Genomic DNA, 57,255 nt, shown 5'->3' on the forward strand with positions numbered 1-57,255 from the left:
TTCTGAAAGAAATAAAACATTTTATTTAGTTTATTTATATATCTGTATTCTGCTATAGTCCTCTACTGGAGGACTCAAAGCGGCTTACAAATAAGCCCAATACTGTTTAGACGAACAAGCAACAACAAATACTCAGCAGCATCCCAGGAGCCTATTTTTTTGTTTCTTACTTATCTAGGTTAGTTATTTGCTGGCTTGTCATACCAGATGTCCCATGCCCAAATTGGCTTGCAGCAATAGCAAATACATTTATTTATTTATTTATTTAAAACATTTATATGCTGCTTTTCCATCCAAATAGGGCCTTCCAAGCTAAACCAATAAAATGATAACATTGTCTCCTATCAAAGGCACATAAGGCAGCCTGTGTGCTGCTTCCTCCATTTTATGATTAGAAAAACCCTGTAAGAGTCCAGTAGCACGTATAAGACTAACAAAATTTGTTTTAGGATATGAGCTTTCTTGTGCCCCAGCTCACTTCTTCAGATACGCTGTAAGATAGGCTAGGGCTGAGAGAGACCAGTTGGCATAAGTTCATCCAGTGAGCCTCCTGACTAATTTAAGCCAGGGCTCTCCAGCCCTACTAAACCACCACACTGGCTGTTGTCATGCTTAGGGCCTAGGGTTGCCAGCTCCAAGTTGGGAAATTTTGGAGATCTGGGGGGTGAAACCTGGAGAAAGTGGGGTTTGGGGAGGGAAAGGATCTTGGCATGGCATAATTCCATAGAGCCCCCCCCCACCCCCAAAGTAGCCAGGTGAAATGATCTCTGTGGCCTGGAGACCAGTTGTAATTCCGGGAGATCTCCAGCCACTACCTGGAGGCTGGCAACCCTATTAGGGCCTCAGAGCATACACAGAACAGTTACTTATGTCACCTCTGAATATTGTATCCAGCTCCTCACCTCAACATGTCTGGGATGAGAGAATCTCCAAGACTGGCTGTGTCTTAAGTTTTCCAAGCAGGCTCGAAATGGCACCCCTGTCCTGGAAATTCTCCTCTGGTTCTCATCTCTCTCTCTTCTCTCCATTGGCAAACTCATGGTACCTGTGTTCAGGAACCTGTCATCAAGAACTAGTTAGTGACTGAGCACTTTCATAAACCAGAACTTCAGAAATGCAAAATCATGGTTAATTATAACAACGGTTAATCTGTGGAACTAGGATTCACCTCACAGACAAGCATTCAGATCTGGCTTGATGACACCCACTCAGTTCCAGAGCTATGGACCATCTTTCCAAACTTACATAAATATTACACTGAATATGAAAGAGGACAGATCAGAGGGATACCCCACATATCAGCTCCTCATAGGGAGCAGATTCCATGGCTCCCTTCACCGTTGTCTCCATGCTATCACACAGAAGAGACTGAAAGCAACACAATCCCTTCCCTTGTATTTCAGTCTGTTGTTCATGATAGTGAAGAAAGCTGGCATGATCTATAAAATATTTCAAAACTTAAACGTATTACCCATCATAGAAATCGAGTGGACATCGTAACAGGGCATGTTGGGATATAAACTACTGGACTACTGGAATATTTTTATTGTTATTTAAAGAAAGAACAAAACGTTTAACTTGATTTTTATGTGACAAAAAAAGAGGCCACAGTTATTCTGTAACCAGGTTGCTGAGGTGAAAGACCCTGAGGAGAGAAGATAAGAACTGAAAGGACAGATAAGTCAGACTAAATGTGCCAAGTCCAGATATACACATTTACAGAGGTCATTTCATAGAAAAAGAGCTGGAGGAACTCATTAGCATAACTCATTAGCATAACTCATTAACATATGCCACACCCCTTGCCATCGCTGGAAGTGTCAGTAGCATACCTGATTTGCATATACCACACCCCCTGACATCACCTATCCTGGCTGTTTCGGACCCAATCCTGACCATTCAGGGCCAAATTTGGGCTCAAAATGGCCAGGATCAGGCCTCTGCTGAGCGGGAGAGTGATCCACTACTCATCAGAGGTCCGATCCTGGCTATTTTGAGATCAATCCTGGCTGTTTTGAGCCCAATCCTGGCTGAAAGGGGTACAAAATGGCCAGGATCAGGTCCGACATAGCCAGGATTCAGCTGCTGCCAGACAGGGGAGTGTTCCCCCACCTGGCAGTGGCCCAATCAGGGCCATTTTGGCCCCAATTCAGGACAAAGCCACTGGGCCATTTGGGCCCAGATTAGGGCCGTAATGGCCAGGACCAGGTTGGTGCTGGGCGGGGGAGGCTTCCCCTGCCCAGCACCGATCCCAATCCTGACTGAAACGGGCCCAAAATGGCCAAAAGTCGGGTGGGTGGGGCCACTTGACATGACCTCTTTGGAGAACTGCCAGAACTGCATTCTTGCACGTTCCCCCTCAAAATGAGCCCTGCCCTTTTCTCCCTAGGAATATCAAGAACAGCACTAGGAACCTTACTAGCTGCAGTCCCACTTCTTAATCCTTCAAGTAGGAACATCAAAGAATATTCATTCCACGCATGAACATGCAAAACTGCCTTTCTCTGAGTTCAGACCCTTGCAGTGAAATCCTGAGCAGAGTTATTCCAGACTAAGCCCATTGATTTTAATGGGCTTAGACTGTAGTAAGTCTGTTTAGGATTTCACTGTTGGTGTATCAAGGTCACGGCTGTCTGTTCTGACTGGTAGCTGCTCAGACGGAGGTCTTTCACATCACCTAATACTACATCTTTTTAACTGGAGATTCCACAGATTGAACCTGACCCTTGACAGGTAAAGGAAGTGTTCTACCACTGAGCTCGGGCCCTACCAAAAAGGCACATGGGCCCAGCTAGCTGAATTCAGCAAAAGACTTCTGAAGGACAATGGCAGAGCCTTATGTTGGTTTTCAGATATGCAAACTGTTTAAAGAGGAAGGCTAAAATTATTTGGTTCATTAGCAGGGAAAGGGTGCCAGAAATGGAAAACAAAAGCAGCCACTGGATAAAGGTGTGCCAACAATGCCATTACAAAGCTCATGACATATAGTCAGAAATAAAGAGCTGCCTCCGTATCTGGGCAGTGAGTCAAGGCCAAGATATTTTGGTGCTTGAGTAGGGTTACCAGCCTCCAGGTAGTGGCTGGAGATCTCCCAGAATTACAACTGGTCTCCAGGCCACAGAGATCAGTTCACCTGGAGAAAATGGCTACTTTTGGGGTGGACTCTATGGAATTATGCCATGCCAAGGTCCTTTCCCTCCCCAAACCCCACTTTCTGCAGGTTTCTCCAGGTTTCACCGCCCAGATCTCCAGGAATTTCCCAGCTTGAAGCTGGCAACCCTATGCTTGAGGCAGAAAATTCACATGACACCTTCCCATTAATTGGCATGGAATGGGGCATCCATTGGGAGAGTTCTCCTCTGCAAGCTCTTGGGCAGCTCTCCAGTTTTTTTTAATGGGGAAACCTCTTGGGAGTCACTTGTCTTCCTCTTCGCCACCTTCAATGGCATCTAAAGTTGGCCCCATCCTCTTGCCTTGTGATAGGATCATGGGGCAGAGCTTTCTATGCTGATGTGAAAACCATTTCATGGGACTGAAAAACACTTTTTATCATCCAGTTCTTTAAAAAGAGAAACCTGAGCTGTCCAAAACATCAATATTAATTACTTATAACTGATTTAAGATTACACAGACTGAGACAATATATCTGGAAGGGATAGGGTTGCCAGCTCCAAGTTGGGAAATTCCTGAAGACCTGGAGGGTGAAACCTGGAGAAACCTGAAGATAGTGGGGTTTGTGGAGGGAAAAGACCTTGGCATGGCATAATTCCATAGAGTCCACCCCCCAAAGTAGCCATTTTCTCCAGGTGAACTGATCTCTGTGGCTTGGAGACCAGTTGTAATTCCGAGAGATCTCCAGCCACTACCTGGAGGCTGGCAACCCTAGGAAGGGATGTATGTTAGAACTATTTCCTGGTGCCTCAGTTTCCAAGACTCAGTGGGACTGGGGCAAGATCTCCATGACAGCTTCAGGGGATGGACTCTTATTGTATACCATAAAGTTTCAGTGAAATGGAAGTGCTAGAGTGACAACACATTTCTGTTGAGCCCCTCCTCAAACTCTGCCCTCCCAGGCACTGCCTCCAAATCCTCTGGAATTTCTCAAGCCAGAGTTGGTAACCACACCATTCTGCCCTCTGTTTAAAGAACTCCAGGGGGTTCCTCCTCCAGGTTGGGAAATTCCTGGTGATTTGGGGGTAGAGCTAAGGGAGGGAGCTCAGCAGGGATCTGATGCCATAGAGGCCACCCTCCAAAGCTGCCATTTTTTTTGCCAGAGGAGCTGATCTCTGTATTTTGGAGGTCAATTGCAATTCCAGGAAAACTCCAGGCCCTACCTGGAGGTTGGCAACCCCACTACAACCCATGCCAAATGGTCGTCTTACAGTGCATAAGTTGTTTAGCTTGATTTATCTTACATTTATCTCCATTGTTAAGCTCATCTTTTGATGGTTCCTTGTTTCCACTGAGAAGTTTATCTTTTGAAAGTCCCTTGTTTTACGTCACTTTGGCCACGAGTTTATAAGCAACAAATTGTTCATTCATGGAGGATGAAGTTGTACAGAAAATTATCAGCAGAAGTGAAAAGATAGTGCAGCCGTCTACCTCGTTCCAAGTTCACGGCATGGTTTCATTTCACGATAGCATGAAAGTCCTTTTTGATTTCTCAAAGAAGGGAGTTGCATGTCACTTTGGACACTCCAGTCAATAAATGACAAGGCCTGAGAATTCTGCTTTAAGAAGAGTTCACTCACCTTTGTCTGAGTGTGTGAGATTTGAATAGCTGTAGGTGTGGAGGTTCAGGGACTTTGTGAACGCGTTTATGCTACACACTAACAGGGGAATGAATGCCAGGGCATCTGAGCAGCCGCAAATATTACAACTCGGGGAATGAACTCTCAGGACTGACCAGCAAATCAACCAGATGCACCAAATAGCTCCGAGTGAGACTTTCTTTGGACAGCTGTGTTAATATAAAACGATCTTCCCTTCCTCTGAACACAAACTGCAGATTTTCTCGTAAGTTTGCTTTTAAACATTTGGAGGGGGGAGGCAGGTAATATATTAAGTCAAAAAGATGTTTTAGGGCAGCGGGCTGGTTTCTAAGAGAAAGGGTGCCTGGATCTGGACCTCTGGTTTTCAATACCAGATTGTGGGAGTTAACTGTGGTACTTCAGAGGGGGACTGTAATGCATTCTGCCCATGTTCAGAGGCATTTTGGCCTCTTATTCCTTGGCAGCTTTCAAGGTACTGAAAAATGGTTCTAGGGATGAGACCTGGGAATCCCTGGCTCAGTCATGGCCCAAGGAGAGCCCTTGAAAAAAGAGCCAGTATTGCGTGTAGTAAATAGTGTTGGACTGAGGAGTCCTGGATTCAAGTCCAAAAAGCAAGTGACCTTGGTTCAATTGCTTTGCCTCTTGCAGCCTAAGCTACTTTGCATGGTGTGAGTGAGGATAAAACGGAGAGCATGCTGGTGGGACTTTTTAAAAGGAACCCGCAAGTAACCCAACCTCTTTAGCCCAGTGATAGGAGATATAAACCCGTTTCAGATGTTACATCCACAGATCTCAAGGATCGTCCCAACCATGCTTAGATCCTACTGATGCACTGGGTTACCATGTTGGCTGAACTGGGAAAACATGAATATTTTGCATGCATGTACAGCTTCAGTATGCCCAAAATGAGCACTTGCGTTTTCAAGGTTCTGGATCATACATACTGAAGCTGTACGCACATGATAAATATGTCCATTGCCCCTGTTCAGACAACATGGTGACCATGCAGATAAGAAAGATCATTTACAGTGAAATTTTAAGCAGAGTTACTCCTTTGAAATCAATGGGCTTAGACTGGGGTAACTCTTCTTAGGATTTCACTGTTCGTTATTTATACTCTGCTTTTCTTCTCAACGGGGACTCTAAAGCAGGTTACATAGTTCTCTCCTCCAATTTTACCCTTACAACAATCCTGTGAGGCGGGTTAGGCTGTGAGTGTCTGATTAGCTCAAGGTCACCCACCGAGCTTCCATGAGCTGGCAAAGTATGGATTCAAACCTGGGTCTCCTAGTCTGACACTTTAACTACTATACCCAGGGCTTTTTTCCAGCTGAAACATGGTGGAACGGAGTTCCAGAACCACTTGAAAATGGTCACATGGCTGGTGGCTCCATCCCCTGATCTCCAGACAGAGGGGAGTTTAGATTGCCCTCCGCACCACAGCACGGAGGGCAATCTAAACTCCCCTCTGTCTGGAGATCAGGGGACGGGGCCACCAGCCATGTGACCATTTTTGCTGAGGGCAATTTAAACTTTTAAAAACTCCCCCCTTGTTCCAGCTGACCCAAAGTGACATCATTGGTCCTAGGAGCATGTGTGCACTTCACGCGCGTACATGTGGTACCAGGGGCACCACCTCGCACCAAGAGTTGCCCCCTGTGCTGGCAACCCACTGAGTTCCACCACCTCTTTTCCCAGAAAAAAAGCCCTGACTGTACCACATTTCCTCTTTGAGGGCCAGCACACTTCTGATGTCACTGGGATCTCAGTACACTGTATGTAACATCTGGAAATGGTTATACTCAGGTATATTAATCATGGACTGTCAGCACAACAGAATAGGAAAGGAGGGACCATCGGAGGGCCCATTCATATGACCAGAACCAACATCATTATTGTGGCTGGCAGAGTTCCAGAAATGCTTTCTGACATAGCAACTCGTGTAGACTGGCAAGCAGCCTGTGTTCAGATCCCTGATATTGCCTGGGCGGATGGCCATGAAATGTGAACTTTGAATTATTAAGAGACCGAAAGCAGAGGGAAAGTGATTAAGAAGGTCGGTGACCGAGAGGCTGCATGCCTTACGTCACAGATGGCAAGAACACAAGTCGGTGCTTTCATCATAAAAGGCAGATTCCTTATTTGTTTTAATGTCAGATGAGCAGGTACACTGCGTTACCCAAATAGGAGGTCTCCTTAATTAGCTGGGAGAATTAACATTAAGGAGGCAAGCGAGAGGGAGTAATTAGGAATATCCACCAATATTTATGGGGATTATTGCCGTAGAGAACTCTCAGATAAATCAGGCAGATCTTCAACATGAAAGTTTTTTTTTATTAAAAGAGAAATAAAAAGGGTAATAACATGAATACAACAGCACATATACAAGGCTAACTAAGAAAATCAGGGAGGAAAATGAGAGAAAGCAATTTCTCAAAGAGCAGAGGTCCGTGGAAGCAGCAAAACGACCAGTGTTTCATGGACAGAAGAAGAGGGAAGGCCCAAACGAATTTGGGGGTGCATGGATGGGTCTCAGAACACACACACAGAGTACATAGCTGGGGAGCCTAATTTTATTTATTTATTTATTTATTTATTTATTTTTTCAATTTATATACCGCCCATCCCCAGGGGCTTTAGAGCAAAACATTCCCTGGGGCAAGATGGACATCTTTGCCCCAAACAATGGCTTAATGGCTGTCTCCTGAGGTAGAACAATAACTTGGGAGAAGCTTGAAGCGACCCTCTGGGATAGACTATAGGGGGAAATATTGCTTGATGACCTGGTACATACCGGATGGGAAAAGCTCTCAGGTTTTCTGAACAGCTTTGACTAGGGTAAATGGGGGAGGGGAGGTATAGGAAGGCTCGATGAGCTTAGATAGGGGTTTTCTCAGGAATCCTCATTATCTCTGTGTCTCTCTGAGGCGACAGTCAGTCAGTCAACCACCTCTGACTCATACTCTGATAATTTTCCAAGCTACTGCCCAGTTGGCATTCATTCTGCCTTGGGCAGAGTGCCTGGGATTTATGGCATATGAGGAACGGATTTATGATATTTCATATAGAAACTGCCCTCTCAGCGTGAGTAAGGGTCTGACTGCTAACAACCGCTGCCTGGGTTGAACCACTGCAGAGTCTGGAAGGGGGCTCATAGGATGGAATATTCTTTCATACTCCCCCCCCGTCCCAGAATAAATTCCCTGAACATAGAAAACAGGAGTGTCAGGGAAAAGGCTAGACTTGAATTCTACTACCTAACATGGAGTTTTCTATGAGCTGAGAATTTTTTTTACCACAACATCTGAATCCCCTCTCTGAAGTGGTACTGTTAAGAATCAGGTCTCCTTTCCTATTTGTGAGAACTCTCTACACGAGACATCTTACATGGGGACGCTCAAGTGTAGGGAGATGCAATGTTTATTTTATTTTATTTATATCATATTTGTATTCCGCCCTTCCTGCAAGCGGGCTCAGGGTGGAGAACAACCTTAAAATAATATTAAAACGTTCCATATTATAACATTAAAACATCATATAAAAAACAGCAGCACTCTTTGCCTGGATGTTAGCTGGGAAGCATAGTTTTAAAAGACAGCACTGGCAGAGATCACTCCTCAGATGGTTATCTTATCTTCACCTTCCAGAAAGGGAGGTGAAATGGACAGAGCCTTCAGGGAGGCAAAGATGAAATTAACAAACCCTCTGAGGAGCTATGTGAAACTGACAGAGCCTTTTGGTCAGTCTTTTAAACTATATTTTCCAGCTGACATTGTGTCTCCTTACGCTTGAGCGTCCCTGTGTAAGATGTCTAATGTAGAGAGACTCTAAGAATGAAGCTAAAACTTAGGAATTTTCAGTTCAATGGGTCTTACTACCCAAGATTGCAGCCGTACAGCCTGATGGTATAAATATTAACTAAGCAATAAAACTCACAGAGTTCAGCAAGACACGCTCCCAATTAACAGTGCCATTCTTTGGAGTGTTACAACATTGTAGGGTTGCTAACCTCCAGATGTTGTATGGAAATCTCCTGGAATTACTACTGATTTCCAGACTACATAAATCAGTTTCCCTGGAGGAAACGGTTGCTTTGAAGGATGGACTCATAGTAGACTCGCTAGCCTCCAGGTGGGAGGCTAGCATTGCCGTAGCAAAGAAATCAGTTCCCTTGAGAAAAATGGCTGCTTTGGAGGTGGACTTAATGGAAGAATACCCGACTGAGCTTCGTCCCCTTCCCAAACCTCACTCTCCCCAGTCTCCACCCCCCAAATATCCAGAAGTTTCCCAGCCTAGAGTCAAGTAGCACCTAACTCCTCTGAATCCAGCCTAGAGTCAGCAGCCCTGTATCAAAACCCACTGAATTCAATGGACTTAGGAGGGCATAACTCCGCTTAGCATTGCACAGTAAATATCCCTAAGAACACAGCCTTTAAGCAAAATAAACGGGCCTCCATTTAGTAGTAATAGTGTGGGGAGCACATTTTGGATGGAGGATAGGGTTGCCAACTATGGGTTGGGGAATTCCTGGAGATTTGGGGGCGGGGGACCTGGAGAGGGCAGAGGGACCTCAGTGGGATATAATGGCATAGAGCCCACTTTCCAAAGTGGCCATTTTCTCCAGGGGAACTGATCTCTGTTGCCTGGAGATCAGGTGTAATTCCTGGAGATTTCTTACTTTTCTGCAAACCTCGGGCACTTTTCAGGTGTATAGGAAGATCTGCCTTGTCCGTTCATGGCTCCAATCTTTGGATTTAAATAGCCGCAGATCAGGGACACTTGGCAATATTATAGTAGTAGCAGTAGTAGAGTTTATTGTCTATGGCCAAAGGCCATTACAATTAAAACACATAAAAGAGTCTGACGTAAATAAGTGAATCAAATGTACAAGTATCAACGATTAATCACATATACAAATATCAACAATTAAAAGGATCTAATCAGGAAATGCTGATCAGATAAAAGTGTTACTTCCTCTGGATACTTGGCAATTATTATATAAAATTATTTATCATCTTCCTTTCTAGCTGAAACTCAAGACAGACACTGTCTTTGCGGTCCCTGCCAGGCCAGCCATGGATGCAGACCGACACAGGCTTTCTTCTGTAGCCCTCAGTTCACAGCCTCAGGATATCTCAGAGGGAAGCATCAACACCGAAATGGATTTGATGAGTCCAGAGAAGCTTCAGGAGTTGATCTGGTTTTTCCGTACAGAAGATCGTAAGTTCTCAAGCAACCTCTGCTTGTTAAGATTCAGTGGTAGAGCTGGAAACAACCATCCACTTGGGGATGCCTTTCTCCCTAGTCTGAGGGAAATTAAACCACAGCTGGCAACCTTTTAGGAATGGTGGGCTGGCTTGTTAAAGGGCCACTCAGGCATGGACCATCCATCCCACATGATTTCTGGACCATGAGATATGATGCATTGATTCTAGCTAATATCGCTTCTGGGTCGTACCTGGGCCAATCTCCTTGTGGCTGCCAGCTTGTATCAAGTAACAAACCAGAAAGGCAATTCCCGGCACAATTGCTCAACCAGAAAGTGGAAAACCACCCGGGAACAGTAAATAATTAGGAAACTTCCGTTATCTATTCAAAGCGAAAATGCTCAGTCAGTGCTCACAGTTATTACACTCATTACACCCATAAATACATATCAATAGCCGGCCTCAGCTTGGGCATTCATCTCTGTGGATCCCTAGTTCTGGAAATAAGCTGAAGACATCTGCAAAAAGTAAAAAGACAGAAAATTAGAACATCTAAAAAGGACATAAAAATACTGACACCTTGCATTTTGAACTCGGAGTTGTTATTCTGCTTCCTTTGAAAACACGGGACTATTCTTTTGTATTTGTATTTGAATTGTATGTTCATTGATATGTATTTATGGGTGTAATGAGTGTAATAACTGTGAGCACTGATTGAGCATTTTCGCTTTGATTAGATAAAGGAAGTTTCCTAATTACTTACTGTTCCCGGCCTTCAATCCCCTCCCAACCGCATGTTCTCCCTCCCATAGACTGCCGCTCTATAAACTTCAATTAAATGGAGAGCCAAGCTGCAAGACCAAGATGCCTACATTTCCCATCAAAACTTGAGGGAAGCTGACAAGTGTCCAACCTGTGTCAGGTGTCACTTGTAGCTTGGCTCACAGTGGAGGGTGGGGGGGAGACAGGCACAGTATATGGGCACCTCCTCCCCCTCTCAGCACCACTAAGGTTCTGCACTTTCACCTGTCATTTAACAGGCACAATCCCGAGAAACAACCTTGAGGGGCGGGTGGGGGAAGGAATGCTGTTAAGAGGGGGAGCAGAGGGGTGAACAAGCCTAGCCTGAGGTGTTGACTCATCTTGCCCTTCAACCTGTGCTCTCTCCTAGCTTCTGCATGGAATTACTGCATTCTAGCCCTTTCGGCGGCGGTTCTGTTTTTAGGCATTATACTGTTGATGATCAATGTCACAGCAAACAGGTAAGAGGGAAGGTAGGACTTAATTGCTGCAAGAGAGAGGTTGGCCATTTCCACACACATTGAAGAATGCACTTTCAATGCACTTTAGCAATCCTTTGGAAGTGGATTTTTTGTTCCACACCTGGAAAAAGCACTTCCAAATGTTCACTAAAGAGTATTGAAAGTGGATTATCCAACGTGTGTGGAAGCAGCCGTTGTCTGGCCTCAAAATACAGACAACTTTTTTTAAAAAAAGGAACTTAAAGCACAAACTTCCCCTGTAGGCACACTCTTGGTGGTATCTACAGCACATCCATTTTATGTAACTATTTATTAGATTTCTATATAGATCTAGTCTTTTGTAGACTTTGCCTTGGGGGTGGGGTGGGAACACATGCTACCCATGATCCTTCCACATCTGCATAGCTGCTTTAAAATATGGTTCTTCTTGAAAATACACATTGTGCCCATTTCAGACAAAATCACAACTGTGCGTATTGGAAATCATGGATAGCACTCAGTCTTGGCACACACAGTTCAATACCCCCAAAGTAATATCAGAAAAGACTTTTGTCCAGTCACTTACAGCCCTCACCCCAAATGTGAATACTTCTGTATCCTGGGTTATTAGTCTAAGAAATGGGGATCAACAGACCGGGGATCGACAGACCAATGGCCAATAGAAAGATCTGTTTGTCTGTGGGTTTTTCTTCATCCCGTTTTTGCTGCAGCTCAGCTATTAACTGCATTGTTTCCTGCTTTTACCTACGGTATTGTTTAACAATATGGTTGCCAACCTCCAGATAGGACCTGGAGTTCTCCCAGGATTACAACTAATCTCCAGAGTACAAAGACCGATTCCTCTCGAGGAAATGGCAACTTTGCAGGGCAGCATGACATCCTTTCCTCAAACTCCACCGTCCCCAGGTTTTACCTCCAAATTTCCAGGAATTTCCCATGCCAGCGTTGGTAACCCTATTTGCCAGTGGTCTGAAAAACCGCGGGAAAAACTTGGGTGGGGGGATGCTATGCAGTTAAGAAGCTGAGCTGGAGGGGGGGAAAGTGTAGAAAAGATTATCCTGGGGACTGATGGCTGGGGTAGGGTGTAGGTATCGTCCCCACTCTCACCAAATGACAGTTCAGTGTTCTTTGAGGGGGGGGGGGGAGATGGGGAACATTTCCAGTGCGCCACATTGTCCTGGAAGGTGACTGGCGACCAGGAACACACTAGGCCAAGGGACCTCTTGCCTTGGACCTGCCCCTTGGCAAAGACGATGCCTTCTTCCACACTGCTGCCAAGCCAAGCAGCCAAGATGCTTGGCTTGGATCCAGCCGGCACTGGTGTTGGAAGAGGCAAAGGGTGAATATATATCAGTTGCCAGCTGACCAGATCTGATTGGTCAGTGGCCCTCTGGCACAGCTGATTGGTCAGTGGCACCCTGACATGGGTGGTTCCATGACCCTGCTGACATATATGGTCTAACAGTTCCTCTGCTCTACCTTGGATCCTCAGGTGTTCCTTGTCCTTGTACCCAAAATAGCTTTTGTCTTGAGCCAGTCTTTGCCCACGTGACTTTCACTGTATGGATGCTCTTTTCGAAGAGTCAGCATGATTCAGCATAACTCATGAAGCCTAAAAAAACTGTCTTGCTCTGATTGGCTAAAGAGGTCAGAGGGGAACTTTAACCCTTATATCATGGCTTGGGCCTCTTTCTGATAGTCTTATATGTCAAAGCTGAATACCTTTCCCCAATTTAATGTCCTTTTATGGCCCATGCCTGGTTTGTGTGTGTGTGTGGGGTGGGGGGGTGCTGCAGACTTCTGCCAGCTCTCACATAGACCAGCTTGCTTCTGGACTGGATCAGAACTGTGCTGTGCAGGGATAAGGGGCTTAACCTTAACATTGTGCTCTTTTCTAAACCTTAATTTGCCCCATATACAGTTGCTAACCTCCAGGTGGTGGTTGGAGATTTCCTGGAATTACAACTGATCTCCAGGCCATGGGGAACATTTCCCCTGGAGAAAATGACTCCTTTGCAGGGTGGACTCTATGACATTATCCCCCGCTGAGGTTCCTCCCCTCCCCAAACCCTGCCCTCTCCAGGGTCCTCCGCAAAATCTCCAGGAATTTCCAAATCTGAGGCTGGCAACCCCATGCCCCCGTAAGCCACTATTTGCCACATTGCAAAAATGTGTGTGTAGCCTATTAGTACATCTGTAGTCCCCTGTAGGGCTAATAGGGGCTCTCTGGGGATATTCTGTTCAGGTAAAGGGCATGGAAGGAAGTCTTAAGCCCTCTCACCTCAAATGCCATGGTCTTCTTCAAATGAAGCTGCATACCTGGGGATTTGGTTTGAGCAAAGAACTCCGAAGGCTCTGTCAATTTCACCTCCCTTTGGGGGAAGCAAAGATGAAATTAACAAACCCTCTGAGGAACGATCTCTGCTGGCTCTGTCTTTTTAAACTACACTTCCCGGCTAACATTGCATCTCCCTACACTTGAGCATCCTCATGTGAGATATCTTGTGTAGAGAGATTCTAAGGGTACCTCTGGTCAGCAGGACCTTGGCGGGGGCATGTGGAAAAACCAAGGACATCGTGTGAGTTGACCCAAATGTAACAGGTCGTCTAGTATTGCCCATGTATTTTCAAGCTTATTTCTCCAGCCTCATAAATTAGCTTGAGGTTAATAACATTTATTCCATTCCTTTATTCTGTCCCCTTAGGAATCGGAAGGCCACTGTCTTGTACAGCGAAGGATACGAAGCTGCCCAACCTGACGAGACAGAAATGAAGCAAGCGTTTGTGTCTCTGAAGGAAGACGGCCACTCAGAAACTGCTGCAGACGATTTGCTTCCCAAAGTCCAAAACGTGGGAGAGGTGATGATCCAATGGAAGGATGGGAACGTTACACCTCTATATCCAGGCCTGACTGAAGAGGATATAAAACCACAAATGTGATTTGCTCTCAAACAGTGACGCCCACTCAGGCACCCAGAAAGCTGCCTACGTTTTTGACAAGGTCACCAAGCAAAAGTCATATCCAGGAACTAAAGCGGGAAAGGGAAAGGTTGGGATTTTGGTTCTGAGTTGCATGGGGGGGGGGGGGGAGAGGCTTGGCAAATGGGTCATCCTCATGTTACATGTGCTACCGGGCACTGAATTCATTCTTCACGTTCAAACATTGTGTACATTGATCATTTCAAGAGTGCTTCGGTGTGCTATGTTCGCCTCCTTTGAGAAAGTTAGAGCAGCTGAGCCAGTTTTTTTCTGCCTTACCGGCTTATATCAGCTTCCACGTCCGTTTCTGTTTCGGGGGAGCCCTTGGGCCAAATACTCCCATGCTCCTCCCGGAAGGAGGCTCTCTCCTTGATATAGGCCCAGAGCTGGTTCAAGCAGGAGCAGTCTTAGCTGAGGGGCGTCCGGGGCAGCTTGCACAGTGAGAGGCTGCCCGCTGGCTGGTTGGCTCGGATCCTCCTGCCTTTTCCTCACTCTGCCCCCCATCGATGGCAGCTGCATGCAGGCGGCTACTTACTTGACTGCCCCCTGCCTGCACAGCCAGCCCTCCCTCCCTGCTTACTGAGAGCCAAGCTACAAGTGACGCCCGACAGAAGTTGGACACTTGTCAGCTTCCCTCAAGTTTTGATGGGACATGTAGGCGTCCTGGTCTTACAGCTTGGCTCTCCATTTAACTGAAGTTTACAGACCCCCCCCCCCCCCACACACACACAGCAGAGGGGAAGGGGGGAGCCCGGTGAGAGCCCGGCACCCGCACTCCCCTCCCGACCGCATGTTCTCCCTCCCATAGACTGCCGCTCTTTAAATTTCAATTAAACGGAGAGCCAAGCTGTAAGACCAGGATGACTACATTTCCCATCAAAACTTGAGGGAAGCTGACAAGTGTCCAACCTGTGTCAGGCGTCACTTGTAGCTTGGCTCTCAGCCAACCTTGGTCTGGGCTGCCTCTCTCCTTCTCCCTGCTCAGGAGGTAGCTATACGGATAGCCAGGCCACCAGCTTCTCCACACTGTCAGTTCCTTGACCAAGGAGAACGTGGACTCTCTTTTGCTTCCTTGTCTCCTGCCCTGGCCAGCACAGCAGCTCTGCTGAACTCAGGCTGGGTGCTGCTGGCATTGCCCGTGCTGCCCATCCCTTTGACAACACGTCCATCACCCGGAAAAGAGGTGGAGAAGTGCCCGCTCCTGGTTCACACTGGCCAAGGATTTCTTGCAGAACTCCGGCAACTGGCAGGTGGTTTGGAGGAGGTGGGGGAGAGATATAAATTGCCTTCACTCTGACAGCGCATTGCTTCATCGCGAACCTGGATGAACCTGAACATCATGACGTCACCCAAGTCTTCCAGCCTACATCCTACTCCTACACTGCAATCCTAAGAAGGGTTACTCCAGTCTAGGCCCATTGAAATAAATGGGTCTAGACTGGCATAACTTTGTTTAGGATTGCACTGCTAATCCACTAGTTTCGGATGGATAGCCATGTTGGTCTGCAGTAGATGAGCAAGATTTGATGAAGTAACTGTCAGTATGTGGCAAAAGGAGGCTGACTCTTGAAAACTGATATTCTAGAAACTCTTTGTTGATCTTTATGGTGGTACTGGTCTCAGATCTTGCTAATCCACTAGAACATACTGGTTTAGCAATAGCAAAGATTATCAGGCCAGCTGCTTCTGCTAGCCCATAATTTGCCGTTTGAATTGATGCTGTCCTGTAATTTGCCATTTGGATTGACGAGGTCCCTGTGCGGCATGCAAGTTTCCACATACCTGACCACCCAAAAAGTCACCCTCTGAAAGCAGGCTAAGAGTGGTCCTTCCTTTCTGCATGGCCAAGGATCCCCCTCTTACAACAGTGCACCCACAAAACACAAGTCTTCCCACAAACCACTGGTTACAAGTGTCACAGAACAGATCTCAAAAAGACCACTGAGAGTCAACTATTGCACTGGAACAAACTTCGGTGTACCTGGAGGCCTTTCAGGCATCCATAGGACCCAGGCTCTTAGGGTACTTCCATGGGCAGCTAGTGCTCATCATCTGCAAATTACATATTCATTTATTTGAGTTCTCAATGGGGATTCAAAAGGGCTTACACCATTCTCTCCTCACAACAACCCTGTAAGGTTGTTTAATTTGAGAATATAACTGGCCCAAGATAACCCAGCAAGCGGCCATGGCTGAGCAAGATTCAAACCTCGGTCTCCCAGATCCTAGTAGCACTTAGAATCATAGAGTCACAGAACTGGAAGGGACCTTCAGGGTCATCTAGTCCAACCCCCTGCACAATGCAGGACATTCACAACTACCTTACCCCATCCCCCCCCCCCGTGACCTCTGCTCCATGCCCAGAAGATGGCAAAAAACAACAACCCCAAATCCCACCAGGATCCCTGGCCTGGAAAAAAATTGCTTCCTGACCCCAAAGTGGTGATGGGCATTTCCCTGGGCATGTGAGAACTAAGCACTGATGCAACCCTTCCTGCCCTCCCTCTCATGATCTGCCCGGGTTCACGGTATCAGCATTGCTGATTTAACCACTACACATACTGGCTGTCACACTGGTTTTGATTGGCAATCCTCTTTCCAATGACTGGGGACAGACTAGCAAAATTAGCTCAGGAGATGGCGCTGCCACATAAAGAAAAAAACGTAAGTAAGCTCCACATTCCCACAGCAACAAATATGTCTATAAGGAGAGATTACTGCTGCATTGCCTGTTTGCCGGGTTCCCGTGGAAAGACCCTCAGAGGTCCTGCCTACCCTTTTTCTGGGCTCCTAGAAGTATCATCTAATGGCATTCAGTTACCTTATCATACTTACAATCCACATGAACTCATGAATACACAAAGCTGCCTTATATTGAATCAGGCCATCGGTCCATCAAGGTCAGTTTTATCTACTGGTAGATGCTGTCCAAGGTCTTAGGTGGAGACCTTTCCCATCAACTCCTACCTGATCCATTTAGCTGGAGATGTTGGGAATTGAACTGAGACCTTTGGCGTGCCAAGCACATGTTCTATCATTGAGCCACTGCCCTTCCCCTACTGCAGAAAAGTTGGCTCTTTCGTTAGTGAACATAAATGGGGTTAAATGGAAATACTAATCTAATCTATACAATTTTTTTACTTATTACTATTCTCTTATTTATTTCATTCCCCGCCCCAGCAGTGACCCAAAGCAGCTGTTATCGTTTTCCTTGCCTCCACTTTATCCTCACAACAACCCTGTGAGGTAGGCTAGGCTGTGAATGTGACTGGCCCAAGGTCACTGATCAAGGTTCTATGGCAAAGCTGGGATTTGAACCCTCAGCACACTGCCGAAACAGGAATGGTCAGCAAACAAACAGGGCAAATCCCGGAGCAACAGCTCAACAGCAGAGTGGAAAAGAACACCACCCAGGATTAAAGAAACAGTAATATAATCTATACATAGTAATATATATAGTAGTATAGTAATATTACTATAGTAATATAGTAATCTATATTACTGTAAAGTGCTAGTGCTCCCAAATTCATATACATTTACAATGTGCAATTCATACAACAAGATCATTTATTAAATACAAAATGCAAAGTTCTAAGAACAAGCATCACATATTCCCTTCCCATACATTCCAAGGAAGCAGGGTGCCAACTCCAAGTCCAATAACAGGTAAGTGTAGGAAAATATAGCAGAGATTGTGCAAAGATTCCGCATTGGAAATAATGAGAATCGATTCACAAACACACTCCAGTGCAGCTCTGTAAAATTACTTTACTAAAGGATAAAATCAGGGTCACATTTGGAGAAAATAATAAATTGCTAAGCTGACTACATCTTGCTAGATAAAGTGACTTAGAGTAGAGACAAGAAGAAGTGAACTGAACAAAGAGCAATAAAACTCCAGTGCATAGCATTAATTAATTGCTCCCAATAAACAAACTGCCAAATAGAAAATCCTAATTCTACTTCATTATGCTTAGTGACTCCCCTTTCTCTGGCGGGAATCTTATTTGAAACTCTAATGGTTACATTCAAAGTATGTTTACTAATTAAGTAGGTAACACAGTTTAACTCTTTCATGACTGAAATGAAAACACTTGCTAATTCCCACAGTAAGTACTGTGCTTTTTAGAGAGTACAAGTCTCGGTAAGTTCTTCTTTCTTGCTTATAGGTTTTCTTCAATATTCCACATGAGAGATCCTGAAGGGTAGTAGCCCGAACTGGGGGCCGGCTGCAATGCCAGATCACAGTATCTGCGTCACTCTCCTGGTTCTATGAGGAAATAGACATTTGAAATCATTAATCTCCATACGGTGATCCCCGAGGAAGTCGGAAGACGAAATCTGGCATTGCAGCCGGCCCCCAGTTTGGGCTACTACCCTTCAGGATATCTCATGTGGAATATTGAAGAAAACCTATAAGCAGGAAAGAAGAACTTAACAAGACTTGTACTCTCTAAAAAGCGCAATACTTACCTGTTATTGGACTTGGAGTTAACCAGCAACAGAGAGAAACGCGGTAATACAAGGCTACAAACAAAATGTTACCCGTGTAAACTTACTAACGTATTCAAAATTTTATTAACAATAATGTATAGGCACGTAACAGTATATAGAAATTGATTATTGAACCATATAACTACTTGACATCAACCCTGCTCACAGTTAGAAAACCATTTACACCGGTGCTAACCACTAGGCTTTGCCTCAATAATTGATAAAGCACTTAAGTGCTCTAAGTGCTAACAATATGAATACTGCGCAACAATGTAAAGTGCAAATGCAAGTAAAGCACCGTACGGACACGAGTCCTTCCAACAGTTTGTGAGGTCCTGAGCGCCGTGTGTCCAACTTGCAGCGAAGAAACGTTGCCAGAGGTTTTTTTCTTTTCACTCCAGATGACTGTAACCACCACACAGGTAGTTCCTTAATATTATTTCTTTTTAAATAATTCCTCTAACGGGTTGTCTAGATCCTGGCAAGGCCCGTTTCAAAGCATCTTTCTCAAAGAGTACAGACAAGTTATTTCTTTAAAGTTTTTTTCATGAGTTCCCAGTAGTACATCCACTTCATATAGCATCATTTTTGGACTTGGAGTTCGCATCCTGCTTCCTTGGAATGTATGGAAGGGGAATATGTGATCCTTGTTCTTAGAGCTTTGCATTTTGTATCTAATATATGATCTTGTTGTATGAATTGCACGTTGTAAATGTATAGGAATTTGGGAGCACTAGCACTTGAAATAGATTATATTACTGTTTCTTTAATCCCGGGCGGTGTTCTTTTCCACTCTGCTTTCGAAACAGGAATGGTCGGCAATCCCACTGAATGTACGCAGTGCAAGCCTATGTATGTGCTGTTTAGGATCCTACAACTGAATAAATTTTATCCAAACCAGGGAAGGAAAATCACTACAGTGCCAATAAGCAAACCGAAACAGAGGATCCCACGCTTTGCTTTCCCAAAGTTTCCTTTATTAACATATTTTCCACAATAGTTGGCAGAAACTGCAAGGCAATATCTAAAGGTCATTTTTTAAAAACAAGGCGCATAGCTTGAGATAGAAATTAAAGCTTTCACCCTACACCCCCCCCCCCCCATGACATAAAAGAAAGGGAAATAAATCAGTGATTTTGCTCTCTCTTCTGAAAGTGCTTATTTTCTTAACTCTTTACAACCCAGCAAATAATCTTGTTCGTCCACCTGCTCCTTGAAGACTACCAATGAGGGGCAACCCACTACTAGGGTTCCCAACCTCCAGGTGGTGGCTGGAGATCTCCCTGACAGAGATCAGTTCCCCTGGAGAAAATTATTGCCTTGGAAAGTGGACTCTATGGCATTATAACCAGCTGAGGTTACTCCCCTCCCTAAACTCTGCTCTCCCTAGGCACCACCCCCCAAATCTCCAGGAATTTTCCAACCTGGAGATGGCAACTGTACCCACCACATCCGTAGGCAGCCGATTCCACTGATGAATTACTCTTAACATGAAGTTTTTCCTAATGACCAGCCAGTTCCTTCCCTCCTGTAGTTTAAACCCATTGCTCTGAGTTCCATCCTCTTGCCGATCTCCCCGAGATATTCATTTACATTTTCCCCAAGTGCACATAAACCATTTAGACAGACATCCTGCGGTCCACGTCTGCATCCTGTATAATATTCATCCCAAAGACTACATTTACATGTAGATCCAGAGGAGTTAGCCGTGTTAGTCTGTAGTAGCAAAACAGAAAGAGTCCAGTAGCAAGGTGATATATGCCCTCATGTGCCAACAATGTCCATCTGCTGTGTACATTGGACAAACCAGCCAACCTCTGCGCAAAAGAATAAATGGACACAAATCTGACGCTGAAAATGGCAACATCCAGAAACCAGTGGGAGAACACTTCAATCTATCAGGACATTCCATCAAGGACTTAAAGGTCACTGCAATTCAACAGAAACCTTTCAAAAACAAAATCCAACGGGAAGCTGCTGAATTGGAATTCATATGCAAATTTGACTCAGGCTGGGATTGAATAGGGACTATGAATGGTTATCTCATTATCAGAAGTAACTGATTTCATTATCAGAAGCTACTGATTGCATCTACTCCCCACTCCCCTCACCACCTATATATATCTGACCAGTTTCTTCTTACCCTCCATGCATCTGATGAAGAGAACTGATTCTCGAAAGCTTATGCTACAGTAAAATTTACATGTAGAAAACACAAGAGGCTATATCGCACAAAACGGTCGGTGCTGAATCAAGGATTTGGAGACTTTTGTGCAAAGTGTCCTCATTTGGAACAGGCAGTGTGTGTGGAAACAAGGATTTCTCTTACTCTGCCTGTTTTGCCAGAGAATAGTCCATAGCTCAGGGGATGCACAGTAGCCAAAGGTTCTGGGTTCAACCCCTGGGATCATCTAACCGTGGAATCTTATATTCAGGATGAGAAATGATCAGAGAAGAAGATATGCTACAGGGACACATACCCAGTTTCATATGAGCTTCACGGATGCTCTGTGCTGCTTGGGCAGATCTTTTCCATTTTGAGGTCTTTGGTCCTGGAAATAGGTTGTGAATTTTGGAAATGGATAAACTTTTGTTGAGGTTTGAAACAGAAGAAGAGCAGGTAAAAGAATGTACGATAAAATGAGCAAAAAATTTTTGGACATGACATATTAATGAGAAAATATGTGGTCAAGGGGGTTGAAATTTACACTAAGTTCTAGCATCAAAGAAAATTTTTACAAGATGATGTATCATTGGTATATGACTCCTGAAAAATGTATAAGGGTGCTTCAAATGTATGTTGGAAATGTGCTAAACAAGAAGGGACATTTTATCATATGTGGTGGTCATGTAAGAAAGCAAAGAGTTTCTGGTTGCAGATACAATAATTGATTCAGAAGATTTTGAAGACTAGAATCCAGTTGCAACCAGAGATTTTTTTGTTGAGAATAATGGACAGCCAGTTGGAAAAAAGCTTTGGAACTTTGTTTTTATATTTTATCACAGCAGTAAGAGTACTTTATGCACAAAAGTGGAAAATTCCAAGTGGTTCCACTTCTACAGTGGAAGAATGGTGGACGGGGCAAGAGAATGTTTGTTGTTGTTGTTGTCTCCTTGCTCACTGTGCATATGTATGTCCTGTTATGCCAATAAAGGTATTCGTTTTGATTCGATTCGAATGGTGGACGAAAGTTTTGGAGTTTGCATCAACGGCAAAACTTACTTCATTGATTAGAGAAAGGACATTAGTTCATTTTTTGCCTGAATGGAAACTGTTTATAGACTTTTTGCATGAAATGGATGATAAAGATTTGATGATATCTGGATTTATAGATTAAGAATTATGAACAATGGAAAAAAGAGGTCTCTTCTGTTTAACTTACAATAAGTGAGACGTTAGTAATGATACATATTTGTTGCGGAGAAATCGGAACTCAACCTGTAGTTAAGTTTTTAGGGTCTTGTTTTGTTTTCCTTATGTATTGTTAGTGTGCCTTCCTTTTAAAATGTTGTGTTTTTCTCATCTTCCATGTTTATTGTTTATAACGTTTATGTTATTGTTTCTAGTGTATAGTTTAAATAAAGAAAATGAAATGAAAAAAAAGAAATAGGTTGTGAATGAGAATGCAGTCTTTTGCAGGAGCAGAACAGTAAGAGAATTCCGTCTCTAAGAGCCAAGCTACAAGTGACGAATGACACTTGCCTGGCAAGTGAACAGACTCGAGTGTATTCCTCTCTGTTCACTTGCCATTCACTTGCGCTGTACTTGATCAAGTGGAGCACAAGTGAATGGCAAGTGAACAGGGAGGAATACACGTGAGTCTGTTCACTTGCCAGGCAAGTGTAATTCGTCACTTGTAGCTTGGCTCTGAGGGCCAAGCTACACATGACGAATGACACTTGAATGGCAAGTGTATTTCTCCCTGTTCACTTGCCCTCCACTCAATCCACTTGCCGTTCAAGTGTCATTCGTCATGTGTAGCTTGGCCCTGGGAGGGACTGAAGAAAGAAATCTGCCCGGGATTCTCTTACAGGGCCTGGGATGTCACAAGACCTGGGGGACCCTATTCAGTGTTTCAGCGATTCCTTCTAGTCTGGCCTGGCTAGTTCTCTTCTGCAACCTGCTGGAGGTGAACAGTCTTTCCTAGACCACCAGTTCAGCTTTCATGGCAGGGTGGAGTTCTGCCAGGCTGCCGCTGCCTCACAAGATCCCAGCAGCTGCCCAGTATGAACATTTGCCAGTTAATCTGGTGGCACGCATACCAGCAAGCATGGCATTGTCCCAACAGCAGCTGGGGCAACCCTTGTTTATTTATTAATTTGGGTGTTCAAACTCTGCTCTTCTCCCCACCTGGGAACTCCATGTGGTTTTTAAAATGCAAAAAAAATCCCAACTTAAAACAACCCAATGGAAACGGAGGCAGTACCCTGTTTCAGCATCCTGGGCTGCTCCTAGTTTCTCTGGCTCACTCAGGGCCTCGGGCAATGAGCCATGGGTTAAGAGCTAAGGGGCAAGGGCACAGTTGCCCTTCAGCTTGCCCCACTGGTTTGCCACACCCAGGCTAAATACCCTGAACAGAAGCTCAGTCCAAATCTCATTCACCTGGCAAAGAGATTTGCAGACTCCCTCTCTCAACCTGTGGCAACACATCATGTCACAACGAACAAAGACAACCAGGTTTAGTTTCCCCGTAGCAGATGGTTCGGAGGCGGGGGTGGGAATGTACAAATCCCACTGCTAGCTAAGATGCAAGAAACTGAGGATCGGTCCAGAAGTGGACTGGCCTTTCAAATCTCCCATCAGATCACCAGATGACTTGGGCAAACCTCATCTATCAAGATTGTTTTGAACATTAAATGGCGACGGTGACATATCAAAATGTGGCCGGTAGAGAGAAAACAGCTGTTTGACATAGAGGGTCTCTGGTGCCCTTTCATCTATGGTTTCCTCACAGTCCAGTCCACTGTTTCTCCCAGCATGCTTTGCTGCAAGACCGAGGCCACACAGGCCTACAAAATGTCCGCCTTTAAAATGGCTGCCAAATCGCTCTCAGTCACTCGTGCTCGTTTTCCCTCTTGTCTGTCATGTGACTTTGTAAGCCCGCTTCAAAATATCTTAAAGCCTTTCAGCAAAGTCAACGTTGGAGCCTTCCTCTTGCTCTGAGCCCGTGAGGATTTCACGGTCACCAGCTTGGCTTGGGCCACCGAAGGGATTTCCTTGTAGTTGACTGTGGAAAGCGTGTTGTAGGCGCAGCTGGCCAAGCCGTGCTTGGAGGCCACGGTGGCCGGCGGAAGGAAGTGGAGTGGCGGCTTCTCTTCAATGATGAACAAAGGACGGACAGCCACGTGCCTTTCCATCTCCCGCCTCACTTCCCGCACGGCCTCGTGGAAAATGTGCTGCACAGATTCAAAATCCAGGCAGGCCGAGACTTCGTAGAACAAGCAGCCATACTTGGTAGCAAGAGATGTCCCCTCGGCCTTGGTGATCTGCCTGAAAAGGATAGCTAGAAATGTTGATTTCACCCCCATTGCTACTTTCATCTATAAACTGCTCTAGCTTGATCGGAGCCCTGAATGGTCCACCTAGAGTTTCCAAAACAGTCTTGGCAAATGCCTGGGAAGAGTGGATTTAAGGGAAGATGTGATATTCACTTCCAGGTGATGCTGTAGGCTGCCTTCCCTAGTCTCCATGGTCTTTATCATGGAGCCTAGGGGAAATTCCTAGAGTGTCACGATATGGAGGCTATTATTTTCCAGCTCTTCAATTCTTCTGGGACAGGAAATTGGAGCTAGGGGGCAGGTAATTTACCAGGTGGGTAAATTGGAGACCTAAGTCCATGCAGTTCTTGCACAGGTTAAATTCACACCCAATGTAATTCGATGTGCATTCGACAACCTCAGATCCTGCATTGGACTGTGGCTAGATAGTTGCCAAATGTTTCTGAGGAGTCTCTTGTGCCTTTAAGAGCCAATTCTGTGGCTTCTACCCTAGCTAAGCATGCAGTGGGTGCTACTTTGAACGTGTTAGGTTATTCCTTGCCTGCACCCTTCTCCTTACCTGTATTGTTCCATGTCCAGCTTGTTTCCCACAAGGAGAACAGGGGATTCATGTTGGGCATTTTTCGAGTGAAGCGTGAGGATATCCAGATACTGTTGGCAGCCCTCAAAGCTCTTCTGGTTGTCGATGCTGTAGACTACCATAAAGGCATGGGCCCAGTTCAGGTACCTCTCGCAGCTCACTGGTTCATCCTAGCAGGGAAGTGCAGGGAGAACATCATCAGGAACTTTTATTGGCATCCCGGCAGGGCAAATTCAAGGAATATTGTCACCTCAAGCAAAATACACCCACCACCTCCTGGGCTTGCACTGACCCCAATCAACCATAAGTAACGCCAAGGATGGAAAAGTTCTCTCTCTCCACACACCTTCCATAATTTCATGCTTGGTCATTCTGTTATCTAAACCTGGGTGACATTCAGATGTCATGTAAAGACAGCTTTAAGCCAGGATGTGTACAAACTTTGGTTGTTGCCATTCTTGAGAGCATGCCTCACTCCTCAAGTGGAAAATCCCGGCTAGAAAGAAACCCATGACATCCAAATGCCCATATGTGAGTTAATTCGAGTTAGGTTCTTTCCACAGTTTGGGATTCTAAATCTGGATTAAACTTGGGTTTAGAATCCTAGTTTGGGAATGGCACGGGGCGGGGGGGGGGAACTAATGCCAGTGAATCCACACATCTGCATTCAGAGGTAACCAGAGTTATAGTCTCTCTACAGGAGATGCCTTGGTGCGTGTTTGTCAAGTGTAGAGAGATGCAATGTTAGCTGGGAAGGGTAGTTTAAAAAGACAGAGCCTGTGGAGATCGCTCCTCAGAGAGTTTGTTAATTTCATCTTCGCCATCCTGAAGGCCCTGTCAATTTCCCCTTTCCAGTCTAAAACTGTGTGGGATCACAACCAGAGGGCAGCGAGGAATGGAAATGGGCTGGAGCTGCCTGCCAGAGCCAGGCTTGGACCTGAAGAGTTTACAATGGGCTGAAGTCTCCCTTCTGGAATTTCACAGCCCCTTCACACAGCTCCAGTTTATAGCAAAACCTTTGCTCTGCTGTCGGCTCTGTCTTTTTAAATGATTCTTCTTGGCTAACATTGCATCTCCTGACATGCGTTCTTCACATGCCCGATATCTTGCATAGAGAGACTCTTAGAGCCAAGCTACAAGTGATGAATGACACTTGCCTGGCAAGCGAACAGACTCACGTGTATTCCTCCCTGTTCACTTGTGCTCCACTTGCACTCCACTTGATCAAATGGAGAGCAAGTGAAAGGCAAGTGAACAGGGAGGAATACACGTGAGTCTGTTCGCTTGCCAGGCAAGTGTCATTCATCACTTGTAGCTTGGCTCTTAGTTTCTAACCAGGAAGGGGAAGGTGTGAGGCACATGCATGAAACAGGCAACAAATTTTGGCTTCATGTCAGTTTGTCATGAGTCTGAATGCAGCCCAAGTTGTGAGAGAGGGTGAAAAACATTCATCTCCATACACCCTTCACAATTCTGTAAACCAACACTGGTCAGCCTTTTTCTAAACCAAATCCTAAACTTGAGCATCTGCTCATAGGGAAAGGGCAACAAGCCCTGCTATTAGGAGCCCCCCCCTTTAAAGCTTCCCTTCTGTCCATTGATCCAGAGGAGTTAGCCGTGTTAGTCTGTAGTAGCAAAATCAGAAAGAGTCCAGTAGCACCTTTAAGACTAACCAATTTTATTGTAGCATAAGCTTTCGAGAATCAAGTTCTCTTCGTCAGATGTATCATGCATCTGACGAAGAGAACTTGATTCTCGAAAGCTTATGCTACAATAAAATTGGTTAGTCTTAAAGGTGCTACTGGACTCTTTCTGATTTTCCTTCTGTCCATTGTTTTGAAAAAAAACCACCAGCGATTGGACATATTTTGTACTTGGCAATGCATGAAAAAGCCATTGTGTCTGAGGATGCTAAGAGAATCGCCCTGGACCTCGGAACTCAACGCCGTGCCAGCTCAGCACATTCTGCTCCTCTAGTAAAGTAGCTTTACAGGCCAACTTTGGTATTTGCTTATTAAATCTGTGACTCAGCTTTTTAAAAACTAATTAAAAGGTGTTCAGCTCTTGGCTTTAAAAAATGCCTTCTCTGTTTACCTGAGAGTTCCCATCAGAACAGGTTCCAGGTATTTTGGTGCAGTCAACAAGGTACATCCACCCACCTCCTAAGCCTGCAAAACTGTCGACCAGGTTTAAGCTTGGGCATTGCGGGTGGTAGCGATGGCTTTACCTTCATAGGAGCTGATGGCTGGAAAACCATTTGAGCCCATGTGGAGAGCGAGTTATATTTCAGGACAGTGTAGATGACTGGAAAGGCAATGGCAAACCACCCCCAAAAAAGTCTGCCAAGAAAACATCATGATTCAATGTCCCCCCATGGGTCAGTAATGACTCGGTGCTTGCACAGGGGACTACCTTTACCTTTACAGTGCACGGGAAAACAGAGAGTGAATCCTGGCCCTGGTGTCTGAGAGCTAAGCTACAAGAGACAGATTACATGAGGACACACACGTGCAGGGAGTCGCAATGTTAGCCCGGAAGCTGAGTTTTAAAAGAGATCGGAAGGCTTTGTCAATTTCCCCTCTCTGCAGAGCCAGGGAGATCCCTGCTCAGAGGGTTTGTTAATTTCCTCTTTGCCTCCTGAAGGCTCTGTCAGTTTCACCTTCCCTACAGGATCTATCACACTCACACATAACAAAGGACACAGGTTGGGTATGGGTTCCCACCCTGTGTCAGATGTAACACAATAATATGTGAGTTGTGGTGTCTCCACAACTCTCATGCATGTGGTGACCAATTAGGATAAGCACCACAGCTAGGGGTCCTAACACAGCTTAGACAAAATGTTGGGAGATTAGAAAGCAGTCCATGGGGAGAGTGGAATTTTGAGAAGACGTGATATCACTTCTGAGTGACACTCTAGGAATTTCTCCTAAGCTCTATAGTAAAGACCATAGACTTTAGGGGAATTTCCTAGAGTATCACTATGGAGGCATTTTGTTTTCCTGTTCCTCAATTTTTCAATGGCAGGAAATGGGACTGGGAGTGGGGAATTCCCTGGTGGGCCCAGGCAGTCGGGAAACCAAGCCATGGCACATGTGGAACAGGGGTCTCAGCCTCCACCTCCATGCTGTTTTCCCCATCTGAAACAGTTTGGTGGGGGGCTATTTGGGGAAACTCGGGGACCAGGGCATTTTTCCTAGGAAAAGAGGTGGCGGAACTCAGTGGTGGAACACAAGACTGCACAATGACATCATTTTGGGTCAGCTGGAACAAGGGGGGAGTTTTTTAAAGTTTAAATTGCCCTCGGCGAAAATGGTCACATGGTCAGTGGCCCCGCCCCCTGATCTCCAGACAGAGGGGAGTTTAGATTGCCCTCCATGCCACTGAGCAGCGCGGAGGGCAATCTAAACTCCCCTCTGTCTGGAGATCAAGGGGCGGGGCCTCCGGCCATGTGACCATTTTTAAGAGGTGCCGGAACTCCGTTCCACCGCATTCCCGCTGAAAAAAAGCCCCGTCTGGGACACATGTAGGTTTCCCTAACAGGACCAATAATGCCCCATGAGACTGTTTCACTAATGCGGTGCCACCAAAGAGGCTATGGAATAAGCAGGCCTTGCATTTGCCTGACACTAGTGTTGCCAACTCCAGGTAGAGAAGTTCCTAGAGATTTGGGGATGGAAACTGGGGAAGGCAAAATCTGGAGACGGGAGGGAGCTCAACAGGGAAGGAATACTATAGAATCCACCCTCCAGTCCAAAGCCGCCATTTTCTCCAGGGGAATAGATATCTGTTGTTTGGAGATCAGTTGTAATTCTGGGAGAACTCTAGGCCCCAAATAGGGATTGGCAACACTACCAGACCCTCAATTCTCCATACCTGATCAGCTGTATCCATCACCTTTAGCAGGACTGGCTGGTGGTCAACCACCTCTTCTGAAGCGTAAGTGTCCTCTGCAAGACAAAATGGATAAACATGAGCCTGCCTGAAGGACGTCTTCTCAGGAAAAATGCCCACAAGAAAACATTTCGCTAGGTCAGAAGAAGGCTCTCTCAACTACCACTAGGCAAAGATAATAAAAATTAGATGGGTAGTTGGTTAATAAAACATCTTTGCCTCGAGGCAACCAGAATACATGTGCAATGCAAATTCCTTCCTTGGATACGGTGCTTGTGCTGTGCAACGGAGGCAGGAAATCTAGCCCGCCTTGCTCCTCAAACACAAGCCGTTTCCACACGGCTCACCTTTGCTCGTAACGACCCGGAACATCGTGCAAAAACCACGGAAGATCGCGTTTTCTCGCACGAGATTTGCACGACGTCGTGCAAATCTCGCGCGAGAAAACGCGATCGTCCGCATTTTTTGCACGATGTTCCGGGTCGTTACGAGCAAAGGTGAGCCGTGTGGAAATGGCCACATATTGAGTCTAACACATCACAATACAACGAAAGGACCTCAGACCTGGCTGGTGGTAGCGCCGGTGTGGAAAGCGGATAGAATGCACCTTCTTCGGGGCACTGATATATCTTGAACTAGCCTTGCCTTGCCCTGGGGCTGGGCCTCTGGGCTGCCTCTCCAGCCCTCTTAAGAATCCCCCAACCTCTGGACTTGACCCAAAACAGCCGCTTGCCAAGAACCCTGCACATGGATATCTCAGCTTCCTTGTCATCAAGACACTGGTGAAGCCTTTGGCAGCCAGAAGCACAAAGAAACAGAGAATGTGGGCCTCTGTCATGCCAAGAAAGGCCCCATTCTAAATCCCTGGTTTTGGCCCTTGAACACTTCTGGCTTCTACATTGGGGTTTCTCAAATATCTGTAATCTTTATACTTTAATTCGAAGCCTGCAACCCATCACCAGCCACCTCTCGAGGAGGTAACCTGCAGATCCCTTGTACACAACTGCAGGTCGGCTGTATGCTAATCTGACATCTGGCATTAGAAGAAGGTTGGAACATCTCAGAGTCCTTCCCGAAGCCACCATAGGGTTGCCAACCTCCAGGTGGGGCCTGGAGTGCTCTCAGAATTACAAGTGACCTCCCGGTGACAGGGGTCAGTTCCCCTGGAGAACGTAGCTGCTTTGGAGCATGGCCTTTATGGCATTATGCCCCACTGAAACCCTGCCCTCCCCAAGCTCCAACCCCAAATCTCCAGGAATTTCCCAACCCAGAGTTGGCAGCTCTAAGATCTGCTCTGGGCAGAAGCCCTGCCAATGTTTCCTGAATCTCTGCAACTTTCATGCCAAGCAATGCAAGCCAGCTGTTCCTGGGAGGAAAACTCTCCGGCTCCACTTCTTGAAAGAGCCCCCCCTCCCCGAACTCCCCCCATCCCCCCCCCCCCCCGCAAGTCTTATTTTTCTTCCAGATTGAAAGCCACTGGGCAGATACACAATCAACTATATTCCTGCCCTGGAAATTCCACCCCCACCCAGCCTTTCTGGACAGTTGCATGAAAGGAAAACAAGCGCGACCTTCAAACCAGAGGGGAAAAACTTTCTTGGGCCATTTAAAAGTGCCCCGTGCCCTTTCCTCTCCGCTGAATTAATATCCAGTGATTCATCCAGTGAGATATTTTTCAGAAAAATGTTTTTGCAGAGCTACAAAACAGATTCACCCTCTTCCTCTTTCGAAAAACAAGTCCGGCCTTAAGCTTTGCAGACAGATTGTTTAGAAACTGGACCCCATTTCAGGATTAAACCCTCAGATGAGGTTTTGGAGGGTGTTGATATCTCTTGCGAATGTTCACCATGAATCATTCACGGGTTTGGGCTGTCCCCTGTCAGGCTGGCCAATAAAAATAAAGGCAATTTCTCAAAGACAACCTGTGGAAAAAATATGCCTGGAATGCTTAACATCTGGCAGCGCAAGATTTTAAAGCGAGCGCTAGATCTCAGATCAGCCTGCCCATTCGGAGGAAAGATCGCTGCCCAAGTTTGCACAAAGTTGCGTGCTTCATCTTCAAATGGAGTTATATGAGGTCTCAGACCATGTAGGCAATGGGTAAAACAAACAAAATCGGAGTAGATATCTCCTGAACTTAAATGCCAGGAAGAGGGATAGCCAATGGTAGGACTTCTGTGTCTATAAGAGTTATGGACAAGACTGAAGGGTTGCCCACACTGGGTTGAGAAATTCCTGGCGATATGGGGGGGTGGAGCCTATGGAGGGCAGGGCTTGGGGAAGGGATGCCATAGAATCCATCTTCCAAGCGACCATTTTCTCTAGGGGAACAGATTTCTGTCATCTGGAGATCAGTTGTCATTCAAGGATATCTCCAGGCGCAACATGGAGGTTGGCAACCCTACCAGGCCAGCACAGGCCTCTGAGCAGTTGACCTCAGAAGGCTTCAAGGGGGGGGGAGCTGTCCTGAATGGACAGAGATGTGAACACTGAGCTGTGCCAGGAACGGGTTATCCAAGGTGACTGCAAAATGCTTAGGCAAGACCATGAAGTGGGGGAAGGCTCCTGAGCGAGGGGAACAGGCCCTTCTTCTCAGCTGGAGCGGGAGTACAGTCTCCTCCCAAACAAATTTCCAGCTGGTCATTATTTCTTCCCCTCACACATCAAACTGGACACTGAAGGCAGATGTCGTACAACTACGCTCAGCATCCCATTTCTAGTCCAACATCCTGTTTCAGACAGTAGCCACTCGTTGCTCCAGGGGGCCAACAAACAGGGCATGGGAGTGGAGGCCTTCTCTGATGTTGTCTTTTGGCACTGAGATCCCAAGGTTGACTGCCTTTGAATACAGAGGTTCCCTTTAGTCCCCATGGATGGTAGTCATTGATAGACTGCTCCTTCGTGAATCTTTCTAACTCCTTTTTCAAGCTGGCTACGTTAGAGGCTATCACTGACAGCCAAAGTACAAGGGACAGAGAGTCTATCGGTCCATTCTGTGAGCCAAGCTACGGGCCAAGCTACAAGTGACAAATGACACTTGAACGGCAAGTGCATTTCTCCCTGTTCACTTGCCCTCCACTCAATCCACTTGCCAGGCAAGTGTCTTTCGTCATGTGTAGCTTGGCCCTACAAGTGACAAATGACACTTGCCTGACAAGTGAACAGACTGAGGACCAAGCTACAAGTGACAAATGACACTTGAACGGCAAGTGTATTTCTCCCTGTTCACTTGCCCTCCACTCAATCCACTTGCCAGGCAAGTGTCTTTCGTCATGTGTAGCTTGGCCCTGACGTGTATTCCTCCCTGTTCACTTGCTGTTCACTTGCGCTCCACTCGATCAAGTGGAGCGCAAGTGAACGGCAAGTGAACAGGGAAGAATACACGTCAGTCTGTTCACTTGCCAGGCAAGTGTCATTCGTCACTTGTAGCTTGGTCCTGTGACTGCCAACGCCTTTTCCAAAGCAGCCGTAATCCTGTAAAAATTGCTACAGAGTCCTGATCTTGATTAGTTTCCCTCCCTGCCTTATCGGGTGCCCAAACAGCAATGGCTATTTTGGCACTTGGAGCTCTGGGGCAACTGTGCACAATCTAGATCTAGGCTTCGTAGTGATTTTTTTAAAAACTACAACAGCTTGTGAGCTATGACTTGACGGCACTCTCCACCACCCCACCATTGCTTCTAAAATAGCGTTAGTGGCCACTTGTAGTTTGGCTCTGAATCCTGTGGCAATGAATTCCACAATTTAATTCCAGAGTGTAGGACTTCCTTTCATCTGTCCTGAATCTATGGTCCATATACTTCACTGAGTGCCTCTGAGTTCTAGTATTATGGGAGGGAGGAACAGCTTATTCATTTTCTTCATCCCATTCATAATTTTATAAGTCTGGAAGGTGGCGTGGTATAGCCCAATGTCTCAGAAGTTACACAAGACCAGGCCTGGTTGGATAGGAGGAGGGGTTGCTCTGCAGAAGGCGGTGATGGCAAATCCCGCCGCCTCTCACTTGCCTTGAAAGCCCCTTACTGAGGTCTCCATAAGTTTGTTGCAACTTGACAGCACACACGTACGTATAACGTCCCCTCTTTCTTTTCTCTAAACCAAAGACCCCCAAATTCCTTAGCTAATCCTTCCGCAGGAAAACGTTTTTCAACTCCTTAACCATCTTGGTTGTCCTCTATTTATTTATTTATTTATTTCATTTATAATTCTTCTCACTGTAGGGAGGATGGCTCCATAGTTATCTTCCCTGCAGGTGCCACAGCTTCGTAGAGCATTTTCTTTGGCCAGGTGCAATGCTATGCCTTCGGCCATTCTACATGGCAGATTTAACAGGACAGCCTATTCAGCTAGATGCTGTTTATGTGAACAAAAATGTGCTGAGTCAATTATACATGTTCTTTTGCACTGTCATTTGTATGCTGGTATACATCATACATTTAAAATCTGTTTCAGCTAGTATGATGGATTGCGCTGACTCGCTCTAGGTCTATAGACTGTTGAACGATTCCTTTCATGACGTCACCAAGAAGGAATCTCCATTCTGCTTCGAAGTTGCGTCAAAGGATATCACGGAAATAAGCTCTAAATCTATTTATGTATTTGTAATGCAGTATTCTTTTAACTTTGTTCTTTCTTTTTTGTAAGTGGATAACTTGAATTGCTGCTATATGCCAATAAAGGCGAACTTGAACTTGAACTTGAATTATTTCATTTATGCTCCAATGGGAATCTGAAGAAGGTTACAACATTTCCCCCTATCTCCATTATATCCTCTCAACAACCCTTTGAGGTAGGTTAGGCTGAGAGCGAGTGAATGGCCTAAGGTCGCCCAGCAAGCTTCTGTGGCAGAGTGGAGATTCGAACCTGGATCTCCTATATCTTAATCTGGCACTAACCAATGCACCACAGTGTCTCCCTTTGTGTTGCAGAAGAATCTCCAGCCTATTCTATGCTGGGGCAAATGCCAGGTCATTTGGGGCACTAGCCAGGCACACGGTTTTGTGTGAACTGAACCAAACACCATCCCAATACTCTGTCAAGGCTGGGTTACAGAGGAAGGCCAGCAGTGAGGCTTTCAGTAGGATTTTAGGGCATCTTCTTCACCAGTGCTGGTCTTCTCTCCAAGGGACTTTATTTCCACCCCACCCCGAAAAAACTAACCATCAACAATTGATTTGTGAATGCCATCACCTGCAACAGGAGAAAACATGAAATGTTGACTGGAAACAGAACAAAAGAAGGAAAATTCAATCCAGAGAAACTTACTTCATTGGTACTTGGATTCCCAGATGGGGCCACCTGGCACCAGAATTCTGTTTTTTTAAAAGATCACCATGAATCAGGTCTATTTAAAAAGGCAGGAGGATAGTGGGGAAAACACTAGAATGCAATGGGCTACTGGTGACGTAATATGGCCCTCTGTTGTAATTGAATGACCAAACCATGGCAATTCCATCTTAAATGGCAAATTGGAAGCAACCTACCATTTTAGAATGGGAATAAAACTGCAATTTAAATGAGCCTAATGTGCATGCAAGAAGATATCAAGTTCTCAAGGCCTTATTGGCTAGGCGTCATTCAAACTCACGTTCTTTGCCAGCTGTGGCTTCACCGTGTAGGAAAAAAGAGAGCAATACAAATAAGTGTTTGGAGATTTTTAAAATTCCAGCAGCCATTCCATACAATCTGCATTTTTCCATGTCTGCTTTCCTTGGTATGTGCCATAAATTCGGCAGCTTGTTTTTGTCTGCGGCAAGTCCATATCACTCTCAGGCAACTTACAATACTGAGGAATATTTCAGGCCAATATGACTCTTTCCAGAAGCAGACATGAAATTTTCCAGGGTTCTCCTAAAAACTAAAAGAACCTGCTGCATTCTTTCTAAACTCTCTTAGGACTGATACAAACAACTCTTCCAAAGAAAAATTGCCTTGTGCCTCAGGCAGGCCCCTGCTAGTGTGACATGAGACTTACTGATTTTGCCACAAGCAGAATTTTGCATGCCATTGCTCATCCCACTCTTTGAGGACTCTGCGCTCACCATCATCCTTTTTTGGAATTACATCCAGGCAAGGCACATTTGGAGGGGGAATGCACCGGAACGCTGTTCCGGTAGTTCCCCCAACAGTCGGGTGGCCCTGCCCACCCTACTTTGAAAACTTTGTGGCTCTTTAGGCCTCAATTGGGGCCGAAACAGCCTTGATCAGGTCAGTGCCAGGTAGGGGAACACTCCTCTGCCCGGCACCAACCCGATCCTGGCTGTTTAGGCCCTGATCTGGGCCAAAACAGGCCCCAAATGGCCATTTTTGACCATTTGGGGCCCGTTTCGGCCGAGATCAGGGCCAAAACCTCCAGGATTGGGTCAGTGCCTGGTGGGGAACCCCTCCCCTGCCCAGCACTGACCTGATCTGTGCCATTTTGGGCCTGATCCAGGCCAAAATGTGCCCAAAATGGCCATTTTGAGCCATTTTGAGTCCCTTTCGGCCTAGATTGGTGCCAAAACAGCCCTGATTGGGCCACTGCCAGGTGGGGAAACACTCCTCCCTCTGGCCGCAGCTGAATCCTGGCCATTTTGGCCTGGTCAAGGGGTGTGGCATATGCTAATGAGTTATGCTAATGAGCCTCTGCAGCTCTTTTTCTACGAAATGACCCCTGCATCCAGGTGTAGTGGGAACTCAGAAACAACTGCATGTATCAGGAACATGTGCTACCTTCAATGCTCCCAATATGTGCAGTCACCATGTTGTTTGAGCAGAGGCAGTGCACACATTGTGCATATGAGATACGCATAAACCAGACCCCTGAAAAAATCCAGTAGTCAGTTTGAGTGTACTAAGACTATATGTGCAAGTCTGTGCATGTTTTGCTCCTGTCCCTAACAGAGACACAGAGTTCAACAATGTGGTTAGATAAAACCAGGAACAGTGAACTCAACAGTTTTGATCTGAGCTCAAGAGATAAAGTAACCATGTGAGTTATCACTGTCCTTACATCAGAGTTCTTTTGTTTGTAAAAGGTATTTAATGTGTGCTGAAAATGTGTATGGCACCTTACACCTTGTCAGATTTTTAGGCCGATAGAGATCTGTCTCTTCATGAATTTTGTTTATTCTAAGCTTGCTCCTGTTCTGAAATTAAAAGAAGCTCTTTCACAAATCACTGATCTCAGGTTCCTAGGTTAAAACTGCCACTACACCATGTTGCCCAAACAGAGGCAATGCACACATTTTGCGCATGAGGTATGCGCAAACTAGAACCTTGAAAATCCAGTAGTCAGTTTGTGTGTACTGAAGGTTATATATCCAGAGGAGTCAGCCGTGTTAGTCTGTAGTAGCAAAATAGAAAAGAGTCCAGTAGCACCTTTAAGACTAACCAACTTTACAGTAGCATAAGCTTTCGAGAACCACAGCTCTCTTCGTCATGCATCTGACGAAGAGAACTGTGATTCTCGAAAGGTTACGCTACAGTAAAGTTGGTTCGTCTTAAAGGGGCTACTGGACTCTTTTCGATTTTGAAGGTTATATGTGCATGTATTGTCATGCTTTGCAGCTGTTCAGATCACAAGTGGGAAAGGCTTAAGCATCGCTGGGAGGTTCCTGGTGGATGTAAGTTCTGGAAAGAACTCCAGCAAACCCTAGAACTGGGTAAGAGCTGGGGTTGTGGATGGCAGAAGCCACGTTTGCTGACCCGGGAACCCCAAGGACACACAACAGGAAACTGCTTTATACTGAGTCAGAACTTGGTCCATCAAGGTCAGTCTCGTCTACTCAGACTGGCAGAGGTTCTCCCGGGTCTCAGGTAGAGGCCTTTCACATCACCTATTCCTGAGCACATGTGATAGCTCACTAGGGGCCAAGTTACAAGTGACGAATGACACTTGAACAGCAAGGGAACAGACTCGCGTGTATTCCTCCCTGTTCACTTGTGCTCCGTTTGCGCTCCACTACATGATCAAGCGGAGCGCAAGTGAACAGGGAGGAATACACGGGAGGGCCAAGCTACAAGTGACGAATGACACTTGAACGGCAAGGGAACAGACTCGCGTGTATTCCTCCCTGTTCACTTGTGCTCCGTTTGCGCTCCACTACATGATCAAGCCGAGCGCAAGTGAACAGGGAGGAATACACGGGAGGGCCAAGCTACAAGTGATGAATGACACTTGAACGGCAAGGGAACAGACTCGCGTGTATTCCTCCCTGTTCACTTGTGCTCCGTTTGCGCTCCACTACATGATCAAGCGGAGCGCAAGTGAACAGGGAGGAATACACGGGAGGGCCAAGCTACAAGTGACGAATGACACTTGAACGGCAAGGGAACAGACTCGCGTGTATTCCTCCCTGTTCACTTGTGCTCCGTTTGCGCTCCACTACATGATCAAGCGGAGCGCAAGTGAACAGGGAGGAATACACGGGAGGGCCAAGCTATAAGTGATGAATGACACTTGAACGGCAAGTGGATTTAGTGGAGGGCAAGTGAACAGGGAGAAATACACTTGCCCTTCAAGTGTCGTTCATCACTTGTAGCTTGGCCCTGAGTCTGTTCCCTTGCCGTTCAAGTGTCATTCGTCACTTGTAGCTTGGCCCTGAGTCTGTTCCCTTGCCGTTCAAGTGTCGTTCGTCACTTGTAGCTTGGCCCTGAGTCTGTTCCCTTGCCGTTCAAGTGTCGTTCGTCACTTGTAGCTTGGCCCTGAGTCTGTTCCCTTGCCGTTCAAGTGTCATTCGTCACTTGTAGCTTGGCTCTAGGTTAGGTTCAAGCCAAGTGTCTCTGGCATTAAAGAAGCAATTCCAGAAGGAGTAGGCAGAGCGGAGCAGGAGGAGATAATTCAGGGAGACCAGCAAGCACGGATGTAAAGCCTTACCCAGGTTAGGATCGTATTCACTTATAAACCTCTTGGTCAGAAATTTCACTGTCAGAGCTGCAAGAAGCAAGAGAGAAGAGCTATTTAGGACACATAACTCACATGATCAAAGTAACAAGAAAATAAATCTGATTTATTAAAGAGCATTTAGATAACTAATCCATAAGATTTTAATATTAGAACAAATGGTGTTTTATCAGAACTTATTTACCCTTTCCCAGTATGCATTTTATACTATGTTTATCTTATTGGGATATTTTATCTTTGAATGTTTTATTTGATTCTCAATTATGATGTCTTTTACGATTCTATGATGTTTTAAACTTGTTAATTGATGTAATTTTGTGATTTAAGCTTAAGACCTATGGTCAAGCGAGCTATAAATAAAAGGAATAAAACAATGGGTTGGATCCAGATTAAATTTTCTGCTGCCTTCCTTCGGAGGAACAGAACTTTCCTGCCTTCCCCCTCCCTGCAGCAGCCCGCTGATCTCCCCCAAAAGAGAACCAGTTCGATTCCTCGCTCTGCCACGGAAGCTCACCAGGTAACCTAGGGCCCGTCGCACACTCTCGGCCTAACCTACCTCACAGGATTGTTGTGAAGGAAAAAATGAAGGAGAGGAGAATGATGTAGGCCAATTTGGGTCCCGTTGGAGAGAAAGGTGGTATATAAAGGAAGTAAAATGAAAAATAAATTATAAATAAAAATAATGCTTCAGGGAGATAGGGGACCCTCAGGCATGGCGGAAGAAGGAATTGGAAGAAATTACACTTCCTTTTGCACTAGAAGAAAATTTAGTTTGGATGCAACTTGTTGCCTGCACATGTGGAGCAAAATCTCCAGACAGTCAGGAAAAGGCTCCAGTGGACTATATTCTGCAACCTTGGGCACATTGTTCATGTCTCTTGCTGAGCCTGCACAAGTGACATTTATTTATGCACTTTATTTATAGCCCGCCTTGCTTGCTGAGACTCAAGGTGGATTGTGTTATGTAAACAATGGAATCAGATCACTTAAGACATCCGAGAAAGAATGCAAGAGGACTAGGCTTAGAAAGTTAGAAAAAACAATGCCAATGGAAAAGATATCAGACGTGACATTTCATAAACCATGCAGAAAATGGAATTTGGAAATAAGACAATGCAGTAACAGCAGGATAGTTAAATCCAAGAACTCGGGAAAAATTTGATTCCCCCCCCCCACACACACACACAAAAACAATATCTTGGGGGCATGTGTGCTGCTCCTGCATCCTGCATGAAATCAGTAATTGTGGTTGGTGCTGAGAGTTTATGACTGACTTGAACATGACACCTGCACAAATGCTCAAAGGAGCAGGGAGCTTTGCCCTGTGTGTGTCTGTGTGTGGGTGGGTGGGTGTTATTTGCCCCATCAGGGGGACAGCATGCACAAATCAATGGGGGGCAAGGCAGACGATCCTCCTTACCCCACACCATGGCCCCAGTTCTGGATGGGCCCCTGTGATGCTTCTAAATAGAATTCCTGTAGGGGACTTGCAGCTGCCACTGGGCTGCAAGTCCCCGTGGTGACCCACGTGGAAAACATAACATGTAATTTGGCCTTCTATGGTGTACCATAGACCCCACCCTCTGAGGGCCAAGCTACAAGGGATGAATGACGCTTGAACGGCAAGTGAACAGACTCACAAGTATTCCTCCCTGTTCACTTGCCATTTACTTGCACTCCACTTGATCACTATGAACAGGGAGGAATGCATGTGAGTCTGTTCACTTGCCGTCCAAGCGTCATTCATCACTTGTAGCTTGGCTCTGAGGCTGCCATTTTCTCCCTAAGAGCTGATATCTGTAGACTGGAGATCAATTATAATTCTGGAAGAACTCCAGGTTGCGACTGGAGATTGGCAATTCTAGGTTTTTCTGAGACCCATTTTACCCCAAGGATCATAGGCAAGACTAGGGGCCAAGCTAGAAGTGACGAATTACACTTGAATGGCAAGTGAACAGACTCAAATGTATTCCTCCCTGTTCACTTGTGCGCCACTCGCACTCTACTCGATCACGTGATCGAGTGGAGTGCAAGTGAACAGGGAAGAATATATATGAGTCTGTTCACTTGCCATTCAAGTGTAATTCGTCACTTCTAGCTTGGCCCTAGAAGAGCGACGGCGACCAGGTAAAGTTACAATTTTCAGAGCAGCACGATAGCAGTTGGGTCGATCATCTCTTCCCACTTCCTCTAACCTGATTTTCCAGATCCTCGACATCCTAAAATGGCCACATTGCATTCTGGGAACAGGCTGTGGAGGTGGCGCTCAGTCACGCAGGGGGCCATCCGAGGCTTGCTGAACATGGAAGACATTGTCTGTGTATGCAAACATAACCAGGTAGGGAATGTTAATGATTTGTAATTAATTCACGGTATCTCTTTCCAGTCTAAGTGCCTGGGGGCAAATGATCGAGAGGGCACTCAAGTCATAGCTGACTTATGGCGACCCCTGGTGGCATTTTCAAGGCAAGAAACTAACAGAGATGATTTGCCATTGCCTGCCTCTGCAACCCTGGTCTTTGTTGGAGGTCTCCTATCCAGTTACTAACCAAGGCCGACTCTGCTTAGCTTCTGAGATCTGACGAGATCAGGCTCACCTGGGCTGTCCAGGTCAGGGCAAATAAGGACCTTCAAATCCAGATTCCATGAAACACGGATTAAAACACTAAAAAGACTGAAATAAAAAAGCATTTATTCTGAACTGAACTTGGCATTTATTTTACGTGATAAGCATTCACAGTAATTGCCGTAGCTGTCACCTCTTTCGATGGCTATTACTTTCTAAATAAATTGATTTAAATGAAATATAAAGATGTTTTTATAGGCTGGGCTCGTTTTAATTTACTTGTTGGTATTGTTTTATTGTTTGCGTCGTGAGCTGCCAACCCAATCTCATGAATGAATATTTGAAAGGTAGGGTTGCCAGCTCCAAGTTGGGAAATTCCTGGAGATCTGGGGGGTGAAACCTGGAGAAACCTGGAGAAAGTGGGGTTTGGACAGGGAAAGGACCTTGGCATGGCATCATTCCATAGAGTCCACCCCCCAAAGTAGCCATTTTCTCCAGGGGAACTGATCTCTGTGGCCTGGAGACCAGTTGTGATTCCGGGAGATCTCCAGCCACTACCTGGAGGCTGGCAACCCTACTGAAAGGCCCAAATGTGGCTACTCAGCCGCTAAGGTGCAGGAGATGGCTGATGTGGCCGTTGCAAGGCATGCCACTGCAGGCTCAATCACTTTCCACTTCTTTGCAATGGATTCAGTAGCTCTCTGTATTGTTCGACAACAGAAGGAAATGTGTGGCTCTCAAGGAGTCTCTTTCACTCCAGTTTCCTAAAAGCTACTTTCTGTCTCCAGTTAAGATCATTGTTTCTGCACTGAAGTGAAGAATAAAAGATTTTGAGACTCAAGATTGGAAAGCATTACAAAAAAGAAACAAAAACCCATGCTCTGACTCGCCTAAGGACTTTCTCCCAGACCCCTCAAAAGAATTTATTTTCCAGCCTTGAAATAAACGATACCCTGTCTTGAATCTGTTAGCAAAACTCTACCCAGGTTCCAAATCTTGACAAGCAGGTCTGAAAACGTGGGGCTGAAAAGTTTTTAAGACCCAGCCGGGCATACGGATGCAACATTTTATCATAAGCGGTGGGCATAGGGTTGCCACATCCCTCTGTACTCCCGGTGGGAGGTGGGAGCCCTGGCACCTATCTTTTGGGAGTCTCCTTTGTGCATGCACAAAGTATGTGCGTGCCCCCGGGCCTGCGAAATGACATCACTTCCAGGAAGTGACATCGCACAGGCCTTGGCTGCCCCGGAGTGCGCCTGTGCTCCATGGGAGGCCCGAATCAGGTCAAATTTGGCCCAGATTGGGCCTGTTGCCTGGAATGGGCCACTGCAGCACAGGGGAGCACTGCCCCACGCCATAGTTGTTTCAGACCCACGGGAGCATGCCACGCGCCTCCCCCACTGGCCAAGTAAGCAGGGGCGGGGGAGAAGGGTGAGAGCAGGGGACTGGCAGCCCTAGATGGACATGTAAGAAAGCGTGAAACTATTGGATAAAAATATATGAAAACATGCAGAAGATTTTCAAACAAAGATTTGAGTTAAATCCAAAAAGCATGTTATTAAATATCCTACCAAATAATCTTAGAAAAGAATAGGGAGACCTTTTCCGTTACATGGTGACAGCAGCAAGAGTGCTATACGCAGTGAAATGGAAAGTAGATATGTGCCCAGATGTGTCAGAGTGGATAGAAAAGATTTATGAATATGCATCAATGGCCGAATTGACTACTTATGTACATACATAATAGACTAATAGCTGAATTCTGGGGGAAATGGAAGGATTTTTTTTACTATTAAGGCACAAAGCGATATTTATCCCTAGCATTTGGGATTCACAGATAAACTGCCCCTGAATACGGAAGCAGGAGCTTGGAAACATACAGACTGCAGATTTGTCCCTATCACCTAAATGTCACACAAGCAAGGGTTGCCATCCTCCAGGTGGGGGCTGGAGATCTCCCAGAATTACAACTGCTGTCCATACTACAGAGATCAGTTCCCATGGAGAAAATGACTACTTTCATAGAATCATAGGGGTGGAAGGACCCTCTAGGGTCATCTAGTCCAACCCCCTGCACAATGCAGGAAATTCACAACTACCTCCCCTCTCCACACCCGCAGTGACCCATGCTCCATGCCCAGAAGATGGCAAAACACAGTAAGGATCCCTAGCCAAACTGGCCCGGGGAAAATTGCTACCTGACCCCAAGGTGGTGATCGGCCTTACCCTGGGCATGTAAGAAGGGGCCACGAGAACTAAGTACTGATGTAACCCTTCCTGCCCTCCCTCTCATGATCTGCCTGGGTTCACAGAACCAGCATTGCTGTCAGGTGGCCATCTAGCCTTGCTTAAAAACTTCCAAAGAAGGAGAGGCCACCATCTCCCGAGGAAGCCTGTTCCACTGAGGGTCCACTTTGGGCAGACTCTGTGGCATTATGCCGAGGTTCCTCCCTTCCCTAAACTCCACCCTCCCTGGGCTCCACCACTAAATCTCCAGAAATTTCCCTAGCAGGAGTTGGCAACCCTGGACCCACATTACCACTGGCTGCATCCATGTCAAGCTACTCTGGCAGCAATGCGAGCCCAGGGGGAGATGCCAGTAGCCATTCAAGCCTTGGAAGTTTGGATCAAGCCGAGTCCTTGGGGTACATCCGCAGTTGCTTTGGCAGTGGGAGGAATGACCCAAGTACGAGCTCTGCTGCTCCACCCTGGATTCAGCAAAGGGTTGAGGGTGGTATGGCAGAAGCATGGTTACCTGTGGTGTGCGCAAACGGAGTGAGCAGGTTTTTGCAGCGTTTCAAAAACCTGCAAACTCTGTTTGAAGTTGAGACAAAAGTGGAACAAAAGCAGGGCTGGGGAAAAGATTTTTAGTACCCTCCACCACCATAGTCAGTACAAAGAAAAAGGAGAATGAAAACTTTATTAACTTGGCATTTGAAATGAATACAGTAAAAATAAACACTTCCATCTGATTTGGCACCCTTGAAAGTCAACCACCCAGTTCGCTTATATGGTTAGGCTGGTCTTGAACAAAAGAGAAGTGCGGGCACGCCAAACGCTTTTCACCAGATGTTCTCCAGCTCTCTTAAAACTCTTGTCTCTTGCCTCTGAGCAAATTCATTAGAAATCATTCCACGGGCTGACTTGTTATACCGCCCACCCTGTTGACGGTACAACATGCATTTCCCCTTTCTTTCAGCACCTGCCTTTGGAAAAGGAGTAAAAAACAGACCCACTCACCTTCAGTTCAGAACTGGGTTTCCACAACAGAGACAGTTAGAGAAAGTCTGTCGCTTAAGTCCACAGCTCCATGGCTGTTCTCCTTCCAGGCCCACGGAGCGCAGAGGGCCACCCAGCAGCCGCCCCACAATCGATGGGGGTGAGCAAAAAAAGTGAGCTTCGAGTCACTGGAAGGGACGGCACAGGCTGCTGGCGCTCCCAGCTGCAAGTCAAAAAGATCTGCCTTGAATGAATGAGGCAGAGGCAGAGAACTCCCGGTTCTCCGTGCCTTGGGCCAGCTGTGTCCCAGCCAAACTCCTTGTAAGGAAAGCTGTTGCCTCTCTTGGCCTCTGACAGACACACAATTTCCCATCAGCAAAGGGCAAGGGTAGAGGTGGAGGCCTTCCCTTCTGGAGGAAGGGGAAAAAAAACTCCTGCGGAGGATGCCCAGAGGGAAAACAGCTCTTGCCAGGTCCATTCTCATAGTAAAATATAAACACGCCCAAATAATTCTGGGCTTTCTCAACAACAGAAGGTGTCACTTCATGAGGCTGCAGGCTGGTCCACCACAAGGGAGGTGGGAATGGCAAGCGAACGGGGAGGAATACACATGAGTCTGTTCACTTGCCAGGCAAGTGTAATTTGTCACTTGTAGCTTGGCTCTATGTGATCAGGTGGAGCGCAAGTGAACAGGGAGGAATACACGTGGGTAAGGCTTTACATCCGTGCTTGCTGGTCTCCCTGAATTATCTCCTCCTGCTCCGCTCTGCCTACTCCTTCTGGAATTGCTTCTTTAATGCCAGAAACACTGGGCTTGAACCTAACTTAGAGCCAAGCTACAAGTGATGAATGACACTTGAACAGCAAGGGAACAGACTCATGTGTATTCCTCCCTGTTCACTTGTGCTCCACTTGTGCTCCGCTATGGCGTGCAAGTGGAGTGCAAGTGAACAGGGAGGAATACACGCGAGTGTGTTCACTTGCCATTCAAGTGTCATTCGTCACTTGTAGCCTGGCCCTCAGTTCCCCTTTTAAATGGAAGAACATGTGTAAGATCTTTCGCTTGATCTGAGTGATGTAAGATGTCTGGTGTAAAGAGGCTCCCAGTTGTCCCAGATCCCAAGGATACTCTAACCACTACCCCACACCGGCTCTCTTTGATTTTTCAAACCCAGTGTCACTGATTTCCTATCCTATTGAAGCATCTGTCAGATTCCAGAGATGCAGATGGGAATCCATGAATGCGCCTTTTGCCTGGAAACTCAGCCCCGACTGTGCTTAGAATTCATTCAAGGTTAGCACCAGCTTAACTTCTCATTTTGTTTTTTCAAAGCAAGCCTCTGCCAGCTTTTTTGTTTGGACGGGCAATTGGGGATAAGAACAGCAACGGCAACTGTCCCAAGAGACTGCTCCGCTCCGGCGTCACCCTAATAGCCCTTGTCTCCAAGACAGAAATTACTTTTGCAAAACAACAGCACATGAATGTTTTAGTTAGGTAAAGCACAGCGATCTTTTCATCATGCAAGTATGCGTTTTTTGCTCCAGAGTTCCTGTTTGGTTTTCTATTCCTGGACACCGGGCAGGGCTCTTGGCTTGGGTTTATTGGGAAAGGGCCATTGCTAGGTAGTAAAGCATTGATGCCTTGGGTTCAATCTCTGCCATTTCCATTTTTTAAAGAATCTTGGGTCATATGATGGGGAAAACCTTTGTCTGTCCCGAATCCTTGGAAAGCTTCCTCCAGCCAGAGCGATAGACAACACTGAGCAAGAGGAATGCATCGGTCTATATCCTGCACTCCTTCTTCCAGCTTAAGAGCCTCTGAGATGGAACACTCCCTTAAGTTGGAGGAAGACTCCCTAGGCTGGAGGAAGGCTTCCAACTCGGCTAAGCAGAGCGGTAGGACACAGACCATTACCTGCCTTGGCATTCGGCACCTTCAGTTCTTCAGATCTTGGCACATCATTGCTCTTGAATCTACTACTCTGCTGAAAGTGGAATCTAGCAGGGCAGGGCAGGGGTTCGTGGAGGCACACGAGCAACTTGCCATAGCTTTGGAGTCTATATGAAACTGGGTGAAAGCTGTGTGGTGAAGTGGTTAGAGATTAGGGTTGCTAGCTCCAGGTTGGTAAATTCCTGGAAATTTGGGGGGGGGGGTTGGGACCCCATCAGGGTGTAATGCCACAAAGTCCACCCACCAAAGCAGCCATTTGCTCCAGAGGAACTGATCTCTGTGGCCTGGAGATCAGTTGTAATTCCAGGAGATCTACAGCCACCACCTGGTGGTTGGCAACCCTAGACTAGGATGTGGGAGACCAAGGTTCGTATCTGCACTCAGCCAGATGTCTGTGGGTCATCCACTCTCAGCCTAGCCTACCTCACAGGGTTGTTTTAAACCACGGACACCACCATACATTCCTTGGAGGAAGGGAGGGATACAATTAGATAACTAGATAACTATCCTCCTTCTCCTATAAATGTAGCCTATTTGGTACGCCCCAGCTACTGTTTTCCAAGTGTTCAAAGAATTTCCTGTGCATTGGTTACCCTTACAACAACCCTGCAAGATAGGCCATTACCTATACATAGGGGGGCAGGGATTAAGCTGAGATGACTGGGGCTCACCAAGGGCCACAGTGCACTTATGGCAGAGATGAAAAGGTCCACAAGTCAGCAGCCACAACACTGCCACCATCTCTATGTGCAAGCACCTTTGAGCACATGTTTCTTTAAACAGGCTGAGCAGATGCAAAGGCCTTTAAAGGGTTGTGCAGAAAGCAGGCATTTGGGCAAGCGCCAGCTTTCAAGCAAAATGGAGAAAAGCATCATCCAGCGAACATTCGGTTCCGTTCTTAAAGAGGCAGGAACTCAGCTGTCCTTGGCACCTACCTGCTCATCCCATTGCCAGAACCGCAACATGCGGACAAGAGGAGGTGGGACCCAGGAGATCAAATGTGTGTGGGGGGCACTCTCCTTTAATCTTCTTATGGGGGAGGGCAAGGAGAAGGATTCTGCTAGGTCCTAGAGCCAGTCATATCAAAAACCTGCCGCCAGCTGACGTGGTAATTTCCACGATGTCACTCCTTGGGTGAACCTGAATGGATCCACAACAGGTTAGCCACGGGTTCCTGAGGAAGGTGTCCTGATGAAAGCTGCCGTCTAGCTGGCTGCAGTTAGGACCGTCAGTGGCTGATATCCTCAGAGCAAGGGGTCCAACTGAAAATTTTTTTTGAAACACCCATGTAAAAGGAAAAGCAGAAGAAACACTCGTAAAGGGTATACCCCCTTTATCTTGTCTAGCCCTTGGAGCACTTATCTTGTTCTTAGCAGCATCTATGGAGAAGAAACACAGTGGGGTCTATGGTCCCCTTTGACTTCTGAGTCTGATGTTGTGGTTCTGAAGGAACTTAGGTTGTTTGTGAGACTCTTTAAGAATTCACAGGAGCCTCTACATGGAATGACTTATTGGCCAGAAGACACAACTTACATCATTGTTATGTGCCCTCAGATTTGGACATTTTCGGGGGAGTTTTGTGCAGGCCTCTGTATTGTAAAGAACTACTGTTGACTTGGATGACTGATTGAATATACGTTAACTATGGCTGGTCTATAACATTGATTGAATACACTTTTTCATGTTTATGAATTTGTGCTGTATGCCTTTAACATTGTTGCATAAGTATTAGTGGATATCCTGGTGGGGTGTACACTGTTTTTGCATTTGCTTACTGGGTATCAAGCTTGTTGTTTGTTTAGCTGATTCACCAAGGCAGTGAGGTTGCTTAGGACAACTGATGGAGGGATATTTTAGTGAGATAAGCCTCACTCCCACCATCTCCTGAGACCTGAGTTTCTGGGACTTATCTAGGAAAATGCTACACTGCCTCCCATACACCACCCTGGACAGTCGCCCTCACAGCAGGAAGCTGTGCGCCACTAAAAGCTCACCCTGATAGCATATTTCAGATCTGTATTTATTTTGTTTAATTCATTTATCCCCCACCTTCCTCCCCAATGGAGCTCCCAACAGCTTATGTCACTCTCCTCCTCTCCATTTTTGCTCACAACAACCCTGTGAGGTAGCAGTCGAAAAGAGCAAGAGTCAGGTAGCGTCTATAAAACTAACAAAAGTTGTGGTAGGGTAGGAGCTTTCGTGAGTCACAGCTCACTTCTTGGCATCTGAAGAAGTGAGCTGTGACTCACGAAAGCTCCTACCCTACCACAAATTTTGTTAGTCTTAGAGGTGCTTACTGGACTCTTGCTCTTTTCGGCTGCTACAGACAGACTAACACTGCTCTACCCATCTTGATTAATCTGAGAGGGGATGCCTGGCCCAAGGTCACCCAGTGAACTTCTGTGGCAGAGTGGGGATTCGAACCCAACTCTCCCAGATCCTAGACTGACCATCAAACCACTATACTGCACAGGCTTCCATTAAGGAGCTGGGGGAATCGATTTTCCCTTATTCAGATCAAGACCGCAGTGCTGTGGAAGGCGGCTTATCATTTCCCCATAATATTGTCCTGTTTGGGAAAATATCAGCTGTGAAGGGGGCAGGATTTTAACCAGGGAAAAGGCTGACCTCCCCTGCATTGCTCCAAATTGTGTGTGTGGTGAGGCTGCTATTAACTGAAATGTCAAGAGATGAGAGACTCAGCCACAGATCTCTTGACGGTCTGGTCTACTTAAAAGCAAAGCACAAAGAAACGGGGCGGGCGGGGGGGGGGAGTCAGTTGGTTGTTCCTGAGTTCTTCGGTGCTGGCAAACATCCACCTTCCCACACAGCTGGCTAAATACTAGAAGATTCATGGGAGCACGTTACTGAATTGCAGCCATAAAACTTCCTTAATATGAGAGATGGGATGTGGGGATACTTCCTGTTCTGCCTTGCAATGAAGATGGGGAGAGCCACTGTAATGGGAGGTGGTAACAACAAAGTAAACCCAGTTGTCAGTTCCAGGGACGGCAGTCCGTGGTAGATAGACCCCCCAAGCCCCTCACAGCAAGCACTCCAGTGCATTGGTGGAAAGACTTTTATTTAGAGATCCATTCAGTTCATGGGTACATCCATAGATGGGAAAGTTGGCAGGAATGATTATACAGGCAAAAGCACTATTGATATAGGGAGCACTATTCCCCCTTGGAGCAGTTTGCATTTAGGTGCGAAAACCTAAGAAGTTACGTGAGAACACAATAGCTTTGTCTAGGCATATTGCATATCTAGCAGCCCCCTGGTGTGTCACGGAAGCAGCTGACTGGTAGAGTATCTGCTTGGCAGGAAGGCTGCCAACCTCCAGGCGGGGCCTGGAGTTCTCCAGAGATCCATTCCCGCAGAGGAGGTGGCAGTTTCAGAGGGTAGCTTCTATGGAATTACATCCCAGCTGAGCTGCCTTCCTGCTCGAACTTTTCCCTCCCCAGGCACTACCTCCAAGCCTCCAAGAATTTGCCAGGATAGGGTTGGCAACCCTACTTGGTATACAGAATGGCCCAAATTGAACCCCTGGCATCTCCAGTTAAATGTATCAGTTAGGAGGTGGTATGAAAGACTTCGACCTGAGACTCTGGTGAGGTGCTGCCAGTCTGAGGAGAGAAGTCTGACCTTGATAGACCTAGATGGGTAGTAGTGTTAGTCTGTCTGTAGCAGTAGAAAAGAGCAAGAGACCAGTAGCACCTATATGTTAGCTGGGAAGCTGAATTTTAGAAGACAGATTGAAAGGCTCTGTCAGTTTCCTCTCTCTACAGAGACAGCAAAGATCACTTCTCAGAGGGTTTGTTTATTTCCTCTTTGCCTCCTAAAAGGGGAGGTGAAACTGACAGAGCCTTTGGAGGAGAAGAGGAAATTAACAAACCCTCTGAGGAGCATCTTTGCTGGATCTGTAGAGAGGGGAAACTGACAAAGCCTTCCGATCTCGTTTAAAACTCAGCTTCGTGACTAACATTGCGACTCCCTTCATGTGCTCCTCCTCGTGTAATTTGTCTCTTGTAGCTTGGCTCTCAGTGAGAAAGACGGACTATAAGTAACATAAATAAATAAATATGTGTACTATTTTAAAGTTGCTTTTCATATCTTTTAAAATGTTCTCCCTAATTGAGTGGGAAAGATGGGATACAAGTGTTTTAAATAAATAAAAATGAAACTGCAGGGGAGAAATCCATGTATTAGAGCACACTTTCCATTCACATGGAGCAGTGTGCCCTTTCCCACATGCAGAAGTACATTTCACCTTGTGATGGTGACTCTTGAAAGGGCCGGGGGGGGGGGGAACCAGAGAGGGAGGGGCCCTGCTTCCCAGCCTTCCGAAAAGCAGTCTGGCTATTGCTTGCCCATGAAACAATAGCCCCTCTGCCACTCCCTCACCAGGTGGCTGCCTGCCACCACCTGTCACTTTGCGATCTGAGGCAGAGTCTGAGAGGCTAAATTCTGCATCTCTCTCTCACACAATCCCCTCATCTTGCCAAACACGCAGTCTGGCTCCCTTGAGGCCTGGCCTGCAAATAACCCAATCCTTTTTCTTTGACACAGGCTTCCTTAAACAACAAACTCTAACTTTATTTTAGGAAAACTGAACAAGACGTGGTGTCTGCCATTGCAAGTACGGTTGCCAACTCTAGGTTGGGAAATTTCCGGAGATTTAGGGGTGGGACCTGGGGAAGGCGGAGTTTGGGGACCTTAGTGGGGTATCAAGCAATTCAGTCCACTCTTCAAAGCAGCCATTTTATCAAAGGGAACTCATCTCTGTAATCTCTGGCAACCCTGCTCCCTCAGACCCAACGTGGAGGCTGGCAACCCTACTTGGAAAACAGGAACAAAAAGAAAACAGGGAAGGATTTCTGATACGTGAGAGAATGCAAAAGAGCCAGTGTCGTGTAGTGAGTAGTGTGTCAGACTAGGATCTGGTAGAACCAAGTTCAAATCCCCACTCTGCCATGGAATCCCACTGGATGACTGTGGGCCAGTCACACACTCTCAGCCTAACCTACCTCGCAGGGTTGTTGTGAGGATAAAATAGAGAATGATGTAAGTTACTTTGGGTCCCCATTGGGGAGAAAAGTGGGGTTTTAAATGAAGTAAGTGCCTCCCAAAGCAGCGGCTCAGGTGGCTTGGCTGGACTTGCAAGTAAGGTTGCCAACCTCCAGTTGGAGCCTGGAGGTTTCACAGAATTACAACTGATCTACACATGACAGAGATCAGTTTCCTTGAAGAAAAATGGCTGCTTTGGAGGGTGGACTGTATGACATTATACTCTGCTGAGGACCAACCCCCCTTCCTAAACCTCACCCTGCCTAGGCTCCATTCCCATATCTCCAGGAATTTCCCAAAGTGGAGTTGGCAACCCTGCCTGCAAGTGATGCCCTCCTAAGTTGCAAAAGGTCTTTTAAACTTCTTGGCTCCAGGGAAGAAACAGCAGACCTGTCTGCATTGTCCTGTGGCTGCTTTGCCAAGCATTTCGCTATCACAGCCCATTATATTCAAGACCACTTAGATTCAACATTACAGACTCTATACATGCCCCCCCTCAAGAATTCAAGCTACCTTTCAGCCGGTGAAACCTGAAGAATCAGATATTTGGAGAAATGAGGCCTAGATCCTTCCCCCTGGACCTGTTCTCATCATAACTAGCAGGGCTTTTTTTCAGCAGGAACGCAGTGGAACGGAGTTCCGGCACCTCCTAAAAATGGTCACATGGCCAAGTGGAGCGGAGGGCAATCTAAACTCCCCTCTGTCTGGAGATCAGGAGGTGGGGCCACTGGCCATGTGACCATTTTCGCCGAGGGCAATTTAAACTTTAAAAAACTCCCCCCTTGTTCCAGCTGACCCAAAGTGACGTCATTGTGCGATCTTGAGTTCCACCACCTCTTTTCCCAGAAAAAAAGCCCTGATAACTAGTTAAATCTTTTAGAGGACAGAATCTGTGGATGGTAAATCCCACTGTTCAGGTGGGGGGGGGGTCACTGAATGCAGAAGATTTCAATAACTAACAACCAGCGTCTAACTGGCATTTTAAAAACAAACAATTTGAAATGCTTCACAACTCCAAAGAGTTCTAGGCGAGATCAATTATCGAAGTGATTCTCAGTCCGGGCTCTGACCTGGCATTGCAACTAGTCACAGAAACTGCATTGGCACACCCGTAACAGGCCAGGTTTGAGAGCACTCCTGCTTTCTACCAGAACATCAGATTCGGGTTTATTCCCACGGCCCCCTCCTCCTGCACCTCTTGATGCTTTAAAATGTTTCTTCCACCAAGCCCATTCCACTTTAATCGTGAGACAGACCTCCAGTGATCCTCTTAGCCCTGTCACCTCTTCGACATTGGAGCCAAACGCTGCAGATATCAGTTTGCAAGTTGCCTTTGGAAAGACCTGCTCGCTGTCGCGCTTGTTGTTGGCTGCCTAGGCCACGTGGGCCACGGCTATCTTTAGAGGAAGGAATTTATATTACAAACTTTGCAGCTTCTTAACAGCCTGAGCAGACACAGAAAGACAGACGTGACACTGACATCCCCTGAAGGGTGCTTGAGTCTCTCTCTTCTGCTCCTGCTGACCAACGGAGAAAGAGGTCCCGGCAACCAGCCCGGCCTCAACTCAAGCATGCAGTCGCCCCTTGCAGAACGGGTGCAGGTTCGTGTAGAAGAGGAGGTTTTCTATGTGGACAAAGCTCTTCTGGTAGAACACAGCGAATACTTCCGCGCTCTCTTCCAGTCTGGCATGAAAGAGAGCACGCAGAAAGAGATCCGGATCCGGGATCTGAGCGCCACAGGCTTCCTTATCATGTTGAAAATCCTAGAGGGGGGTTACCCTACCCTGAGCTGCGAGGAAAACCTTCGGGCCGTGGAGTGTGCCGCCTTCCTCCAGGTAAAAGCGATGGCCAAATATCTGATTAACTCCCTCAATTCTGACAACTGCATCATTCTGTTCCAAGCTGCTGCCATGTTTGGCCTTCTGGATCTCTTCCATAGCGCTGCGCTGTACATAAGGGACAGTTACGCGGACCTAGAAGAGTACCTGGATTGCCTTTCTCCAGAACTTCTGGATTATGTCGAGTCCCTTATCCCCAGCACCTTTGTGGCGGTGGGAGCTCACACTCCCACATATGAGTTCTTGGAGGACCTCTCCCGAACCATCTGCTACCTAGATGAGGAGAAGAACATCTGGAGGACACTTTCCTGCTTACCGTTGACCGCCAGCACATTTTTAGCTGGCATAGCCATGATGGATAACAAGATTTACATTGTGGGCGGGGTCTATGGTTACAACAAACAGATTGTGGATCAAAGTTTTTGCTATGACGCCACGGCCGACAGTTGGAGCGAGTTCCCCGGCCCTCAGCAGCTCCGCTACGACGTCACATTGACAGCCCACGGAGATTATCTGTATGCCATTGGTGGGGAATTTGAGAAGACCCCTCTGAAGTCAGTGGAGAAGTTCAATGTATCCACCAACGCTTGGAGTTTCATCTCAGACCTGCCTCAGCCAGCAGCTGCAGCCCCTTGTGCCCAAGCCATGGGGCGCATCTTTGTTTGCTTATGGAAGCCCCTAGACACCACCATCATCTACGAATATGAGCCTCGGAAAGATGAATGGCTTTCTGTCTCCACCCTCAACAGGCCTCAAAGCTACGGCCATTGTATGGTGGCCCACAGGGACAATCTCTATATCATGCGGAATGGGCCCTTCGATGACTTCTTGCGATGCATGATTGACTGTTACAATCTTACCACTAAGCAATGGATATCTTTGCCTGGACAGTATATGAACAGCAAAGGAGCCCTTTTCACTGCTGTCATCAAGGGGGACACGGTTTATACTGTCAACAAGATGTTGACACTCTTGTACGCCATAGACGAGAATACGTGGAAATTCAAAAAGGAGAAGGCTGGATTCCCAAGGAGTGGTTCTCTACAGACCTTCCTTCTCCGCCTTCCAAGAACAAATCACAGCATTGCAACTTAAGAGACCCAAATCTCCGTCACACAGAACGTTCAGAGACTTAGAACTTCTTATCCGCGGCCAGATGCTCACGTTTTCTCTTTCCTTTTCCAGCTCTCCGGAGGCATAACAAAAATTTAACCTAGGGTTGTTATGGCTCTGGTTCAACTAAATTCTCTTTGCGCAGAATCTCAAAAGGAAGAGGTTTAAGTGATTTCCTCCCAAAGCAATGTAATATTTCCTATTCTTGCTATTGCAGTTGGGTTCCTAGTTATGCGGGCCTTGAACAATGGTCATTCCCTGTGTTTGTTTGTCTTGGACTAGTAGGTCCTCCGCTCGGACCAACACTATTGAGGGGTAGTAGCTACAACGAGACGGGTGTCAGCCTTGGCACTACTTACTAGCTACTGCAGCTATCAAGAGTGGTTAAAAGGAACTGGCATTCGCGAGAATCAGTGTGCAAGTGACATTCATGGGACATGCCCATTATAGGCCCTTCAAGACCATTGAGGCATGGGGTACCCAGAATTGCAGGCCTCAAGATGATTTTTGATCTGGCATAATCTCCCCTTAAAAGCCCTGATCTCCCCTTAAGAGCCCAAGATAATCTCCTCTTAAGAGCCCCGTGGCGCAGAGTGGTAAGCGGCAGTACTGCAGCCCAAGCTCTGCTCACAATGACCTGAGTTCGATCCTGGCGGAAGCCGGGTTCTGGTAGCCGGCTCAAGGTTGACTCAGCCTTCCATCCTTCCGAGGTCGGTAAAATGAGTACCCAGTTTCCTGGGGGTAAAGTGTAGATGAATGGGGAAGGCAATGGCAAACCACCCCGTAACAAAAAGTCTGCCAAGAAAACGTCGTGGTGTGATGTCCCCCCATGGGTTAGTAATGACTCGATGCTTGCACAGGGGACTGCCTTTACCTACCTTTAATCTCCCCTGTTCAGTGTCACAAAGGAGCTCTTACTCATTCACTCACTCATAACATCCAGTGTTAACATTGTTGGGAAATGTTTTGTGTTAGTAGGGTTGCCAACTGAGTTGGGAAATTCCTGGAGAATTGGGAGGCGGAGCCAGTGGACAGCCAGGTTTGGGGAGAGCTCCAAAACAGCCATCGTCTCCAGGGAAACTGATCTCTGTAGATCAGTTGTAATTTTGGGAGGCCTCACCTGCAAGTTACCCTCAATAAAGCATTGATAAGGTAAACTATTTGTCTAGCATTTGAATGCATTTTTGAGAAGGTGCGTATTTTTAAAAAGGGGTGGGGATTCCAAAGAAAATCAAGCATACTTCAGCAACCTTAAGACTTAAAGGCACTGTGAAGGCCGGACTCCTAAGAATGCTTTCCTTGAGAGTAAGCCCTATTGAATGAAATAACAACAACATTCAATTTATATACTACCCTTCAGGACAACCTGATGCTCACTTAGAGCGGTTTACAAAGTATGTTATTATTATCCCCACAACAATCACTCTGTGAGGTGGGTGGGGCTGAGAGAGCTCCGAGAAGCTGTGACTGACCGAAAGTCACCCAGCTGGCTTCAGGCGGATGAGCGGGGAATCAAACCCGGTTCTCCAGATTAAATGTCTTGCCGCTCTTAACCACTACACCAATTTCAGGCTTACTTCCATGTAGACTTGCTTAGGATCATTTTGAAGTGTTTCAAATAAAACATCTGTGCAGTGTGGTGGCATCTCTCTCCCAGAGGTGCCATCCTTGGTAGTTTTAGGTGGGTAGCCATGTTGCTCTGCAGTAGAACAGCAGGATTTCAGTCCGGTGACACTGGAGAGACCAATAAGATTTCCAGGATATATGTTTTGAGCATCATAGAGGTATATGAAGAAGGGAGTTCAGACTCTTGAAAGCTTGTACCTGAAAAATTTTGTTGGTCTCTAAGGTCCTACGGGACTCAAATCTCGCTGCCTTTGGTAGTAATTTTACTGCCCAGTCTTTGAAGAGTTACTCCATTTGAAATCCATTCGTCTCAATGGAGCATCTTTGCATAGGACTGCACTCCGAGTCTCCAGCCATTATGTAAACAAGTTGTATGTTTTCACGTTCCCAGCACCTCAGGCTGAGATGGACTATAAATAGCCCCGTCATCTGGGGAATATGTGGTTTTATTATAAATACTCAGATCAACTGAATAAGCAGGCTCAACATACGAAGAAAAATATTTTGTATTTGTTTTTCTTCCACATTCAATATTTCTTCATTATATTCAGATGGTGCTTTTTAATGAGTAATTAATTTTATGCTGCCTCTACCAAGCAACAGCCTCTCTCCTTTCTCTTCGCCGTGTGCCTCTGTTGAGATGAGAAGGGGAAATAGAGGGAACTCAAGACAGAGTCCCTGCTGTTTTGTGCCCCAAACATTTCCTTGAAAGTATGATCAGCTGGCTATGCAAAGGCCAGCTGGAGAAACAGCACGCAGCTCTTGTGCATTATTATTTTGCTTGTGGAAATCAACAGGCTTTCAGTAGTGTGCCAACCTGAAGGCACATTCACACCACAGTGTTAAACTGCGTTACCAGCTCCAAGTTGGGAAATTCCTGGAGATCTGAGGAGTGAAACCTGGAGAAACCTGGAGAAAGTGGGGTTTGGGAAGGGAAAGGACCTTGGCATGGCATAATTCCATAGAGTCCACCCCCCAAAGTAGCCATTTTCTCCAGGTGAACTGATCTCTGTGGCCTGGAGACCAGTTGTAATTCCGGGAGATCTCCAGCCACTAACTGGAGGCTAGCAAACAAAGGAATTCAAGACCACCTAATGACAACCACTTCAATTGTAAACATTCATATAATCAATACAGTAATGACAAATTGCCAACATATGTGCAGTTCATATAATATTCAATATCCATTCAGAATTCAATGTTGTATCAATACATTTATACAGTCTTTTCTCCAGGTGAACAGATCTCTGTGGCCTGGAGATCAGTTTGTAATTCCAGGAGATCTCCAGCCACCACCTGGAGGCTGGCAACCTTATCAATTCCCCTGGAGAAAATGGCTGCTTTGGAAGGTGAATCCTATGGCAATATACTCTGCTGAGCCCCTTCCCTCCCCAAACCCCACCCTCTCCAGGATCCCTCCCCCCTCCAAATCTCCAGGAATTTCCCAACTTGGAGCTGGCGACCCTAGTCCTCAGTGAGAAGAAAAGCAAAGTATTAAAAAAACCCGAAAAGGTATAAAAAATCCTAAACAAACAAAAATATCTGCTTTTTCATGAAGACTTGACACCTCGGATAAAGCATTACCGATCCAGAGCTCTGCCTGAGCCACGCTAAGCATGTGTTTAACTGCCCCACTGAAATCAATGGAGCTTAGAACCTGCCTTTGGCTGGATCCTGCCCCTTGCCCCATTCTTTTGCCAAGATACAAGAGCATACTCACCAGTAATTGGGCACGAGTCATTTTATTTGAGGGAGAAAAACACCCTACTGTATCAAGTACCTACGGAATCACAACGGCTGCTTGTTGTCTTCTGTTACCTTCAGTTGAACATTGAACATGCTGCCCTTTCTCCTAATTTGAGAGGCAGATACTTTTTATTTGGCTGAATCAGCTGGCCTTGAAGCAGATATTAAATAGCCCTATCTCAGGAAAAAGACAGTAACTCATTCAACCGATGGTGGTGAGAGGAATAAATAATTACGTCTTTCTTTTGCAAATACTCCCTGATCCTTATTTCGCATGGCTTGCAGCTGGCTAACATAAGCTGCATGCTGAATTGCCACACAGATCGTAAAGTTCGTTCTCCTGGACAGGCAAAAGTGGGAACAGCAAAGCAGAAGATGGGTGGGGGGGGGGGTGCAACAGGGAAAAAAATGGGGGGAAATCTTGGGGGGAGGTTACAAGATCTCTCCTCTTCTGTCTTCCTAGAGGCTGTCTGTGAAAGAAGGATTGAGCCAAGCCATGTGACTTCTGTGCCGCATGGCACCGAATCCTAGATTTTTTTGGTGCAGGCTGACATGAAT

The 57,255-nt window shown here is 46.3% G+C and overlaps 3 protein-coding genes across 3 annotated transcripts; 2 read left to right on the plus strand and 1 right to left on the minus strand.

Moving 5' to 3' along the window:
• The first annotated feature begins 4,767 nt into the window (after positions 1-4,767).
• On the plus strand, positions 4,768-14,426 carry SLC51B (solute carrier family 51 subunit beta). Its single transcript, XM_055002862.1, has 4 exons — positions 4,768-5,016; positions 9,800-9,992; positions 11,151-11,241; positions 13,947-14,426. Exons 2-4 carry the CDS (start codon positions 9,848-9,850, stop codon positions 14,179-14,181), a joined length of 471 nt encoding a protein of 156 aa, XP_054858837.1. The 5' UTR covers positions 4,768-5,016; positions 9,800-9,847; the 3' UTR covers positions 14,182-14,426.
• An 8,121-nt stretch (positions 14,427-22,547) lies between these two features.
• On the minus strand, positions 22,548-43,567 carry RASL12 (RAS like family 12). The gene is made up of 6 exons (XM_055002861.1): positions 43,378-43,567; positions 39,767-39,887; positions 37,545-37,601; positions 28,670-28,743; positions 24,773-24,963; positions 22,548-24,205 (listed from the first exon to the last, which is right to left on the minus strand). The coding sequence occupies exons 2-6, from the start codon at positions 39,882-39,884 to the stop codon at positions 23,821-23,823; spliced, it is 825 nt and encodes a 274-aa protein (XP_054858836.1). The 5' UTR covers positions 39,885-39,887; positions 43,378-43,567; the 3' UTR covers positions 22,548-23,820.
• An 8,286-nt stretch (positions 43,568-51,853) lies between these two features.
• KBTBD13 (kelch repeat and BTB domain containing 13) lies at positions 51,854-54,487 on the plus strand. The gene has a single exon (XM_055002852.1). It carries the CDS (start codon positions 51,946-51,948, stop codon positions 53,305-53,307), a length of 1,362 nt encoding a protein of 453 aa, XP_054858827.1. The 5' UTR covers positions 51,854-51,945; the 3' UTR covers positions 53,308-54,487.
• Positions 54,488-57,255: the final 2,768 nt, after the last annotated feature.

The sequence above is a fragment of the Eublepharis macularius genome, chromosome 18 (assembly GCF_028583425.1).
Source record: "Eublepharis macularius isolate TG4126 chromosome 18, MPM_Emac_v1.0, whole genome shotgun sequence".
Lineage (NCBI taxonomy): Eukaryota > Metazoa > Chordata > Lepidosauria > Squamata > Eublepharidae > Eublepharis > Eublepharis macularius.

Bases quoted from the DNA above. Each gene is read 5' to 3' on its own strand.
- SLC51B (XM_055002862.1), top strand. From the start codon at position 9,848: ATGGATGCAGACCGACACAGGCTTTCTTCTGTAGCCCTCAGTTCACAG. The intron at 9,993-11,150 runs GTAAGTTCTCAA...GCTCTCTCCTAG, and splicing joins GTTTTTCCGTACAGAAGATC to CTTCTGCATGGAATTACTGC. The intron at 11,242-13,946 runs GTAAGAGGGAAG...CTGTCCCCTTAG, and splicing joins ATCAATGTCACAGCAAACAG to GAATCGGAAGGCCACTGTCT.
- RASL12 (XM_055002861.1), bottom strand. From the start codon at position 39,884: ATGTCTTCCATGTTCAGCAAGCCTCGGATGGCCCCCTGCGTGACTGAG. The intron at 37,602-39,766 runs GTTAGAGGAAGT...TGCTTCTTGCAG, and splicing joins TCGAGGATCTGGAAAATCAG to CTCTGACAGTGAAATTTCTG. The intron at 24,964-28,669 runs GTATGGAGAATT...CTTCCCTGCTAG, and splicing joins TGATGGATACAGCTGATCAG to GATGAACCAGTGAGCTGCGA.
- KBTBD13 (XM_055002852.1), top strand. From the start codon at position 51,946: ATGCAGTCGCCCCTTGCAGAACGGGTGCAGGTTCGTGTAGAAGAGGAG.